Raw genomic sequence first — 72089 nt, 5'->3', positions numbered from 1 at the left:
AACAGTGTGTTATTGTCTATCCATACAACGCTGTACATGACACAAATAGCTACCATCGCTAATGACAAAAATAGAATGAGTACAAGTAGAAGAATGTTGCTTTCATGTATGGCACACCGTCGTATCATATTTGTTTAATTTATTCAGCCGAACTCTATGACGTCATGGTTGTACTTGTTTGGGAATTTTATTTTATTTAATTCTAAGAATAAAAATATTTTCTTTTGTTGTCAACAAAACTGTTCTATCTAAAAAGTGTTAAAAGCTTAATGCATTGATTGATTGTCTGGGATACTTTTTATAATCCGTAAAACAAAAAAAAATAACCTGGCATTTTGTAGAAGCTTTTATTGGCAGACCGGAAGTAATAGGGGAGGTGTGTGATAGGGTGGGGGGTAAGGGGTGGGGGTAATCAGCGCTCACTGTATTATCGATAACCTGAGTTTGTTGAAAACGGTAAGGATAATTGTATAAGATAGATGTTGGATACGATAGGGATAACTGTATAGGATAGATGGTTGGTTGGATACAGTTATAATCGTTGCAAATAGCTCGCACTGTCAACCGTTTTAATATTATAAAAAAGAACCTTATCACTTCAGTAAATCATTCTTACTTAATTAGAACCCCCCCCCCCCTCTTTCTATCTATCTGGTCCTCTAAATAACAGTCCTCTTAACTATCATTTGCTCTTCTTTTATACCCACATTCGATAAGGGAGAGTAATCAAAAACACAGGGGTAACTCATGAACTCTAACGTACATAGAGATTGTGAATTACATCGAAACGCTCTCTACCTTAGCCTAACAATGTCACGCAAGGCAAGCGTTCTAATACTCAGAATAAGGAGGACTCAAAAGTACACAGTTACTAATGTCTGACCACACAATCCCTTCAAAGATCCGTGGACCTCAATGCCAAAAGGGTATTTTATTTGCCTTTGAAAAGTACAATAAAATATTTGCTCTAATGTCCATCTGAAATGGCGAATGAGATCACGTGATCAGATCAGTTATCTAACGGTGCACAACACTGGACTAATTACTATGTTGCTAATTTTATAATTGCTATGTTATTGGCGAAATAGGACGCAGTTCTAATTATATCAATTTAATGTTATCAGAACTAAAAAAAATGAATGCGCTCTAACTTTTATTTTCGAGACCATCTCTGTCAAGGACGATAAGTGGCTCTCGAGAAGGGAAGCACCGCTGGGAGCGATTATTTGTCACGATACCAGACCTGTCGAATTTAAAGCGTAGGATACTAAACCTGGCAATGCCAAATCCGATGATTCTCAGGCTGACGATATCCGTCCTAACGATACCGAACCTGGCGATACCAGACCCTACGACACCCAGGCTGACGATACGAAATATGTCGATACCAAGCATGACGATATCAACAATGACGATACCAAACTTGACGATACTAACGATACCTAACCTTATGAAACAGCATCGAGATCCAAAACTAGTGGTGGTGACTATAACAGATGAAATGATTAACTAAGCTCTCTACAAACTGGCATATTATCTGCACTCACGTTTATGATAGTTTATCTGGCAAGTTGGCTCACACCTGGTAATCTCTGACGTCACACTTGATATCTGAACAATCTGACGACATAAATATTTGTATGCAATTTAGAAGTGATAAAAAAATCTGGCACCATTAGCATAAACATGCCACCGTGAAAACTGAGACATTCCATGCGACAAAACGTGAGAATATAATGCAATCACCAGCTACACAAAACCACATTTCATCACGAGGTACACAAAACCACATTTCATCACCAGGTACACAAAACCACATTTCATCACCAGGTACACAAAACCACATTTCATCACCAGGTACACAAAACCACATTTCATCACCAGGTACACAAAACCACATTTCATCACCAGGTAAATAAAACCACATTTCATCACCAGGTACACAAACCCACATTTCATGACCAGCTGCACACAACCACATTTCGTCACCAGGTACACAAAACCACATTTCATCACGAGGTACACAAAACCACATTTCATCACCAGATACACAAAACCACATTTCGAAGCGGTGGTTTTGTTTTACTGTCGCATCCCTCCCGACCAGGCTAAGGGCACTAGAGGACATCACGTGACTTAAAAGATGAGATCTTTGTACCACAGTACAAGACAGCCTCTACCACAAGAAAATTGTCTTCTCGTGTCCGATTACATCTTGCCCCATGTACGACCTGTTTTCTCGTCTTGTCGACTCAATGGTGTCAGGCGGTTTATTTTTGTCATTCTTTGTTTTTTAACATTTTTGTCCCTCTTTGTTTTGTCTCAATTTTGTGTGTGTCAATCTTTGTTTTGTTCGAAAGTCTTGGTTCTGAATTAACTATACGTGTAAGTAAAATAAATATAAATATGACCTTTGCTGCCTTCTTCTTACCTCTCTGGAACGCAAGCTGTCTAAGGTCTGTCTCTACATCATCTACCCATCTTAGGTAGGGCTGTCTCTACATCATCTACCTATCTAAGCCTTAGGGCTGTCTCTACATCATCTACCCATCTTAGGTAGGTCTGTCTCTACATCATCTACCCATCTTAGGTAGGGCTGTCTCCAGATCATCTACCCATCTTAGCTTAGGGGTGTCTCTTCATCATCTACCCATCTTATCCTAGGTCTTTCTTATGGCTGTTTCTCTCTGGGAATTTGGTTATACCTGTGGCCCAATGTGTATAAATAATTATTATGGTGTAAGTTTTAAAATATAATTTTTTTAAATTAAGTATTTTTAGGTACATTTATTGTTAGAAACCATGTAAAGGGAGACCACCTTTAACTTAACATTTAGAAGTGGAAATTATGGAGAGATATTCAACCAATAAAAACATAAACAATACTGCTCACTGTTATTAAAATCTTTAAATACAAAAATTAATACCGCAGTACGACTGGATGTGCATTTTTAACAAGATATTGAGATTACATTTATCGTTTATCTGATATAAATAAAGAAAACTTTAGTTTATTAAATAATTAATTTTTATAAATATTTATCATCTTTTATTAAATTCAATGATTCTTGAAGTTGTAAGTTTAGTCTTAAAATATTTTAAATCTAGATCTTTACATCCCCCAGACCCCACCCCAAAATATGTCATTCTATACATTGTAGGCTGAACTATATTTTTAGTTTTATATCGTATCTAGTGACCTCCGCATACCATCCTGACTTCAAGCCACTTAATTTATTATAAACTATTGTTTATATACGTCTGTCTTTAAAATTTCCAGAATGAATAGATACTAGGAGACCCGTGTTATTTATTTCGAGTTCGAATCCGTGTCAATTCAGTAGACCGTCCCTGAGTCCACCCAACTCTGATGGGTAACTAACTCCTGTTAGGGAAAGTAAAGGCGGCTGGGCATAGTGCTAACCACACTATCTCTTTATATGCCGAGGTCACAGGAACAAGTGAGCTCTACTTCACTTGCCCCATAGACCGTCAGGTTTGAAAGGGAAACTTTACTATCTGTCGGTTAAAAATACAAAAAGATCCCCCCATGCACCAAGCAAACAAATACTCCCCTCATCCCCCCCCCACCCCATTGAATACCGCCCGTATACTGCCTAAAATCACTTGTCTCAGATTTCTATTTGTAACTCTTAACTTGAACAAACCAAAGCAACAAATACTTTTTAGCGCAATTTCCATACTAGACAATTGCGATTATTAACTCGTTATTTCTGGATGGATGTGCGTAGCTTTAAGTCGTATCTCCTCCTCAACGAAGCAATATCGAGGACTAGTTCCAAAAGCAAATATGTTAAACAAGTTCCGAGGATGATTGTGGGCCAAAAAATTCCCGGAATTCCTTCCTGGATTTCCCGGAAAAGCCAAAAAACCTCCGAAAAAAAATTCAGTTTTTGGCCCATATCTCGGCAACCAGACCACTTAGCGACTTGAAACATTTACCAATCGATTCCCGCCATAATTTAGAACAATATTGCCGAAGAAAGTTTTCAAAAATATCCTTTCGTTCGGTCACAAAAATTTAATTAAGGAAATTGCGCTTAAATTGTCACTAGACTTTTAATTAACTTGTTTTAAGAACTGTCCGATTTTTTCTATTAAATTTTAAAACAAACTTTGCCGAAAACAGTGACTAAAATAATCATTATATTACACATTTATATTGTGTCATTTGCTTAACTTAGCTCAATTCAAAATTCTAACGAAATAATGATATCGTATGTATCCTAATGTATCCTAATTGAATACTATCTTAAATAAAACACCTTTAAGGCAATGATTTATTTCTTTACGCGTTCAAAGTAGGGCAATAGCATTATTATAATGAATCACAATGGCGATTTTTCAAAAACGAGAAAATTTTGATAAATTCCATAGACGTTTTTTCTAAATATTCCAACGATAAATTAGAAAACAACAATGGCGACAGTATGCAAATAGAAACCTTTAATACACGTCAGATAACGAAAACTTGGTTCAAGATTAAACTGACAAACAAAATTTTAATTAGTTTTGTCAACACAAGAACACGCTTGCAACAAAACTGTCGTGCAACTATTCCTTCATGTATGGGAATCATTTTAACGGAACTCAAAGTCTGATGAATATTTGCCAATAATGCGTTCAATCATCGATAGGAGGGATGATATTTTAACCAAAGATTTAGGGTCATTGATCAGCGTGATCCCCGTTTTGTTTGATTTCGGATTAAAAACAATAGATTTCGACAAGATCTTCATAGCATCGGTTGAATTAAAGGTTGTAAAGAAATGAAAATACATGAGTTGAGTTAAACAATGAAAGCACATAACTTGTTTACATATCGCTATGCAGGCTGGGATGTGATTTGTTAAGGAAATCTCGATTGGCTCAAGCTTCTTTAATCTCTTTTGTTGCTAGCTCAATAGGCGAAGCTCTGAGCTAAAGCTCTATCATACGATGCATTGTTGTCTCCGTGATGTTGTGTACATTTTCTTGTTCAGCATTTACGTAAACATATCTTTCTATTGTATGTAACAGTTTTCCCGTTCAATGCTGAATATTGTTATATTTTTGTGAAGTTTTATGTATATGTATTGTATTAAAGATGTAGGTTGATTATAGGTTCGTGTTGGTTTTATGTGATGACAAAGTGTAATAGGGGAGTATAACGTACTTGTGCAGCAAGTTGGCTAGTTGGTATTAGAACATTGGGTTGCTGTATAATGTGCTAGTACTGTACAGCGACTTTCTGAATATTTACTTCTGTTACAATTTACGTCAGATCATGAGATCGTGATTGTAGTAAACAAACTTCGGTCTCGCCTAAACTCGAATCCGGAACAATAACTGGTTACACTACCACGACTAAAAAGTGTATTTAAAGTACATACATTATATATATATATATATATATATATATATATATATGTATTCATATATATATATATATGTATTCATATATATATATATATATATATATATATATATATATATATATATATATATATATATATATATATATATATATATATATATATATATATATATATATATATATATATATATATATATAATTACCACTTGGAAACTGACCCGAATGTGTAATCTGAAATTATGCCGCAGAAAATCGTTACATTTTTGCCAATTTTTCAACGTATCACGCGAAATTTGTGAGTTCCATTGTCGGCAATTAAAACTCAGCGAGCCCAGGGTGTAATGCAAACAATAGATAATGTTATGTTGTACCACAAAGACGGAAGACTCGCGCTTAATTTCATACTCGGAAAACTCGCGCATAATTCCAAGGCTTCACTGATGGATGTTGGTGCAATAATCATCTACGTGAGCGCTTCTTGCGGCTCTGTCACTCGCTCAAGACAAGGTAAACACACAAAAGTTTTGACAGATGCTAATAAGAAATTTTGAAAAAAAAATATAAATGGATTTTTACGTTTGCAAATGACAAGTTTTGTAATCAAAATTTATAAAAATGTTTCGAAATGCAAAAGTGTAATTTGTTGGCATATTTATTTTTTTATAAATTTTAGATTTAACATACAATAAAAACAAATCCTGGTATTACATCGAACATGAGTTTTTTTTATATTTTGTGAGATTGATGTTCATTGAACAAGATTTCCATGTTTATTTTCTGGTTGAAAGATAAAAACCTATTCAAAAAATGATGGATTGGGGAAATATTTTGAGAATATTTTGAGCACTGTGCGTTTGTCAGTTTGTTATCAGGGTTGTTATCAGTTTTTTAACATGTTGTTTAACATGTTTGTTATCAGGTTCGTTAACAGGTTGGTTAACAGTTTTGTTACCAGGTTTGTGGTGTATAATTGAATCAGGTACAGGCGCGAGGTGTGTAGACCTACGTCAATCTATTTTTGTGTTTGTGTATATAACTTGTGTGTTTACGTCTTGTGTTTTCATGTCTAGTGTGTACATTTCTTTTGTGTACACGCACCTTGTGTACACGTTTTTGTGTGTACATGACTAGTGTGTATATTGCTTGGTGTACTAGACTAGGCTAACAATGGCGAAACATTGAGTGAGTTCTGCTCACAGATAGTTCTTCTCTTTTCTAAAAAAAACCACAAAAAAAACGGAATGTTCAGTATGTTTGAAAATATTGAAGTGATTAACCGTTTATAAACTTGAAATTGCTATGGCCTTATAAAATTACGTGGTGTTATATCCTAATGCCTCAGTGCTAAGTATCATCCTTTGGGGACTGTAACAATATCATCATTATGTTCATTCGATACAAATTATGCAACACTATATTTATTTAAAACAACAATAGAGGTTGCCTCTGGGGAGAAAATAATGATAAACATGGAAATAGAGTTGTCGTGAAATGTTTTTAACCATTTCTCTAAGCAATACTTTTTTTTAAAAAATGTTTCTTAATTTTTCCCAGAAGTGTCATTGAGAGCGTCAGTTTACATAGCTTACCTGTTCGCTTTATTTTAAGATTTCATCATCGGTGTATTCAGTCCAATACCGATTTACATTAATTATATTTTTGGCCCGCTTTGATTCCAAATAGTTTATTTATAGATAATACAATTTCTCTTCACTCAAGTTCTAGATACTTAAGTAGGAGGGATTTAAGAGCATAGATCTTTTGTTGGAAATGATAATTTTAAATTAATTTTCAACGCCACTATATGCACATTTTTTTTGTGTTTATTTGGTTTACCAACAAAAATTAAGAATTGAATTTTTTATTTTATTTTGACAAACGTTTTAATAACAAGCTTTTATACAATCATACAGTAAAAGGAAGATAACAAATGATTTTCTTTAAATATATATAATAATGAACCATTGTGTAAATAACTATAACGAAAAGTTTTTTTAGTTCATAACTATTTAAAAGCGTATTATTAAAACGTCAGTTTGCCTTGCCATGTTCGCTTTGGTATTATAGTTACCTCCGTTGGCTTGTGTGGACTGAAACAGATTTTCAAAAGTAATATTTCTTTGTGAGTAGCGATCTCATTCATTGAAGATGGCTTACTTTTATACTTCTTAAACAAAACTTCTTATTTCAATATTATTTTTAAAAATAATAAAATGAAACAACTGATAAAAATATTAACTAAGTCATTTAATGTAGTGCCACTGCTCTTGCTCCTTTTATAGAAAGCAGATGTTTTATGTCAATAAGAGGATTTATGTTTAAATAAACTTTAATATTTTAACTTTAGTATCTTAGAACTGTACAAAACATGTAATTATTAAAATAAAAACAATTTTTATTTATATTTCAATAAAAATAATGCTGTTTATTTATATAAATTTATCGGTAAATTCTTCTGTAATTTTTTTTTCTATTTTTAAGAAAACTTAGAAAACGTTGTTTCCCCTAAATCTATTACATGTCAAAATGGGAAGTAAAAAACAACAAATGAACACCTAAATTGTGACTATTTGTTTCCAATCTTGCGTTATGTTATGAGACAATCACTAAACCAGCAGTATAATACCTAGAGATGCGCGATTCATCTCAATAAGGCAAGCACATGGCGTCTTACGTTTCTCAATAAGGCAAGCACATGACGTCTTATATTTCTCAATAAGGCAAGCACATGACGTCTTACCTTTCTCAATAAGGCAAGCACATGACGTCTTATATTTCTCCACAGACTTATAGGGAATATTACGGACATTAGTGATTTCATTCAACATAGACTACCTTTTGACTAAATTTAAACCTTTCTCGGAAAACTTGAGTGTAGACTAAATCTAACCCTCCATCCACTCCCATCCACCCCATCCACTCCCACCCACCCCATCCACTACTCATCAACGCTCCATCCACCCTCCATCCACTCCCATCCACCCCATCCGCCCCATCCACCTCATCCACTCCCACCCACCCCATCAACTCCTCATCAACGCTCCAACCACCAGGACACGTTTAAATTTTTTTTAATATTTAATTTCACGCCTCTTGCTACAGCTTAAAATAAAAATATTAAATCTACCAGCTTGTACGGGTACAACTTTAAAACTCGATGTTTACTTTCGTTTAGTAACAGATTCCGATAAAGCTTGTGAAAGATTTTAATGGATGTCTTCTAGAATCTCAGCACAACTTCACGGTTGGTACGACAAGCGTAGCAGTCACAATGATGTACAGCTGCCCAATCTAAAGCCGGACCGTGTTTCTGGTGTACGGAGTGAGTGATGTACAGCTGCCCAATCATACAGCCGGACGGTGTTTCTCATGTACGCAGCCGGTGATGTACGAAGCCGGTGATGTACGGCTACCCAATCTTACAGCCGGACGGTGTTTCTGATGTACGCAGCCGGTGATGTACGGAGCCGGTGATGTACGGAGCCGGTGATGTACGGAGCCGGTGATGTACGGAGCCGGTGATGTACGGAGCCGGTGATGTACGGAGCCGGTGATGTACGGAGCCGGTGATGTACAGCTGCCCAATCTTACAGCCGGGCGGTGTTTATGATGTACGGAGCCGGTGATGTACGGAGCCGGTGATGTACGGCTGCCCAATCTTACAGCCGGACGATGTTTCTGATGTACGGAGCGGGTCAGGGGCTATGACGTGACGCATGGTACAAGGCCGAGTAATGGGGAGGGGTGGTAGGGGCAGGATACGATGATTGTTGGGGGAGGGGAGGCTGGGGTGGGGTTGGTAATGCTGGTGATGTATCATTATGTAAGGGTATACGTAGTCGTTATGTTTTTTATGTAGATGTTAATAGACGCGTTGTCTGGGTTACTTTGTTGGACGGTTCAGTTTGTTTGACGGTTTTCAAAGTTGGACGATTCTAGATGTATGACGGATGGTTTGTACTGAAGAATGGCTGTGTGAGAATGTTGGACGATTGTGTATGAATGTTGGACGGCTGTGAGAATGTTGGACGATTGTGTATGAATGTTGGACGGCGGTGTGCTAATGTTGGACGGCTGTGAGAATGTTAGACGGCTGTGAGAATGTTAGACGGCTGTGAGAATGTTTGACGGCTGTGAGAATGTTGGACGGCTGTGAGAATGTTTGACGGCTGTGAGAATGTTGGACGGCTGTGAGAATGTTGGACGGCTGTGAGAATGTTGGACGGCTGTGAGAATGTTGAACGGCTGTGAGAGAATGTTAGACGGCTGTGAGAATGTTAGACGGCTGTGAGAATGTTGGACGGCTGTGAGAATGTTGGACGGCTGTGAGAATGTTGGACGGCTGTGAGAATGTTGGACGGCTGTGTGAGAATGTTGGATGGCTGTGAGAATGTTGGACGGCTGTGAGAATGTTGGACGGCTGTGAGAATGTTGGACGGCGGTGTGGTAATGTTGGACGGCTGTGAGAATGTTGGACGGCGGTGTGGTAATGTTGGACGGCTGTGAGAATGTTGGACGGCTGTGAGAATGTTGGACAAGAACATGAGAGCGTTAACCACGGGTAAGGTGTATCTAGTCGGCGTGTAGTAAACTGCTGGTAATAGTTAGCGTCGTGTAGGAACTGTAGGAGTTACCTTTAATTGAGGGTAACTCCCCCTGATGAGGACCCACCGCCATCTTTGACGCCGTGTTGTCAATTACCCACGCGTCTACGTTCCCATGTTGTCTCCCCTTACATACTTTGTTATATACATTGTTTCGTTCCTCAGTAGTCTCCCATCATTGGTTTTGGTACGTTTTAATCCACTTTGTGTAAAATAAAGGCGACTAGGCATAGTGCTGACGTCACAGAGATAGGAGAACTCTACTTCACTTGCCCCATGGACCGCCAGGTTAGATAAGGGAACTTTACTTTTTTCTACATAGTCATGATTGAAATTGACAGAAATGCTTAATTATCCCTTGACCTGTGCAGTATGTAATTTTAACAAGTTTTATTTATCAGATTAATAAAGTACTCGTTGACAAGTTTTCTTGTTCACATCGAAACCAAACAGAACTTGACACGATTGGTTTACAAGATCGTCTTATCTCACTGACAAAATGACGTTATGAAGAGATCAATAAAAACATGTTTCAGTCAGCTGTGTCTGCCCCCCCCCTCCCGACCCGACCCCACAAACACCTGTTCCTGTACATACGTGCACTGAGACAGGTAACAATGGAGAGTCGCTACAGGTAGGTAACAGCTGTACAGCATTCATCCACAGACCGCCTTAGTTCACTACAATTAGATCGTTAATGTAAGGTAAATACACATTTACATACACGTACTATCATTACCCCTGACATTAGTGTCGTTTATGTTTGTTAGGGTATATATATATATATATATATATATATATATATATATATATATATATATATATATATATATATATATATATATATATATATGTGTGTTATGTACTATAGTCGTTTACTAAGTTCAATCAGGCGGTGACGTCATGGTGCGTCCTCTGGCGCCCAGACAGGGTGCTATTTGGGGTCCCGGGCCTCCCGTGTTCGGTTTCGCGCCTACGTTCATTAAAGTGAGTGCAAAAGACTATGAATAAGTTGGGGTACTATAGTCGTTTATTAAGCTGAAACAGGCGATTCCGCCCCGGGCTAGACTCTGAGCACTGTGCGTTTATGTTCGCGTTAGTGTTTTCTTTGTCTTTAGGTTGGGTTTGCGTTAGTGGTTGCGTTTTGATTTGGTTCGTTTTTGTTCTTTCTTTTTTCGTTTTCGTTTGTGTTTTATCTTCTTTGCGTTTGTGTTTGTATTTGTGTTTGTGGTTGGTTTTGCGTTTGTATTTGGTTTGTTTTCGTTTGTTTTTTCGTTTGTGTTTTTTTCTTTGGGTTTGTGGTTGGTTTTGCATTTGGATTTGGTTTGTTTTCGTTTGCTTTTTCGTTTGTTTTTTTTCTTTGTGTTCGTATTGGTGTTTGTGGTTGTGGTTGGGTTAGTTGTTAGGTTTTTGTTTTCGTTTGTATTTGTAATTGTGTTAGCTTTATGTTTGCGTTTTGTTGTTTTGGTTTGGGTTTGGGTGTGCAATGCCAGGTTTATGATGATTACTAAACACACAGGTAATGGTCTTTAACAGAAAGGTTTTTCACAGAAGCCAGAGCAGGGCCTGGCCGGGACGGCTAGTATATATATGTAACTAGGGGAAGTTACCAAGAGACATAACGTGTTACAGTCTGACGTCACAGTGCAGGTGTTGGCTGATGCCAAGGCGTAGTATCTCGGGAAGCGATACGAGGGACGGTCTGTCAACTTTGATGTGACAGGATGCAGGTGGCTTATTAAAATCGGACTGTACGACAGAAGCGGCGTAATTAACAGTCTGATGTAACGATTAGAATCGATTACAATTACGATTATGATAGGACCGAATATGAGTACGATTATGAAGGGGATATAAGGAAGGCGACGGCTGAGCTCGAGGTCTCTCTCAGAAAGTCAGTCTCTCAGAAAGTCAGTGTCTCTCGCAGTCAGTCAGTCAGTCAGTCAGACTCGCGGTCAGTCAGTCTCTCTCTCTCTCTCGCTTTCGATCAGTGAGTCTGTGTGGCAGTATCAAGTTGGTTATATTGTGTTAAGAAGGACGTTAGACATGTGTATTCAGTTAGATGAAGCCTAGTGAGGACTGTTGGGGGTCCGTTGATTCAGACTATTATTGTGAAACATCTCTCTTGATTCATTATATTATTGTGAAGCATTCTTTGATTCATGTAATAAAAGGATCAATAATGAACCTGCATCTTCGAGTATCTATGCTGTGGTCAATGTTGTGTGGAATGAGTGGTTAGACTCGGGAAGGTCACATTTGGCGTTGTCGGCAGAGTAGCCAGAGACTCGTTACATTTGGCGTTGTCGGCAGGATAGACTCGGGGACTCGTTACATTTGGCGCTGCGATCAGGATGAATTCAACGAGACTTGCCGCTTTAGGCACCCATAGTCAACCTAGTTCATAACTGTGTTTAGTGTGTGTGTGAATTCGGACATTCAGGAACAGTGAAAATTGAGGAACGAGGAAAATTTTTTTCATACACACACGGTAAGAAAGAACTCTTTTTTTTTACTAAAGGAATAAAATGTCTACTCTGGACGAGAAGCAGACCCATATTGTGGTCCTGCCCAGAGAGTCCCACATTAACAAATTTTACGGGGACGGTGATCCAGCTTTAACCAACAGGTTCAGTGAGGAGGTCAAAGCGGCCTGGGCCTCGAGATGCATGTCACCAGAGGAAAGATTAAGACTGCTGATGGGCAGTATAGGAGAGACGGTTAGGGCAGAGGTCAAATGCCACGATAAAACCGTCCAATCAGATCCAGATAAGGTGCTGGATCTAATTATGGAGACCTTTGGGGAGAGACGGTCGGGATCGCAACTGCTATCGGGGTTCGTAGGCTTAAAGCAGAGAATGGCGGAGAGTGTGATGGAGTATTCACAACGAATAAACAGGGCCTTTGATTCGGTAAAGGGCAAAACACCTGACATTGATGTACGCCTACTGAGGGACCAGTTCATCGAGGGGCTAGCAACCCCGATCTTAAGGAGAGAGTTGAAAGAGGAGGTCCACAAAGACCCGCAGTTGACCTTCCTTCAGGTCAGGAACTCAGCGATCCGCAGGTCCGAGGATGAGGACCAATCGAACTGTTCGGTGGACAAAGTCTCTGTGCCGGAACAGAAACAATCCCCACCCACGGGGACCGGCACGGTGGAAACCATGATGGCTCAACTGTTGGCCCACCTGGATAAGGTTAACCAAAGATTGGAGAGGTTAGAAAGCAGGTCAACAGCTGAGAATCAGGAAAAGAACGGGACAAAACAGAGACAGGTTGGACGGCCGCGACCCGCCGGTCCATCGCTCCGGTGGACGGCCGACGGTCGACCAATTTGCTTGTCCTGTTCACAACCCGGACATATGGCACGGTACTGCCAGGGAAACGGTCGTCCTCTGTAAGGCAGGGCCAGGCTACAGAGGGGCGAGGTTATGGCCCAAGAAGCAAAATGATGGGAGTCTGTCCCAAAATGGTGATTACGATTGGGGACATCGCGGTGAAGGCAATTGTGGATACAGGCTCCCAGGTGACGACAATCACGGAAAATTTTTACACCAAATGGATGAAAGGAAAAGACCATAGGTTGAGGTCTGACACATGCATGCGCCTGACGGCAGCTAATGGACTAACCATTCCTTATTGTGGTTATTTTCTGGCGGATGTCGTGGTGGCGGGACATAGGTTGAAGCAGGTTGGGGTGTTCGTTACGAAACACAACCTAGAGACAAATGTGTCAAATATACCTTGCCTGTTGGGCATGAATATTCTTGGCCAGTTGCCAGAATTTCTTACAAATATTGTCGGATCGACCACACCAGGTCGGGGATCCAAGTTGGCCAGGTTTGCCAAGACCAGAGGAAGGATATCAGTCCCGGCAAACACGGTCAAGGCAATCACATTACAAATTGGTGATAGAAGTGTGAATGGTGATGTGATGATAGAACCATGTGGCGCCGCACTGAGGGCAGGCGTCGTGTTACTGCGGACATACACATCAGCGGAAAATGGACTAGTTCAAGGACTAGTGGCAAATGTTTTGGATGAGGAAATTTTTATACCGCCTAACACTCTGGTAGGAGTACCACAGAACGTCGAGGTACAAAAGTCGGCACAGTGCATCGAACTGAGCAATACCAGCAGTAATGAAGTAACAGTTAGGTCGGTCAATGTGACGGCCGAGGTGAAGAAAGAGGATGGCCGATCACATACATTCCCGGAAACTGAGGACCCAAAACTAAATGAATTGTTGAATAAGTACAGGGATATATTTGCCTCGTACGAGGGTGATTTGGGTTACACGGAAGTAATAAAACACCAGATACCCTTACTACAAGACAAGCCGGTGGCGCAACCTTATCGAAGATTACCACCGAGTCACTACTCTGCGGTGAAGGCACACCTGAACGATCTACTAAAAAAGGGAATTATTACAACCAGCACTAGCCCGTATGCGGCACCGATAGTAGTGGTAAAAAAGAAGTCAGGGGAGATAAGACTGTGTTGTGATTACCGGAAATTGAACAATATCACAAGAAGGGATGCATTCCCCTTGCCTCGTATTGATGAATGTCTTGATGCGTTGGGGGGAGCAAGATTTTTTTCTACCTTGGATTTGGCTAGTGGCTACCACCAAGTGGCCATGCACCCCAACGATCAACATAAAACTGCATTTATTTCTCCACTGGGACTGTACGAGTGGACCCGTATGCCGTTTGGTCTAACTAATGCACCTGCTACATTCCAGCGAGTAATGCAGAGTGCTATGAGTGACTTTCTATTTCAAATAATGTTGGTGTACTTGGATGATATACTGGTTTACTCAAAAACTTGGGAGGACCATCTAGAAAGATTAGAACAAGTGTTTCTCCGTCTTAGGGAGATAGGAGTAAAGCTGAACCCAGACAAATGCTGCTTCGGTCTGAAATCGGTACATTTTTTGGGTTACGTGATTTCGTCGGATGGCATCGCCACTGACCCAGATAAAATTGCAGCTGTTAAAGAATGGAAACAGCCAACAACTACAGTAGAGGTCAGATCATTCTTGGGCTTTGCTTCCTATTATAGAAAATTTGTGCCTGGTTTTGCAAAAATTGCCGCACCATTGCATGACTTGGTAAACAAAATGACAAAGAAACACAGTAAGGAGAAAAAGAAAGGTGAAACACAACTGATAGGTGAATTATGGACTGAGGAATGCCTGAACTCGTTTAAGCTATTGAAAAAGGCTTTGACAGAGGCGCCGATATTAGGATACGCAGACTTTGACAAACCATTTCGGCTAGAAATTGACGCCAGCTCTAAAGGTCTGGGAGCTGTGCTATCACAACAACAAAAGCAAGGCTTCAGGGTTATTGCTTATGCCAGTCGAGCTCTGAAGGAATCAGAGAAGAACATGACAAATTACAGCGCCATGAAACTAGAACTTTTGACATTAAAATGGGCTGTGACGGAAAAATTCAGGGACTATCTATTAGGTGCTAAATGTGTGGTATACACTGACAATAACCCCTTGAGTCACCTAAAGACAGCAAAGTTGGGATCCATCGAACAGCGATGGGCAGCAGAATTGGCACTCTTTGACCTAGAGATAAAATATCGCCCGGGGCGGTCCAATGGCAATGCGGACGCCTTATCAAGGAATCCTTACGAGAGACCGGGCGATGAGGAAGAAACGCTGACAGGAATATGTGAGGTCAGAGCGTCAACAGATATCCCTCACGGGGTGCAAGTGATGCAAAACGGGCAGACCGGGGTGGAGCACATTTCCACAGAGCCCGGACATATGGACATTGGTGATTTTAGTTGCCTTAATCACAAAGAGATAAGAGATGCCCAGAGAACGGATAGTGGCTTACAGCCGCTGTTGAAACACGTCCAGGAACAAAAATTCCCAGGAAGAAGGGAAAGAGAACAATTTGGTCGAGAAACAAAGAAAATACTGAGTCAGTGGGACCGTCTCAGTATAAAGGATGGTGTTCTCATGCGGAGAATTCATGACCAAATTGATGGGACAATACACCAGGTGGTGGTGCCTGGACAATTACGAGAAGAAGTGCTAAGGTTGGCACATGACAGGGCAGGACACCAGGGTCAGGACAGGACGCACAAAATATTACGACGAAGGTGTTACTGGCCCAATATGGAAATGGAGGTCAAACGCCATTGTGAGGCTTGTGTGAGGTGTCAGCATGCGAAAATGCCAGTTGTCAAAATGAGACAGCCATCGGGACACCTATTAGCGACAAAACCACTAGAGATTGTGGCTATGGACTTTACGTCGTTGGAGCAATCATCGGATGGGACGGAACATGTGTTGGTAATGACTGATGTTTTCACCAAATGGACTGTGGCGGTGCCCACACGAGATCAGACGGCCAAAACAGTGGCAAAGGTCTTAATAGAACATTGGTTCATCAAATATGGCATACCAAGACAATTACACTCTGACCAAGGAAGGGCCTTTGAGTCAGAAGTAATTAACCAAGTGTGCAGCCACTACGGGATCAACAAATCTAGAACAACCACATTTAATCCGAAAGGAAACGGACAGTGCGAGCGGTTCAACCGCAGCATGCATGATTTGCTGCGTACTCTAGAACCTGAACAGAAAAAACGTTGGCCTGATTTTCTCCCAGAGTTGGTATATCTATACAACTGCACACCCCATGCCACAACCGGCTTTTCGCCATACATGTTGCTGTTCGGACGGGAGGCTCGACTCCCCCTTGACTTGTTCCTAGGAAAAAAGGAGAGTATGACTGGCTCATACACTGCACTGGAATATGTGAATGAACATATGAGACGAATTAGAGAAATGTACAGGGTAGTACAGGAAAGACTAGAACATGAAGCACGGCGAAGGGAACCGCCGGTACAGACAAAGGACCCGCCACTCAAACTGAACGACAGGGTATTACTGCGTAGCCACCCGTTAGGCAGAAACAAAATCCACGACCTCTGGGGACAGGAGATATGGCAAGTCGTGGATATGCCTAAAGTAGCAGGTGGCCCCTTTAAGATAAGACCCATCGATCACACCAAACCGGATCGGTGGGCGAATATTGCTCAATTAAAGAAATATTGTCATAGTCAAGAAGAGCAGTTACACACAAGGAAACCCAAGACAATTAGGGAACCGGAAACTATAACGGAAATTCACATACCCATCCCGGAACCATGTCACCATCAACAGCGCAACAGCGATACACAAGGGGAGGATACCGGCAACAAGGAGGATCCCGGTCCCTCCAAAAGCAGAGAGACAGTAGACCATCAGTTAAGTGGTCCGCGGAGAAGTTTGAGAAACAGAAAGAATACGAAATTTTTTGTCAGCAACCATCAATTCTTTCATGGTCGCGCTGGTATGAGAACAGACTGTTCAAAAAGTCATACAAATGAACTGGTGAAGGCACCAAACGAAAAAAGGTGGATGTGAATTCTAGAACTGTTTTGTGTCTGAGGAAGATGATGTAGACACATTTGATATGTGAAATAGGGATAACTGTCAATCTTTTACGAATGTGACGACATTGACAGTGAGTGGAACAATGGATTTTTTTTTTTACGGTGGTGCGATGGACTTTGAAGGACTGCACCTGCCAAGCGTTGTTTGTGGTTGATAACACACAAAAAAAGGCAGGGGTGGATGTAACTAGGGGAAGTTACCAAGAGACATAACGTGTTACAGTCTGACGTCACAGTGCAGGTGTTGGCTGATGCCAAGGCGTAGTATCTCGGGAAGCGATACGAGGGACGGTCTGTCAACTTTGATGTGACAGGATGCAGGTGGCTTATTAAAATCGGACTGTACGACAGAAGCGGCGTAATTAACAGTCTGATGTAACGATTAGAATCGATTACAATTACGATTATGATAGGACCGAATATGAGTACGATTATGAAGGGGATATAAGGAAGGCGACGGCTGAGCTCGAGGTCTCTCTCAGAAAGTCAGTCTCTCAGAAAGTCAGTGTCTCTCGCAGTCAGTCAGTCAGTCAGTCAGACTCGCGGTCAGTCAGTCTCTCTCTCTCTCTCGCTTTCGATCAGTGAGTCTGTGTGGCAGTATCAAGTTGGTTATATTGTGTTAAGAAGGACGTTAGACATGTGTATTCAGTTAGATGAAGCCTAGTGAGGACTGTTGGGGGTCCGTTGATTCAGACTATTATTGTGAAACATCTCTCTTGATTCATTATATTATTGTGAAGCATTCTTTGATTCATGTAATACAAGGATCAATAATGAACCTGCATCTTCGAGTATCTATGCTGTGGTCAATGTTGTGTGGAATGAGTGGTTAGACTCGGGAAGGTCACATTTGGCGTTGTCGGCAGGGTAGCCAGAGACTCGTTACATTTGGCGTTGTCGGCAGGATAGACTCGGGGACTCGTTACATATATATATATATATGTAAAATGGTATTTTGTAGAAATATATATCTGTATGTATAGACAGAGATTCAATAGACACGTGTGTAAATTAGCAATCATCCTATTATTTTTTGTTGATACAAAAAAACGACATCTTAAAAATATTTTCAGCCAGCAATAATTCCAAAGATGTTTGTCTGAGTCTATCGTAATTCCAGAATAAATGACGCATCTCATTGTGAAGATTTCTGCGTCACAGGAAAATAAAAAAAATAAAACTCCGACTGTTTTTACCTTTGTATGTGAACATAATTGGCGGTTTAAAAAAATATATTTCCTCTCAGACAAGGAATGAAACCGGAAATGTAAAAAGAAAAAAAATTAAAATAACTAATTAATATTTTTAAAAATGGCGTCCCATCTGCCAGGCTAGTTGGGTGTGACAGCGTGGGTGATTGTCCCCCCTGGTTAAAAAAAAAAACAGCCAAAAACAGATCGCTATTTCTGGCCAGATCAAATGGGTATGTCGGAAATGTTACAAGCTAATCGAGGCTGCCTTTGTGGCAGGATATTTTTGGGGATATAAAGCCATTATAGCGGTGGCTCACCCCATATGCCGAGGTCAAGAAACACGTATACTCTACTTCCCTGTAGATCTCTGGGTCTAAAAGGTGAACTGTTCTTACTTTTATAGTGGTGGCTTAGATACTCTCTCTTATAACCTCCCTTGTCACTCCGTGTTCCCTCACCTCATCACCTCCGTGTTCCCTCACCTCATCACCTCCTTGTTCCCTTACCTCATCACCCCCTTGTTCCCTTACCTCATCACCTCCTTGTTCCCTCACCTCATCACCTCCGTGTTCCCTTACCTCATCACCTCCTTGTTCCCTCACCTCACCACCTCCGTGTTCCCTTACCTCATCACCTCACTGACCCCTTGATCCTCTCCGTGCTCACCACACTCTCACCATCCCTGACCCTCCCCCTCCCTTATTCCCTCCCAGATCCAATACATGATCTCGTCTCTCCACTAATCCCCAATCATTCCCTGACCCCACCCCCAATCCCCCTCCCCTCCTCAGTTAACGGTGTCATCCATCTACTCACGAGTCTCGCTGAGAAATGTCTCGCCCTGCGCGTACCCTTGCATAGCGCCAGTGCCCTTGATGGTGAGTACACTCTGAGCTCACACACGGACAACGGAGAGGAGATGTAATTTGGATAAAGTCGGCTGGATACAAGATAAGCCAGGATAAGTACAAGATAAGCCAGGATAAGTTCTCTGTCACGCGAGCTAAAACTGACAAGGTAAAGAAACAAAATGGCGTCGTCTGGCAGGTCACGTGTTTGCTGTACAGCAGACGAGCCCGTGACGTCATCAAATTAGGGAGGTGAGTCTAGGTTCCGTGATTAGACGGATGCAGGTTGGGGTTAAACCCTCACTTTCTTAATTCAAACGGCTGGCGTCGTAGTTGTCACAACACACTTAGACACACCTGCAATAATACAGAGGCACTTACAGCAGCACAGCAACATTCAAAACAACAGCTACAACTACACAACTTTTACAACAGCGCTCGCTGAAAAGATGTAATTATTTTTTTAACGAAGTAAAAACGTTTTTAAGTTGAAGTAACGATGTTTATATTATAAATGTCGATGTATTTTTATTTTTTATTTGAAATTGCAAAAGCTTTAAAAGTACATTTAGCAAGAATGTAACAAAAACATTCCATCATGTTTAATGTATAATTATGTAAGCATACATCAGAGGCGTAGCAACCCTTCCCGGCGCCCGGGAACAAACTTTCAATTTGGCGCCCCCTCAAACTTTCCATTTGCACAGCCCCTCAAACTTTGCATTTCCACCCCCCACCCCCCCCCCCCCCCATGCAAAACTGCACCTAAAATGATATTTTAATTTGTTTTTCCAACCCATTTTTGGCGCCCTCTAAGGTCGGCGCCCGGTTATATATGTACCCCCCCCCCCTTTCTACGCCTCTGGCATACATCTAAATACATATATGGATATCCTCTACGTATTCTAAGCAGTAGGGCCTACAGTCAATTTGAATTAGTTTAGTTTAGTCGTTTTAAATTCAAATAAATTTACTTATTGCAGTCAGGTTGTGGAAGGAGTTGGTAAAAAACCCAACCCACTCTCTTTTAGAAACCTTACCCCCCCCCCCCTCTGCACCCCAGCGACCCCACCCTACATGGCATTACTGCTGTCTACCCCCACAAGGTATGGAGAAGTTCATCCAGTGCCTTCAATGTCTGATCTGTACTCCATTACTTCGATTATCTTCATACCAGCACCACCAATTCCTCAAGGACGGGGCGATAACTCTAATTTATAACCTTACTCTCTTCCTTTAAACTGCCTGCTAAAATGTTAAGGGGAGATAAAGTAAAAGAATGGTTCGGAGTTTTAAAGATATATTGGCTATTTAATAACTGCACTAAACAAGTACAGTTAATGTAGATAAAATATGCTTCAAGTAGACACCATTAGAGTGGGAGCGTAGGCATATCATTAGCGTGGGGGCTTAGACATCAGTGGTGTGAGAGTGTAGACATCATACGCAAGGGAGTGGAGATACCATTAGCGTGGGAGTGTAGACATCATTAGCCTGGGAGTGTAGACATCATTAGCGTGGGAGTGTAGACATCATTAGCGTGGGTGTGTCCATCGCTAGCAACAAATAACGACAAATGTATTGGAAACGTCTCTCCCAGACCACCATTTTTACCGCACGTGTGAAACTTTAATTTAATTTTATTTTAAATTTAAATCCATTCATCCTTTTCTTTATAGTTTTTTACGGCCAGCAAGCAAGCCCAAGGGCAATTACTGGGCATTATAAAGGATTCTTGCTTTCGGTTTTTCTACAAGACGGCGTCCTGCAACCTGTCACGTGTTCACGCCGGATACAAGAGGACTTTGGGACATGATACAAATAGTATCACGAGTATCTGTCACATTATCACAGTAATTGTTGAGCTGTCACTCATATGGTTTATGAAAGTAATAGTTAGTCAAAGATTCAAACATTGCACAATTTAACCACTGCAAAGAGGTGTAATTTAAGTTAAGCACTTGTAAATATTTAGTGAATTTTAAACAATTGTGTAGTTACCACATTCTAGTGTACATGACGGCTAGTCCGCAGGTCTTGAGTTCAGATCACCTCAGCAATCTGAACCTAGTTCTGACCACACCAACCCTTCATATAGCGAGGTCAAAGAAACAGTCACCTCTATTTCCTCTGCTCCGTGGAGCGCCAGTTTTGAAAAGGTAATATTTTTTTAACAATCAAGAATAATTTAATATAATTGATATCGTAGAATTAAATTAATGCAGTGTTTTTATTCCGAAATTTAAGTTTATTTAGTATTTATTAAAACAAAACTCATTTAGTTTAGTAGTTACAGGGGAGTAGCGAGGGGGGGGGGGGGGTGCGGACCGCAACGGGTGACACCATTTATGGGTGACACAAAGGCAAAAAATAGCAAAATATATAGAGAAAAACTTAAGGAGGGGGGGGTGGGTGCAAATCGAAAACTTGAGGGGGGGGGGGTGCAAATCAAAACTTTGAGGGGGGTGGAAATCGAAAACTTAAAAGTTTGTCCCCGGGAAGGGTAGCTACGCCTCTGGGGGGGGGGGGGGTGACACCATTAAGTGCCGCACCGGGTGACACCCGACCTCGCTACACCACTGAGTAGTTATAATGTGAAATTTAGTCAAAGTACTAGTTACTATACTAAAATATTGTAAATGTAGTTTATTTATAGTGAATATGAGTTAATATAGATGTAATTACACTGATATTTTTAATGTAGTAGTTTTGATTGTTTGTATTGTAAATCCCACATTCCCCCATCAATGCTGAACTTACTGTATGGAAGCCCATGATCCTTTACGTGCAGTTAGGTGAAACATGTGTTACTCACGTGAAAGCCATCACCAAATTAAACAGCCTTGTACATTTTTTCTTACAATGTAATAACTTTTGTTTTAAATTGTCCAGAAACGGTGTGAGCCACGCTAATAGACGTGGGGTTTCTTTCTTGTTTACACGGCAACCATTGCGATGTTTATTTATTGATCGGTTAGTGTGGTGGACTGGGCACATGGGCAGCAATCCATTCTCTACCTGAAGAACATTTTCTTCAACAATAGCAAGCAGGTAGAAATTGTTAAGGTCTGTCCTGTTAGAAGCAGGTAAAAAGGTAGTACCCATGACCAGTGAATAAAAGGTAGAGGTTGTAAAGCCCTTTCCTGTTAGCCACACGTAGAAGTCGTAGACCACAGGTACAAACGGAAATAGTCCTGTCCAGCGAATACCAGGTAGATTAACCCAGACATTGGAGACGATCAACTCAAAGCGAGGCTGGTAATGACGGTTGGTGTAAGACTGCTGGAACTTTCTAGACATGCCAGGTGTCGAGTGGCGGGTCTGTAGGACGTGATGACGTATCTAAGATTGTATTCTGCCAGTTTGGGAGGTTAACCTGAGGTAATGAAAGTGACTTTCCGTGGTTGTTCTCTGGTAGTCAACTTGATGGCGTCGCTGATAACATTACGGTTTGGTGAGGCGCTGGGGTTAAAGGCAGAACTAAAGGCCAGAGTTAAGGTGAGCTTAGGTTTAAGGCAGAGCTACTGTAAGGCCAGAGTTAAGGTGAGCTTAGGTTTATGGCAGAGCTGCTGTAAGGCCAGAGCTAAGGTGAGCTTAGGTTTAAGGCAGAGCTACTGTAAGGCCAGAGTTAAGGTGAGCTTAGGTTTATGGCAGAGCTGCTGTAAGGCCAGAGCTAAGGTGAGCTTAGGTTTAGGACAGAGCTACTGTAAGGCCAGAGTTAAAAGGTTCCACACATCCACTTTACGACATTACAAAACATTGGATACAATGTACTAAATTTCAGTAACAACCCGCCGACTTTTGCAAAAAGTGTCTGATATACGCTGTTCGACACACAGCCTAACAAATACAGAGTATTACTTAAGAACCTTATTACATACCTATGTCTACCTTCGCCATTGTAATAATACTCAATGTTTACTTTTGTATTTCATTAACAGTGCCTTCTTCCAAACTACATGACACAGATCCTATACAGCCGTATACTGACCCAGCTAAACCAAGAACTGACCCACAACTGACCCAGGTCACGAAATGACTGAAAACATTAGCACCCTCATCCATTCTAATATGGGTACCGAAATTTGGCCAGCCTATTCGCTGGAAGTTGTAACCCTCTCTCTCTCAGTGCTAGATGACCTTGACCTCAGCACTTGATTGCATTCTGAGAGAAATCTCTTTTGTTTTCAACTACCTTATAATTGTTTTACAAAACAAAAACAAGATCTAATATTAGCTGAAAACAAAAGCAACAAAAAAGTAATTATACTTGCAGTAATTGGAAATAGATGAAATCTCTCAAAAACTTTTTTTGTTTTTAAGTCTTAAGTTACAATGTTAGTGTTTATGTTTGAAAATAAACTCACACACGTACACACACACACACACACACACATCTGCAGGTATAATATAGATGTATTCATATGCCTATACTTACATGCCATTTAATATCGAATTAGAGGTTTACTACCTATAAAATGTTCTCACTGGCACAGCAAGCCTAATTAGACAGATTAACCAAAGACGTCGCCCTTCATTAATCCCATCGGTGTATTGCTCAGATTAGAATCGGTAAACCCCGCACCTATTTTTAGCCAGCCTGCTGATTGATTCACTGTGACAAATTCGGTCTGAGAATTTACTGCGGCGCGATCTGCCTCCCCCGGCGTCCAAGTATGTCGTGTACGGGGGGGGGGGGGTGATAGATCCTGCTGGGGACACACAATCCCCGGCGTCAGTTCTACATGGCAATCCCTCATTCCTGGGCGCTGGGTTCTTTGTTTCACTTACATCCGGGGGCTTTTCGGGGGGGGGGGGGGGAGCTATTTTTAGAATGACGAACGTCTTTAATCCAATGAGGCCATTTCCTTGACGTCAGTTTATGAATGCTATCAGCTGATTGTGACGTAGAGCTAATGTAGTCATCCATTTTCTTGAACTCCCCATACATGTACATAGAAAAAAACGACCTTGAAACTTCTTTATCAGTTAATACTACGACGCAATTTGTTGTTTGTAACTTCGTTAAATAATAACGTAGTTTGTGAAAAATCAAAACAGGAAATATCTAAACCAAAACAAAATGCGCGTCTAAATTAGTGTTGCTCAGAATTAAATTTGACAAGATCCATCTGATGAAATACACATCAATTTTAAAATTCTTGAACGAAATCTGTTAGCATTTTAGTTGCACTGGCCGTTACGTAACTTCGGAAATAGTTTCACATGTCAACGTTTTAAATATTGTTGAAACCATTAACTGCTATCACCTTACATCAGTGCGTGGATCATAGGCGCTATCTGATAATTTAATTTTTATTTAAATACTCATTGGCTCTGTAATATTCAGAATGCTATTAATAATTAATTATCCATTTGACTACGTCCGGCTGGCATACCCCCCTCCCCCACTATCAAAGGCTCGATAATATTGAGAAAGCTATTGATCATTAATTTTTGGTTTGATTACGTTCGGCTAGCATACCCCCCCCCCCCCCCCCCCCCCCCCACGCATGGAGTCAATGACCTCCGACTTTCCAGGCAACACATTTTTAACCTAATTTCTACAACGTCCCCAAGTCAAGTGTCAAGGTCTTCTTGACCTGTCTAAATGTTTTTGTGCCCTGTCAACCCCATATGACGGTATTATTGATGCTCATTAAAATTATGTCAAATTAGATCACTAATTAACGCAAGAAATCTCCCCCTTTATAGTCGTGTTTTCTCGTGCGAGTTATTTCTCCAGGCCCCAATTATTTTCTTAAAGATATTTCTTGCCTTGACTTACACCTTGGTGTCAACTGAAAACAATATCTCGTTTAGCTTATGTTTAGTAGACAATCGAAGCCTAGCTTAAAACATGAAGTGTAGGTTTAAAGCCATTCCTTGACCTTGCAACTGATGTAGATTATTCTAGCGGCAACCCTTTAAACTAATTTCTTTATGCGGAAAACTTCAAGAGGCTGCCCTTAATATATGACGTCATTGCACAAATTTATCTGGCCAACTTTCCGATATCAATTGACGTTTTATGGACGCGGGGACAATTGCAGCGATTTGACGTCATAGCTGTTCTCGGTGTTGATTATCGTCGTTGTAAATCTGCAACATTCCAGGCAGTCATGTTGTGACGTATGGGTCTGGTTACTAGAATAAATCACGTGATTTGCATAGCTTGATGTAAAACACTGGACATAACTAGGCGTGGTAATGACCCACCTCAGAGACACACTGGGCACATAGTTATATTGGCAACACGTGATTAGAATCATCGCAGACAGCTGGGCACAAATGTTGCACACAATTTTCCTTTTCGAATCTGTCTGTCCTTGGGACAAGTGAAGTAGAGTTCACCTGTTTCTATGACCTCGGCTTATGAAGGAATAGTGTGATATGCACTGCCCAGTCGTCTTTTCTTTCTCCACTCACGTACCCATTAGAGCGTGGAGGACTCAGGGACGGTTACAGACTTGAACCCGGATTCGATCTCGAGACTTTCGGGTTAGCAGTCGTATGCTCTGCAATTTGACCACGCCGTCCAAATTTTACCTAAAAAATGTTTATAAAAGTATTCAAAATCAAATTTTTAATTTGTTTGCTGAAGATAAATTATTTTATTTACTACCAGCGGATTCGTATAAATTGTCTTGAATTCACAAAAAGAAAACCTGAAAACCTCACCCCCCCCCCCCCCCCGCTTGCCCTGAGCCCAGTGTTGACGACAGCTCCGACCTGGAATGTTCTGGAATGGTCTGCTTATTTTGGATCAAGCACCAGACTAAAGTACTTCCTGACGGCGAAAAAAAATATCTTCATAAATCTCGATGTCGACTCGCATTTCGGAATGTTCGGCACGGAAAAAATGTCCGTTTGTGTAAATGTACGGATCGCCCGCCACGCCTTAACCCCCCCCCCCCCCCACCCTATTCAGGCATGTATGTACAGTGTGAGTGCTATGTTTACACGAGAACAATTTGACACGTCCGCCGTTAATGTCAGGGTCACTTAGCTACAGCAAGCTTAAGCTCCACACCATTTCTCCCCGGCATTCACATTACACCAAGTTTTACGACCACTGTAGTACCACACTGTAGTACGACACTGTAGTACGACATTGTATTACGACACTGTAGTACGACACTGTAGTACGACCCTGTAGTACCACACTGTAGCAGACACTGTAGTGCGACACTGTAGTACGACACTGTAGTACGTCATTGTAGTAACACACTGTAGTACGACACTGTAGTACTACACTGTAATACCACACTGTAGTCGTACACTGTAGTACGACACTGTAGTACGACACTGTAGTACCACACTGTAGTACGATACTGTAGCACGACACTAACTACATACATGAGAATAGCTAAATCCTTGGCAAGTAAAGAGATAGAATGGTAAAGTGAACGACGTCTAGCTCGAAAATGTCAAGAGTCCGTTCAGCGTTAACAGGTACCTAGCTCATGTTGGGAAAAGTAATGTCAGCTATAAATAGTGTTACCACACACTGAACAGAATCAGATAAACTCTACTGTATCCTCACCTACTGACCCCAATTATTTTACTCACTTTTAATGTGTTTGTCCGAAGCAGAGCGAGTGTTTACTTCTTACAACGATATTTATTTCTACAGGTAATTTTCGCTCGTAACACGCTCTAGTAAACGAGATTTGAACCGTAGACTTACAGGTGAGCATCAGTTATGTTCCGCTTCGCCACATAGATCCACTGAAAGCTATTGATTGACAATCCTTGTCCTCTGTTGCCCACCTTTTCTGGTATTTCTATTATAACCGTTGATGCTTTCAACCAGCCTACAACTTATATCCTCCTGTTTTAGACATCACACAGCAGGACAGAACAATGGTAAAACGATCACATATGACAGCCATGGTTCCAAAGTTACCTGAAATAAAAATGTGTAAGCCCCCCCCCCCCCCCTTGTTTAAAATCTCACCTGACCACCAAGGAAATAAAATCTTCTACAAGCTGCCACGCCATCACCAACAAGTTCTCTCTAGAATGAGGACAACAGCATGATACAAGTACCACAGTATGAAGTAAACTCCAGCGCACAAGGACTTGTAGAATGGCTCCTGGTGATTTTCAACATGCTCTACAAGATTTCATATAGTACCAAAATATGTGGTTTCGACTGGTCCCAGAAAACCCAATTCAGAGAAAATTATAATGGGTAAGTTCTTGCTGTGTTGGAGATCACCGTTCAGCTCGGTCATACTTTTGGACTTGTTAGTTATTTGGTCCTGCTGCAAAGTTTGTTTTAAGAACGATGAAGAAGAAGAAGTTGAAACATATTGACAAGTGAAGACTATATCTGAACTAACAATACACTGAGACAGTTTTGACATTCAACGTTTGTTGCAATACAAATAAAAACATGTGTAGGTATGACCTTAGTTGCCATCGTTACCAGAACAACAACAAAAAAATCCAGTTCCTAAAAACGTGATGTCGACAGAACACTTAAATATTTTTTAAAAACAGATTATGGGAATAAAAAAATATTTGAAAACTCAGTGAACCTAATAATTATTTTTAACTTAAAAAAATGAAATACAAATTTAAATTGGCTACAGCATAGCGATTCACAACTTTTTCTGTGTATTTTTTGCGCTTAACACTTTCTGGAATTATTTTTATTCGCGACATTTGAAATATTTGTGTTTTAACTCGAACTCGTATATGGAAATGTGCGCTTAATATCAACTTAGGTAAGCTAGAGTAAAATAAAAATTGAATTTTTCAAATAAATCTTGCATGCTGGGATATGGTATCATAAAAATAGTTTGTGTTTTCAAAACTATTCGGTTCAAATAATATAAAGTATTGACTTGATATCGTAATTGCACAAAACTTTTTTAGTTAATCACTCTACAAATAGTCCTATAATAGCGAGAAAAACACCTTAGTATCGCAGGTGGGTCTGTGTCATTGTCTACCTATTCCAGCATAACAGTGCACCTGATAGTGCAGCTGATAACGGTGCAGAATGCCGCACTGACGTGCACCGAATCGCACCCGATTAGCATCCAATTGTTGAGACAAGCACAAAGAACATTAAATCGTTATCTCTGCGCTCGTCACATCTTCATCTGCTCAAGAATTTCTGGAACTTTAAAAATCTTTAAAAAAAAAAATGTTTTTAAATTTATTTTTTAAAAACAACGTAAGCGAAAAACATTTTATTACAATGTGCACTTTCCCTGGGATAACTTCACTCTGTCACGGGGTTGGTGCGGGAGTCACGTGTCTAATCAAGTGAGGTAACTCCATTTTTATTTGATTGTCAACGAGTATTGCCCACAAGTTAAGAGAAAAAAAAACTAAAATGAACTGTGTGTTTATTGACTCGAATTTTATCCGTCTAGTACATTTTTTGTGTGATTTTAAACAAAGTTTGATATTGACTAAATATTTATAGGGTGAGATGTAGACTGGAGGTAAATAAACTGGGATAATTTTAAAACAACGGCTCACGGGGCCACATGGATGGCTCATTACAGGTGCAGGTGTTGAGGTGATAAAGTTCAACTTGTTTAGCTAATAGACTAGCTGATTAGCGGTTTTAGAATTGTTTTATTTACAGTTGGGATAATAAAACAGGCAACAGTTCCTGCATCCTGAAGTGTTTCTTTCTTTCTATCTCTCGCAATACAAGCTTTTCACACTATGGGTGTAGGGCATCACAGAATATTTAAATAACAAGTCAACAAAATACACTAGCTCTACTTCACCTGCTTATATTCGTTACTTAACTCAATAGCCTGAATATATGAGTGAAATTTATAGGCTGACATTTTTACGTCCCTACCTTAAAAGAAAAAAAATAACTTTTTAGAGATTTATGTTGTTTATGTGAAAAATTAAGAACTCGATAGTTTATTTATTTATCTTTCCCCTATGTCTAAGACATCCCATTGTCAAATTCATTCCGACTACATTGATCAACTTACAACACAAGCGGGTTAACTTCATAACTGTGGACACACATAGTTGTGTTGAGTCTTATAGATATATATTTACAGCAACAAGCCTTCTAGCTGGTACATTTACTGTTACAAATAGTTCTATTTGATTTAGATTGAAAATACTGTTACAAATAGTTATATTTCATTCCGATTGAAATTACTCACATGAACAACTAAACGATACAATAAAATACGTCTAAAATAAAATTTTAGGAAGTAACATTTTTGTGTTAAAATAAACGAAAATGTTTTGACTTTTGAAGAGGTCTAGGAGAAATGTTTACCACTCAGTCGAAATTGTTTTCACTGTGGAAAAGAAAACATTTATTCATGTCAATTTTCTTTCCATCAGATGCATCTTAGAAGAGCTTGTAGCAATTATTTTTGAAAGACTGAGAAAACAGAAATGTGATACATTATTAAGCAGTAGGGACAACCAGCAAATATTTAGATAACCAAGATAGTTAGGGATAATCTACAGAGAGAGAGGGGTCTCTTGTCAGATAACATTACAAAATGATTACAAACGGTTGAATGCTTTAAGGTTATTCATGTGTAAGTGTGTAAGGAGATTCATGTGTAATTGTGTTATCAGATACAGGTGAAATGTAAGAAAGTTCTAGTTTACCAAATCGTGTCAATAGAAATGACCGCGATAGTTTGTTTCAGAATTAGTTGTTTAAGTGCTTTGATTTATGTTGTTTTTTTTTTATGTAAAGGGGGATATACATGGATTATTTGCCTAATTCTCATGCAATATTTGTAAACCAATTCACACTTTACAACAAAACAAGTTACAGGGAACACTACAGTCTACAGTTTGTTTTAGAAGCTTCTCAACTAGTTTTCTCGTTTTAAAGGAATTACAAATGCCAAGAAGCGAGCATCCAGTAGCGTACGCAGGGGGGGGGGAGCAGGGGGAGCGGCCGCTCCCCCTCTGGCCATTTTCAGCAAAGTGGCGCCTTTTTGGAAACTTTTTAAACTCAAAGTTTTAAACAATGATATTTGTTAAAAAATATTTTTGGTGGCACATCTATGTAAATCACAAGATTTCTTACAGCAATTAAGCATTTGTACTAGTCTAGTAGTGTCGACGTTTACAACACGTATTAACAGCTGCATCAGTTTGCCATTCTAAAAATAACCATTACGATGCATTGCAATGTTTAAAAAACCTCTACGGGTAGTACCACTTGGCAAGAGGGGTGTTAAGTTTAAGGCAACTGTATAATGTATTTGCTACGAATAATTGAATTAGAAAATGTTTTACATAAAACTTCACACATAATTACTTTATATATATACAGTTTGAATCGTGTGATTAATTTTTTTAAAATTACAATACAGAAACAAATACAACTGATGTGGCACCTCTATTTAAATTTACTGATGAGCAAATTGCATAGTGGTGGGGAAAATTTTGACAAGGTCAACAACGTCAACACTATGAAGTAGTAGTATTTTTACAGTTTGGGCGATAGTGATTACGATTACAAATTATATGAAACAGTTACAACCCCCCTCCCCCATGGACCCCTCTGTAAAAAAATATTGTCATAATACCACTGCTACTTATTTAAATCTATTTCTGTAATATATATTTGTGTAATATATACGTATGTTTAGAACAGCCATCTAAAAACTGACTCTATGTTCACTCTGAGTTGGTTATCTTCCCCCCCCCCCACACACACACATCACCACCACAATTGTGTAGAGCGACATTAATGTCACACCTAGGTATACACTGGGTTGGATAATTGACCTAAAGTGACTGGACAGTGTTGAATGAAGTTGAACCAACACCCCCCCCAACCCACCCCGAACTGATCTGTTAAGTACATGTAGAAAACTTGTAGTGATGTACCAAAGTACCATGCCGCCAAAAAAAAATAGCTTTTTAAACGTAAAACTCTGTGAATATTGTTTTTGCAATTACCAGTAAAAAGGTGTGTGATCAATACAGTGATCTAACCCATACCTATCACTATGTTAAAAAATGATCTTTAAAGAACACAAAGAAGCAGTAGTTAATTAAAATATATTATCTGAACCAAAAGGCGGATACTTAGTTAAATGTAGGCTTTTATTCCGAATGTATTCTATTATATCGAAAAGCGTGGTTTTATACCAACTCTGATTTTAAAAACTTTCATTATGCTGTAATACTTTAGCATTTATAATGACGATATATTAATTATGATTATAGACAAAAGCATTTTGTAAACACGAATAGTGTTAAACAATTAGGTTATATTCTTAAGTAATTATTTATTTGTTTTGACATTTATAATTAAATGTGTAGATATATACATATTTATATTAAGAGAGTGATTATTTCCCCTATTTCACTTGTCTTAAATAATTTCCCAGGAATTATTATGTAAGAATTTTTTTTACAAGAATTACAAAACAGATTGTGTTACGTTCATTGTTTTTGGTTGTAGTGTGTGTAGATTTTTGTTGTTGTTTTTGTTCTAGATTGATACAATTTTTGTTTTGTCGGCCTACATTGTGTTTTTTTTCTTATTTCTTCAGAGTGCTACTTTCAATTTATATTTATTTTACATCATAGCGAAGTAATGACATACAGCTAGTAATTATATATATATATATATATATATATATATATATATATATATATATATATATATATAATACACGTATATATATATAATACACGTATATAGAACGCGTTAAAAAATCGGCGCCTTTTTTTGCTCTTTTCGCTCCCCCTGCAACGAAAACCTGGATACGCCTCTGCGAGCATCAGAAAGTTATGTGAAATATAATTGAACGTCTTTAGGGTTAAGACTTCCATGTCTGTGGTAAGACTTCCATGTCTGTGGTAAGACTTCTATATCTGTGGTAAGACTTGTATGTCTAAGGTAAGACATCATTGTCTATGGTATGACTTCTATGTCTGTGGTAAGACTTGTATGTCTAAGGTAAGACATCATTGTCTATGGTATGACTTCTATGTCTGTGGTAAGAAGTCCATGTCTGTAGTAAGACGTCCATGGTTGTGGTAAGACGTCAATGTTTAGCGTAAGACGTCCCCTTCTAGAACTAAGCATCCATGTCTAAATAAAGACGTCAATGTCTTGGGAAAAAAAGACGTTTATGTGGGTTAAGACGCCCTTGTTTTGATGTGGCTGGCACCTGTACACTAATCAAGCAATTAATTAACCGTGCCATGACGTGGCCACCCCCGCAGCTCACAAGCTCATAAACATGCACGCTTTAAAGTCAGGAGCTTAACAACCCAGAGCTTAACAGCCGAGCTAATTAGCGAGGTCGGCATGCTGGTGGGCTGGTTCTAAGATTTAATTAGACCAATCAGTAACCCTGGCAGAACGAATGCAGTTACTGTCGTTCGTTCACCTCGTGAAACGGAGACGTTTTCTTTTGTAGAAAAACTAAATCTTGATTTGTATGCACAGCAAAAAAATCTGGAATGGGGGAGTAATGGCCACTCTACCCTGCCAGGGTGACTATCGATTTTGTTATCAAAGTTTGGACATAAATTGTTGGCATTTTTTCTGTCAATCAGCAAGAAAATATGTTTTGGTCGCATTTCTTGGTCTGCTCGCTTTCCTATTTGTGAGTATGTTATTGCGTATATATGTTTGTGTGTTAGACCATTTATTTATTTATTTTTTGGATCATTCATGTTTTTAAAGACGATTCGTGTATTTTTTATTATTAACCGTAAATATTAACTGGCAAGTTGGCCTGACTACTTCATATTTATGTGCCAGGTTAGTGCAGAATTTGTAGGTAGTTCTCTTCTTTTGTCAGTTCTATGTCTATTTCACATTAATTTTCATTATTGTTTTGTCTTTCTAAGCATTTTCTTTTTTTTTTGTAATCAAATATTACAAAAATGTGTAGCCCAGCTCAGTCTTTCTTCTAGACTAGGGGCGGGGGGGGGGAACAACAATTTCCGAGGGTGTGGCGGACACTGGTAAAAGTATATGTTTCTATATAAATTCTATTTCATTCGGGGGTCGATAGACTATCTTCGGGGAGGAGGGGGGGGGGCTTGGAAGAAACTCTGACCCAGCTCTACTTGAATATCACACATACTCTACCTGTTAGAGCGGTAGTTAGCTTCATTAAATCTTAATCTAATCCAACTCTTCGGTCTGAACGCAACCTGAAGCAATATAAAGATTTATCCAACCCCCTCCATCCAACCCCCTCCACCCCACTCCCTCACTGCCAGCACCAACATACCAGACCTAGTCATGTCACTCACCTGGAACCAAATGTTTGCTTTAGATCTACAGGTACCGGCGATGCTGTTGTTCTGTCAGGTGAGCTTACCTGTGGAGATACACCTGATATCAACTCATTTATTTACCTTCGATTTGTTCGGTACGCCAGCAACGAAGAACGATAGGTAGTTTCGTACAGTACTCTTCCCCAGGTAAAGTGCGGACTGTTGCCTTTGTTTAGACTTAATCTGACTGTACATTTGGTTACCTGTGTTCCACCGTTTGTTTACATTCTGGACTTGTGTTGACGGCGACTCAAGATGTCTGACCTTAGTGTACTGAGTGATGTCAGGTTATTGACCCGACGATTGGTTTGTGTGGGAAGTCCGTCTCACGCTTACATTATACCAATATGCTTCATTGTTCTAGGAGAATCTAGCAGCAGCATATCGCATTACTTACTGTAAACACGGTACCATCTAGAGATGCAAGGGAAATAACCACACTGCACCGAGTCATCAAACCATTGGAAACATAGAGCTCTACACGCACTCAAACAACCATCATGTACAAGTGGTGAGTAGACAGCCCTGCAGCTTGGGTCAGAGTCGAGTGACTCCAAAGCCTGAGAGTTTCGGGCGTCACACAGGTCACTTGTACAAGGTCAAGGTCAAGGTGACGGAACATTTACTTAACCCACTGTTAAGCTAGTGTCATTATTAATTTTGAACTAAATATCTACTTTTAATTACAAAATATGCCATACAGTATCTCGTTTTTATTGCAAAATACACCCTACAATATATCGTTTCAATTGCAAAATATGCCCTAGAATATCTAGTTTTAATTGCGAAATATGCCTTACAATATCTCTCAATAATCGTGAGTGTTTGTTTCGGTCATATTTGAGTTCCGTTAGACTATAGAATCCCTGCCTATTAAAAGTTTTCAAAAACTGCTGTTTAAGGTGTAAAGTGCGAACCAACATTGACCCAGTTGCGAATGGCGCGGAACAACAAATTGACAGACAGAAGTAAACAAGCGAACAGTTTAAGAATGGTACACATCGCGAAAGTTTTTTGCCACAAATACGTCTCGCGTTTAGTTAGCAGTCTTGTATTACATAGGCGAAGTGGCGTGTCGTTGTGTTCAATAAAACTGGAGCTATTTTAATTAGCTTTCTGCGCATGTCAAAACAGAAGTCTTTCAGTAGTGGTACTGAGTGCAGCAGGATGAATTGATGTCTCTGTACTTGGTACACTTCATGCTAACTTTCGCTGTTTTCTCTACCAGGGGAGAGAACGCCAAATGTAAATGTACCGATACCATGTAGACCTATAGACTACAGCGGTTAAAGGTGCCATTCTGGTGACCGAGAGACCAATCTCTATATGATCGACTTCCTATTCGTATGATTTGGGGTGTGTACTTTAATAAAATGTGTAGTTTATTATGCCTTAAGGTATTCCGAAGTTAACACATTTTTTAAAGCTGTCACTACATTCCTCGCCTGAACGTTTTTCTTCTTCGTTCTTAATTGTAAAGTTGTATGTCATTTCCTCAAACATGCTTCAGTATTACGTGTCAATGTGTTATGCGCCATAAGACCATATGTTAAGACAATAAAGCTTATGTTTACACAGAAACAAAGCAAGCACAGCGAAGATACAGACCTTCATTAACAGATTCCTTAGACATATATTGAAACTGAGGTGGCAGGACAAAGTGCTGAACATAGAACTATGGAGGAAAGCTAGGCAGGAGCATAAGACTGTGTATATAAGAAGGAGGAAGTGGCGCTGGGTGGGTCACACACTGCGAAAGGCTCACCCAAATGTTACACGCCAAGCGCTTGAGTCTAACCCCCAGGGAAAGCGGAAGTGAGGGCGCCCAAGACAGACCTGGAGGCGGATTCTTTCAGAGAACTGAAGCCGACAGGGATTTCTTGGGAGACGGCAAAATTAATAGCCGAGGATCGGATGAAATGGAAGGAAATGGTGGAGGTCCTATGTTCCATAAGGAGCAAAGAGGACAAAGTACCACAGAAATAAACAATGTCAGGTGAGAGTTTAACAAGCGTCAAGCAGACTTCCAGTGCAGCAGATTCTATACAGACAGGAGGGCAGAGCAGAGAGGTCCCGGGGAGGGGAGGGGGTGATCTAGTGCTATGAGGATTATATTATCTTTATTAAATCCATTATTAGGATAATGTATCTCATGATTGTTTAATCAATTTTAAAAGGTGGTGCAATGTTCAGAAATAGAGTGGTTTAGCATTACATATTCAATTGTACTAGTACTTTCCATTTTTAAAATTTGAATAATCGTGTGTTAAAATCTACAACTGCGTTCCCAAAAGTCATTGAAAATACAGAAACCGATTTAAACAAAATAAACATGCAAAACATAGATGGTTACTTTAAAACACATGAATGTTAACATAGGAATCTAGCCTTCTATAAAAATGCAGTGCCAATATTACAAAAGCAGATATATATATATATATATATATATATATATATATATATATATATATATATATATATATATATATATATATATATATATATATATATATATATATATATGCTACTTTTATAGATGGAGAAATTACTTTAATATTACTGAAAAAAATGGTCGCTCATAAAAATCATTTTACTAAACTTTTTGTAAGTGTAAATAATATTTTCGATATAAACCATTTTCATGTCGTGACTGTTATATTACTCGTCTAACAAATTAAATATATACTGATAATAGAAATGATACACACTGTATATAATAACAAGTGATATTCAATAATGAAATTAGTACCAACAAAATTAAATTTTAATTTTTCTATTGCGAGTAGTTAGGACACAGTGCAGATGTTTTGTGAACTAACCTTATACCTCAATCTTAATTCATTACAATCCACGTTATAGCTTAACTTGGAGTTATTTAATGTAACGGCTACAGAAAATCTATGTATTCTAGATGACCCGTGTTATAATGTATAGGCTACAGAATTTATATGTATACTAGATGACCCGTGTTATAATGTATAGGTTACAGAATTTATATGTATACTAGATGACCCTTGTTATTCAAAGCAAAATTGTTGTTCGTTGGTTAACATTAAACGAGAATCAGGCGCATTTTTAAAATGTGTACATCTTGTAGCTTGTATTGTTTGGCAAAGGAAACAACAATTTACCTCCACCCCTCCCTCATCCCACACCCCTTCTATACCAAGTTGTTATCTACCTTTTATAAAAATTACAATCGGCTGGTCACAGTTTGTTAAATTTACCGCACAGCAAGGGTAAAAGATTAACACGCTTTATTAAGTTTGCGAGTTACGATATGATTTAGATAACCATTTCTCCTAATCAGTAAGAAACAATTTTTTGTAACAGAAATTATAAATAAATTCAGTTTTATTTTGTAATAATAACATTCTAATCACCAGACAGCATGTATAACATTCTAACCATCAGACAGTATGTATAACATTGGTACACAATCCACAATCAAAAACTAAACACAGAACTTGAAACTGAAATCTGGTCTTCGTGAAAACATAAATAAAAAGGGAGAGTGATAAGTTGTAAGTAATGGTACTCGTAAAAATTAAAAAGAAGGTCATCACAGATTATAAGTAATGATCCTAAAAAAAATTTCCTATTTATACTATTGGGATCTTGTTGAGTATCGTGGTTTCTAAATGTTTGAAATTTGAATCGAAAACAAAAGCGCTCCCAACAGATTCTGTTTTTGTCGTGTTGCATATCGTTTGTTATTTTATTTTGTATAGCAGTCAGAGTCTGAAGTATCTATCTTCTCAAATTTCTTAGCTCTTGATTAAATAACAGAGAAAAAGTATTATTTTAGATTATTTCCCTTTAAAACAAATACATCGCAATTAATTCCCTTGTCTTATAGTTTTATATTCTCGTGTACGAAGTAGGCCATATACAGGAAACATTGTTATCGTGCAAAAATTCGAAATCGAGATTTGTGAAAATCTCGATTTCGAATTTTACACCTCCATGAGTAGGAAAAAAATTCATAAAAAACGTTTTAATAACAAGCTTTTATGTAATGATGCACTAAAAAGTAGAAAATAAATTATAGACTACTATTTAAATAACTATAAAGAAAAGCGTGGGTCACTTTAGTATCTATTGGATACCTTTACTAATGTTAAGGAAGACACCCACGCTTTTCTTTATAGTTATTTAAATAGTAGTCTATAATTTATTTTCTACTTTTTAGTGCATCATTACATAAAAGCTTGTTATTAAAACGTTTTTTATGAATTTTTTTTCAGTACTTTACATGTTTTATCTACAATAGAGTTACATGACTAAAAACCATTGCGCGCCTACTGAACATCACGTTCAGTAGGCGCGCAATGGTTTTTGAACGCAGCCATTACGTGGTCGTGATGGCGCAGCTATTGATGACGCGTGTGGTGTGGTTGGCTAGACATGCCTACTAATTCGGTCCAAATTTTAATTAATTCATAAAAAATCAATTAGGCATCCAATTAAGTCAAATTTAGTTTCAGATTGCATTGTCTTCATGTCTTGACCCACGTGCCAACTGTGAATCGTGTCGGTCAAGTAGAACTGTCCGAATTTTCACTCCTGCGTTTCCGTCAAGACAGACTGACGACAGACAGAGGAAGTGAGTTAAATAAAAGCTTGTAAAAAATTTTGAAATTGTGTAGGCCTACATATGTTTGTGTGTATATATGTATATGTGTGTATGTGTGTATGTTTGTGAACACGATAACTTGAGTACCGTTACAGCTAGGCTGATGAAATTTCATATAAAAGTATTATATCAAATGTGTAGTTCTGTACCAACTTTTCAGCGATTTTAGGTAAGTGGAAGTGTAACTTATTTAATTTTTGGTTGTTCAAAAGCCTATATTTTGATAGATAAACGAAATTTCACATATAAGTAAAAGATCTAATTCTCTTCCGCATGTCAAATTTTGAGTAATTTCCGTTGACCGGAAGAAGTAATTTACGTTATTTTCACTTTCTCAACAACAAAAAACGCATATGAATTAATACTATTACGCACTATTATACACACATTGTTTGGTGTTAACTTGGTGCGCAATTCTTTTTTTTTTCGCGAGATTCTAATCATTTTTAAAAAGTTTAAGTAATTAAAAATTAATTAAAAATCATGTCTATATCCCGATTTGCCATCCCCCGTAGTGTTATATAAGAATATACCAGAAAGTTTAGGGGAGATCACTCCCGCTTTATTTAATTTATGTAAGCCGACAATGTACAAGAAGTTCACGATAGTATTTTATAAGCGTTGTACCATAAAATAAAACTTCATTCAGTTTGGACAGAATTGTTAAAAATTTCGCGGGCAGCTATAATATCTTCCTTCAACACTAATGAAAAATTAATTTAATGTATGGACATGCCTTTCTTCTGATGGATTTCCCCCAAATATGGATCCAGAAATTTTTTTTTTTCACACTGCAAGATAAATAAACCGGGAGTGATCTCCCCTAAACTTTCTCGATTATTCTTATATAACACTACATGTGGTGGCACAAGGTACTAATTATTCCACTTAGACTTCACTGTTAAATCACCTTTTCATTGCTGTTAAAAATCCGCTAACAAAATAAATGGAACATTAAAATAAGCTGACCATTTATATATAAGCTGACACAATAGCTGACCAACAAAATAAGTAGACCAGTGAAATAAATTGACCAATAGGTTACGTTGACAATGGGAATACATTACGGAATGAAAAGAAACTGTCTAATACTTTGTTACAGTGAACATTTTGTTACATAAAATATTTTATAACAGCTCATTCTATTTTTTATATTTGACCCTTTCGCATGTCCCATTGCTCTTCTAAAGCTGAAATTAAAGTGGTTTTTTTTTTATATTTCAAACGATGACCGCTCTCCTCTCCCGTGTGGGGTTCAATCTAATTACAGCGAGGTCAGTTAGTGAGATGGCCGGTCACGTGGCAACTCACACCTTGCATCAAATGCACGTGCACAAACATGTGGGATAATATCAAATGACAAGAAATATGATAGCTACATGCATTTAATGTCTATGGTTTCTTTATGTCTTTTGGGAAATACCACAGTGGCAATATCACACGTAACAGTACCGATACCACTCTTAACTGGGCCGAAATTACACTATGAAGGGCCAATAACAAAATTTGACGGCCGATGCCTCACTATTTTTTTTAGATACAAAGAGTAACTCGTCAATTTGTAATAGCTCATTTAATATTTAATAAGACAGAAAATCAGATATTATTGCGTTGTCATCGAAGATATTCATTCACAAAAATCGATCCATTGGAAATTTGTCACCGTACAGATAGAAAACCTCAAACCCAGTAACGGACCAAGTAACTTCATGTAAAAAAATTCGATTGTGAAAGGAAATTTAAAAAATGTAAATCCTAACGACAAAAAAAATAGAAAAATTCCGGTCATATTTTTAACTCCCTGTAAAGCGACATGAAGAGTTCCCTCCCTGTGACGTCATCAGACATGCGCACTGACTTGGTCATTTTTACAGTTGACGTGAAGAGGTGGCTAGATGAATGCTAACGAGTGCTGACTCACACTTTGTTTGATGGTTGAGCAGGTGTAGTGCTCACCTAGCAGTGGTGCTATCAGAAGAGCTGTGTGGGAAGGTGGTGGGGAAGTAGCGCTTTACTCCCAGTCAGGGGTGGTATCAGAAGAGCTGTGTGGGAAGGTGGTGGGGAAGTAGCGCTTAGCTCCCAGTGAGGGGTGGTATCAGAAGAACTGTTGGGAAGGTGGTGGGGAAGTAGCGCTTAGCTCCAAGTTAGGGGTTGTAGCAGAAAAGCTGTGTTGGAAGGTGGTAGGGGAAGTAGCGCGTAGCTCCAAGTTAGGGGTGGTATAAGCGAATGCAAAAAAGAAATTCAGACAGCAATCCTAGTCAACCAGCTTTATAGCATAAAAAATGGACATGAAATCCTTAATTGTGTTAGATAAAATCCCTTAGAGTTGACAACTGAGAACGAAGAAGAAGATTAATAAAAAAAAATCTTTGGGTATCGTGCACGATCGTATTAGCTATTCGATTTATGTTCTCATTACTAATTAGTACATATTTTTCTTGTGTGTCTGTGAGTACAATCGGTCAATTATGAACGTGTTGATTTGCTGTTAATTGCTCACATAAACTGGACGTAAAATGTCTAGACACTATTGAAGTGATGTATTGCCTGTTTTTAATTGAAATAGTAGTACGTCATTGAGTTCACCCAGCTCAAATGTGTACCTGGCTCGCGTTAGGAAAGTACTGGTGGGTATGCATAAAGCTGACAACATTATCCCTTCATGCACAAAAACAGATAAACTCTACTTCATCTGTTCCATTCCCCGCCAGACTTGAAAAGGTAACATTACCTCTACATTACATCCTGACCATTACATCCTGACCATTATATCCTGACCATTATATCCATATTGATCAACTTACATAAAATTCTAACAGCGTAAGTCACATATTTTTTCCTAACTATCGTTAAATATCTGACCGAATTTCCGACCCACGGTTTCGTACATCGTAGTTCAGCATCAGCCATCTTGGTGAAATACTTGTCACAACAATTCAATTCTCCCTGGAGAATGTGTCATTTCTCACAGTACCAGCAGCAGACGGCGTTTAAACGCAGCCAAACGTGGCACTGAAACGTCATAACACCTTCCTCCACCCCGACATCAAAGACTCATTCAGGGGCGAATAACTCGTGAACAGATCGTCAGAAAATCCGCCAAAGTTTAGTTTACTTGAAACGCTTCATCGGTTTTTATAACCCTAAGTTCAGCCAGTGCAGCTGATGAAGGAAATATTGTATTTTAAGGATAACAGACAGGCAGCCATCTTGAGCTGAGCACTCGAAGCGACAACAACTCACAGTTTTTATTGAAGAGGTTTTTGTATACATAAACAAAGCCCGGCTCTAAAATATTTAACACCCCGGCGTGAGTACTTAGCACTCGCTGCCCTGCACGCAGTATTTTATATTTAATTCAAACAACTGGGAGGAGGGTTAGTAAGACAAGGTCTGAGGACCCATAATCCAAGTTTTATGATAATTTTATTGTAATAGAATTATGTAGATAGTAAAGTTCAGCTTTCAAACATAACCATCCGTTGGGCAGATAACTTAGCTCATATGCACCTTGACCTCAGCATATAAAAAGATGATGTGGTCAGCACTAAGCCCAGTTGCCTTAATTTTCTAATTCGAGTCAGGTACCCGTCATTGCTGGGTGGACTTAGTGACGTCCTGCAGCCTCAAGATCCGAATTCCAGACTTTTGGGCTTGCAGTCAAGCACTCTACCACTCCACCACGCTGTCCCCTGACTCAAAATCCAAGAAAACAAAATGACTGATGTGATATAAGTGTTATTGTTATTAAACACGTTAAATATACTCAGCGCAAATTATAGAATTGTGTTATAACCAAAATATAATTCAATAAATAAATGATACACTCCTTGTACGGGTCAACGTATTCTCCCAAAAATGACATGCATCGGGTCACATTGGATTAATTTGCTGAGGTTAAGCGAGTCACGTCGCGCTGATGTATGACTCAGAAAATAAAAGGGAAAAAATGGATCACATTGGTGCTGTATCCGCTTGTAAGCCCGTTTCCTAGCCGCGATAGAAAACAAAATTCTCGTAAAAAAAAACCTATCAGAACTTGACACTTGTTATCAAACTTTTGTCAAGAAAATCTAACGCACCGGATCACCTTGTAGGGATCCACAACGGATATTCCCAATTTATTGTGCGCGTTTTTCACCGCGAGGAACAAGTCGCGGCCGTGTTGCGCGCGCTTTATTTGCCGGAAGTGGTGGCATTATGACGCAACCGTACACTTCCCTCTCCTCTATAGCATACAATGATGGCGAGGCGTGAAAAATGTTGACCTAGATAATTTAGATCAATTTTTGACAGATTTACTGTAATCAACTAAAAGTTTACTGGCACTGTTCCAAAGAATTTTTTAGCCTGCTATTGAGAAACAAACACAAAAAAAAGTTTAAAATTAACATCGATCAGACTAGACCCCCAAAGCACTGGTTTTTATTTATTTAAAAAGCTTTCTGCGTCAACCGTTGTTTGTAAATGTTATGCCAAGAATGTGCTTTCTTAAGACGCCAGGGGAAAATGATGTATGGGAAAAAACAACAACATAATAACTAATTAACAACGCTGCCAAATAGACACAAAAATGATTGTTTAAACAATGATCTTACATAAATTTACCCATGTTAGTAGTATGTTATATTACATTAAGTTAGCTTCTAAGATTACATTACATTAGCTGTGATATTACATACATTTGCTGTAATATTACATATATTACTGTAATGTTTCATACATAAGCTGTAATCTTACATACATTAGCTGTATGTACATTTGCTGTAATATTACATACATAAGCTGTAATATTACATACATTAGCTGTAATATTACATACATTAGCTTTTTTCTAAAGTTCATTATTAGATTGAAGAGACGACCATCTTTCATCACATTTTTTGTGTGCTAATCTTCGCGTTGTGTGGGCAGGAACCTCTTGTTACAGAGGTCTGAGACTTTTGGCACCGTGATCACATCTAAAGAAACAATCGTGACACGTGATCCCACTTTTAGGAACAATACCTAGATTTAACTAACTGAAACAGACACGCCACGCCACCTAGTTTTGAACAGTCATTTCTGTGTGGTGGTATGATTATGACCTCACTCACCCCGTCAGTTCTGTGTGGTGGTATGATTTTTATCTCACTTACCCAGTCATTTCTGTGTGGTGGTATGATTATGATTTCACTCAACCAGTTGAACTAATGTCAAACGTCAATTTTTCTATCACCAACATTGTGCACGCAAGCTTTGCTTCAAACTATGGACAATTTAAAGTAACCGTTACAGCACAATGCTTGATGCCATTTACCCCACATTTAGTGCCAATAGACCACCCTGACAGAAGTAACGGATCTCTACTAGACATAAAGTCATGCGTCTAGCCGTTAGGTAGCCATGACGGTAGCAATGTAGGTGGCTATTAGGCTGACATGGGTAGCCACTATGGTAGCCGTATGGTAGCCATGACGGTAGCCTGATAAATTCCAAGTTTTCTGAGACCTAACTAAAACCAGATGTTGACACGCAAGGTTTACTGCCCCTTCAGTAAATGGTGTCACTAATTCCTAGCAGTTTCAAATTCTGTTTACTACACAACACTAAAACAGGTGTATGTAAAGAATGAAGAGAACTGATATATGTGATTTAATTAGTTTAGAACCGATAAAACTACATTGACCGAAAGGGTATTACGTCATGTTTTTAAACCTACAATAAATCATTTTTGTAATTAACTTCATTAAGTCGCAGGGTATTTTTGTGTCTTCTACAATTTCATTTTTTAATGATAGATGGGCAATATATATTCCCCAATGGGATATTCACTGAATAAAATTAAAACATTTTTTTTAAAGCAGAACTGGTGCAGATAAACTCATCCCCTCCCTCCACCATCCCCCCACCCCACCCCACCCCACCACCCACCGACCCCCCCCCCCCTCTCCCTCCCCCCCCCCCCCCACAAGCGAATATCTGTAATGGCGATGTACTATCATGTCGGACTGTCAAACGAAGAATATATTTGCATCCGCTTTGAAGCGTGTGTGGGCTGCGTTATCGATGTTGAGAGGTGTAAAATACGATCAATGGCATTACCACATCGTCACAGCGATAATCTGGATGTTGAAATAAAAATTATTGATTTATTTTTTAACAACAGCGAGTCATGTTTGTGACGTAAATCAGAGTTACTGCTCTTGTATCTTCACCTACCGCACCGCCACCTCCACCCAAGCCAGTGGAATTACTTCCCCTTGTTTTGCTTTCGTTTCAAACAAACACGGCGCACTGCGACAGGGGAAATAACTGGTTATTACCGAGGTTGCATCGTCAAGTCGGGTAACCCATCTATTACCGTGACGCAGGAATAGTAAATCTATTATTAGCATCTGAAAGTGACGCGTCATCATGGAATTCGAAAAGTGCACGGGTATTTCCGTTCTGTGGGACCAAAACATTTCGATCGGCGCTGTGGATGAGGTTTTCAATTGTAAACAGACTATCAAACACCTTAATAGTGTGTAGTTATCTGACATCAGTGATGTTGGTACATACATAATGGTGTCTGGCCATCTGACATCAGTGATGTTGGTACAGACAATAGAACACAATAATGGTGTATGGGGGTCGTCCATAAATGACGTCACACTCGTACGGGGGAGGGGGGGTCCGTAATTTTGTGACGGTGTGTGACGAGGGGAAGGGGTTCAGATGGTGTGACGTCACTTTTTTGCATCATAAAAAAGCAGAGTTAAAACACGAGTTTTAGCCGTTATTTCGCGTTTAAGAAAACGGTTTTAATAAATTGTAATAGGAATTGATCAAAATATTCTATGTTGACAGAGTTCTGACAAGATTTTGGAAAAATATCGATGTTTTAAGAAAAATTCAACATCAATTTTGAGGGGGGGGGGGTGTAGGCTGAGGTGTGACGTCATTTTAGGGGGAAGGGGGTGGCTTTTTGTGACGGGAGGTAAGAATCGGCAAAAAAAGTCATTTATGGATGACCCCTATGGCTATATAACATCAGTGATGTTTTAGATACAGTGTCTGACCATCTGACATTATAGTGATGTGTGTACAGACACAATGATGTCTGGTCATGTGGCACCATCGTTGGTGTTTGTCATTTGTTAGTCGCGCTCTGATATCCACCGTATCGTTCCACCGTTTTTTAATAGTTTTTTTTTTAAGTTACAGCCCTTTAATAAGCCTTGCTTCTCTCCCCTTCTATTACGACATTTAAATACATCCCCCACGCTAAAAAAAATTCCTAATAGATTCTCCTAATAGTAATACGGTTTGTACTCATAGACCATACAAAAATTGATTCTATACTCGTACAAAAAAATGACACTATACACATACGAAAATTGATTCTATACTGAAACAAAATGTGATGTTCAACTCCTGACACCAGAAAGCACTGACTACATCACAAACGAAACACGGAGCGCCCCCCCCCCCCCCAGCAGCTAGTACATGTTTGTACTCTCTACTCCCGGGCAACAACTAAATTCACTTGTTTACTTTCCAACTTCACAGTACACTCGTCTAGACTTAGTCCAACTTGGCCAAACTTTTTCTTTTCGATCAAATACATAGCAGAGTATGGAAGTTTGGGGGGGGGGGGGGAGAGGGACGACGACCTAGCCAGTTATTGAATCGGCTTGAATGGACAGTTTGTCCGTTAAAAAAAACATGGCGGATGATATCGGTTCATTGATTGGTTCGACGATCAAAGTCACGCACAGGGCTCACGCTTCGGCAGACGTCAGCTTTGAGTTTTGGCGTGTGAAGAGTCTGCTATTGTGTGATCAGTCGTCTGCTAACCACGTGATGGTCTTGCTGTGGGGGGAGCAGATCTCAAAGATCACGTTGTCACGGCTATTCCCAGCGTTTAATGACCACGTGGGGACGTGATCCAACAATGCTTTTATTTTGGTCTGAACAGTTTCGTGAAAACAAATTCATGTTGACTGTGGCCAGCTTTATAAAGTGGCCAATGTGGCCAATTAAAGAACGTTTAAACAGAAGACAACTTTAACAGCGAACAGAATAAACACACATTTGCAAATCATTTTCTCCTTTATTTTGCATTAGTTTTTTAAAAAGTGAGTTTAAATCGTTGTAAGTAGTTTTAAAACAATGTGTTCTTCGTTAATCGGGAATAAAAAAACTCATCCACACATACACGACACACGCGCACACACACATTTTATAATAAATAAACCTTCTCTGTGTTCTATGTAATTTAAAAGCGCATTCGTCAAACTGCTGGCACAAACCTCCCACAACATGAAGCAGACGATCGCCAGTCCTGTGTACCAGCCATCTCTATCGTACGCCATACAATATTAATGCTCTGGTTGATATCCAAAAATTATTTTCATTTCCACATTAGTATTGATATTCACAATTTAATGATTTCCACATTTGTATTGATGCTTACATTTTTCTGGTTCACCTGTGCAAATCTTCGGTAGTTGATATTCATATGTTTCTATTCGCATCCAAATTTGTGTATTGACATCCATACTTTTCTATTGACATCCACATTATTCTCTTGACATCCAGATTTTTCTATTGACATCCACATTGTTCTCTGGACATCCACATTTTTCTATTGACTTCCACATTTATCTTTTGACATCCACATTTTTCTATTGACATCCAAATTGTTCTCTTGACATCCACATTTTTCTATTGACACCCACATTTTTCAATTGACATCCACATTTTTCTATTGACATCCACATTTTTCTATTGACATCCACAATTTTTCTATTGACATCCACATTTTTCTATTGACATCCACATTTTTCTATTATGTGTAGGAGAAGGACCACGAATATCGTCTGAGACAGCTTATTGAGTTCCTGTCAGGAAGACGACCCTGCTACGCCGTGTCATCGATCCCTTCCCAGAATGCCCCAATCTGACGCGATGAATTGGCTCAATAGCCAGACTATTCCACCACTTTTTTACATTTTCTATTAGTCAATTTTTCCAGCAAACTGATTACCACTGTATAATTTAGTTGGAGTATATATGGTTCAATTTAACAAGTCTATTGCTTCGTTAATATGATATCGCGTAAAATTGTTCTAGCAATACAATGGTATTGCTTGCGTATACAATGTTGGATACTGAACGATGGTCAAACGTGTTTGCCAAATGGGCAGGAGTCGGTTATGAGAGACGCTGGGCTTGTGTGGAGGTGTGGGAGTGTGTGTGGGTGTGTGTGCATGCGAGTGTGGATAGGTGTATGCGTGCGTGTGTGGGTAGGTGTATGCGTGCGTGTGTGGGTAGGTGTGTGCGTGCGTGTGTGGGTAGGTGTATGCGTGCGTGTGTGGTTAGGTGTGTGCGTGCGTGTGTGGGTAGGTGTGTGCGCGCGTGTGTATGTGTGTGTGTGTGCTGTAGACACGCCCAGTATGTTTGTACTCTTCCTCTAAAAGTTCAAATTGTATTAGAAGACCTCACCTCCCCAGAAATGTATCCCCAAAATGTGTACTTGTATACAAATACCCAGACTTTCCGAGCTAACAGGAAGTCACCTACAGTCTACGACCTGCGCAGTGAGATAAGTCGACCGGAAGCTGTCTCTCTTCAAGCGTAAGGGTTTATGCAAATGACGGAAATTCCCAAACTCTGAAAAAAAATTCATAAAAAACGTTTTAATAACAAGCTTTTATGTAATGATGCACTAAAAAGTAGAAAATAAATTATAGACTACTATTTAAATAACTATAAAGAAAAGCGTGGGTCACTTTAGTATCTATTGGATACCTTTACTAATGTTAAGGAAGACACCCACGCTTTTCTTTATAGTTATTTAAATAGTAGTCTATAATTTATTTTCTACTTTTTAGTGCATCATTACATAAAAGCTTGTTATTAAAACGTTTTTTATGAATTTTTTTTTCAGTACTTTACATGTTTTATCTACAATAGAGTTACATGACTAAAAACCATTGCGCGCCTACTGAATATCACGTTCAGTAGGCGCGCAATGGTTTTTGAACGCAGCCATTACGTGGTCGTGATGGCGCAGCTATTGATGACGCGTGTGGTGTGGTTGGCTAGACATGCCTACTAATTCGGTCCAAATTTTAATTAATTCATAAAAAATCAATTAGGCATCCAATTAAGTCAAATTTAGTTTCAGATTGCATTGTCTTCATGTCTTGACCCACGTGCCAACTGTGAATCGTGTCGGTCAAGTAGAACTGTCCGAATTTTCACTCCTGCGTTTCCGTCTAGACTGACGACAGACTGACGAGGAAGTGAGTTAAATAAAAGCTTGTAAAAAAAAATGTTGTTCAATTCAAATGACTTGTAGTGCATTAGTAAATACAGTAATGTTTTTCTACAAAAAACTTGGTCCCTGATAAAAATAGTCAAATTGAAATGGCTATGTTTTGCCGATCGATATTTGCATATATAGAAAAGCTGGTCTAATTCACTACTCTAAAACAACACACAATCTACCACACACCACAGCTAGAAAATAAAATACTTAAAAAAAACCTTTTAAAAAACCACGTTTTTCTTGTGGACTAAAAAGTAGAAAATAACTATTTACATACATTTGATGACAAAAAACGTGGGTACGTTCACCATCAAATTTCCCGACCCATCTGCCCGACCCACGTTTTTTGTCATCAAATGTATGTAAATAGTTATTTTCTACTTTTTAGTCCACAAGAAAAACGTGGTTTTTTAAAAAGTTTTTTTTAAGTATTTTATTTTCTCCTTTTTAGTCCGTTGCTACACATGAAAAACGTGGTTTTTAAAAAAGTTTTTTATATAGTTTATTTTCTACTTTATCTAATGACTTGATTAAGTATGAATTGACTAAGTGTTTATAAATACACGGACTAAAAAAATCTTGAGCGACCAGGATTCGAACCTGGGTTGTCGCGGCCACAACGCGAAGTACTAACCACTATACGATCACGGCCAGCGCGCTCACATCGATTGGGGCCGAAGTATCTGTGTCAACAAGCCTCCAGTCTTGTCGGTATCTTTAGAAATCATGTCCTCAATTTTATGGTCCTTTGGGCGTAATTAAATTAAGCTAATTACGGTCTCTAATTGCTAGTTTTTATGATTGCATCTGAAATTGTTAGGCGAAAGTAACCTGCATGCCAAATTTCAGATCTATAGAGCAATCAGAAGTGGGCTAATTTTCGATGTCAATTTTAACAACAAACACATCCACGCGAAGCTGAGTTAATAAAAACGTGTTAACATACATTTGATGACAAAAAACGTGGGTACGTTCACCATCAAATTTCCCGACCCATCTGCCCGACCCACGTTTTTTGTCATCAAATGTATGTAAATAGTTATTTTCTACTTTTTAGTCCACAAGAAAAACGTGGTTTTTTAAAAAGTTTTTTTTAAGTATTTTATTTTCTCCTTTAAGCCTCCAGTCTTGTCGGTATCTTTAGAAATCATGTCCTCAATTTTATGGTCCTTTGGGCGTAATTAAATTAAGCTAATTACGGTCTCTAATTGCTAGTTTTTATGATTGCATCTGAAATTGTTAGGCGAAAGTAACCTGCATGCCAAATTTCAGATCTATAGAGCAATCAGAAGTGGGCTAATTTTCGATGTCAATTTTAACAACAAACACATCCACGCGAAGCTGAGTTAATAAAAACGTGTTAACAATACACCACACACCACACACAAAAAATACATTCAGCGGGTTCGTGTCATTATCTGACGAAATGCAAAAATTCCATCTCTCCAGATGTCTTTTTTTTACTGTTCGTTATTATCTGGCTGTTTCCATTCACGGCATTTATTTCACACGGGTGTGTTGCCGTGCGTTTATTCGGGTGTGTTGCCGTGCGTTTATTCGGGTGTGTTGCCGTGCGTTTATTCGGGTGTGTTGCCGTGCGTTTATTCGGGTGTGTTGCCGTGCGTTTATTCGGGTGTGTTTCCGTGCGTTTATTCGGGTGTGTTGCCGTGCGTTTATTTCACACCCGTATATTGCCGTGCCAATTTGTCAGTCATAATTTCCACTGGCACAATTGCCTTCCCATAAAAATATGATATTACCTAATATCCAGTTTGCGAAATTATTGCTCCATAAAATCCATACCATCTCCGTTACTCTACTGACAGTACAGAAACGTTATAACTCCAGAATATTTTGTGCAATATGTGGACATAAAATTGACACCTGCGTGATATCCTAACGTTATATTGATTGATCGGCTATCATAGACACGTTACATTTATCGATTAGGTATAACCTCAAGACTAGATCGATTATGTATAACCTCAAGACTCTCTGTATCGATTAGGTATAACCTCAAGACTAGATCGATTAGGTATAACCTCAAGGCTAGATCGATTAGGTATAACCACAAGACTCGCTGTATTGATTAGGTATAACATCATGCTTCCCTTTATCAATGTACATCTGGCATAACTGAAGCAGTGATGTACAACCAAGATAGCCTTATGCCGCCCCTGAGCTTCAGGGTAAAGCTATCTTCCAGCGCAGATATTTGTTTTTTTTTAATTTATGCTGTGTGTCTGTCCAGGCTTACCATAAACAGGTGAAGCAGAGTGAACGTAATTCTTTGTCCATGGCATATGAATGAATAGTGCTGTCAGTACTAAGCTCAGCCAACTTTATTTTCACAGACTCGAGTCAGGTACCCATTAAAGTTGGGTGGGCTCTGGGATGTATTTTTGATACGAAATTGTATGACGTCACATCGTGATATCACGTTGTATGACGTCACATCACAGGGCGAACCACGCTGTATGACGTCTCTTGTCTTGTCTCCTTGCCTGACGTCCCATCATCTGCCTCGTCATCTGACGTCATCCAATCTTCCGTGTCCACCAGACCGGAACGTCTAGACTTGGAGCAACGTCACACACGTCACGCAACCTTTCAAGAAAAAAAATGTCGTCTGCAATGATTGTCTGTCATTCTATATGCCCCGCTCTTCTGGTGTCATTGAACCAGTTTACAGTTAAAATTATAAAACGCTGGTTCAGCCGTTACAGCAGCGTTATCACATGTTTGCTCATCAACAGACACAGGATCAACCTCATGTTGATGGAATTAATTTAAGTGAAGGAGAAACTGAGCAGTCACAAGCAAAATATGGGGAAATCTTCAGGTGACTAAATTACCTGCATTTTTAACTAGGGGTTAGGGTTATGTTTAGTCAATTGAAGGAGGCTTTGTTTAGAGTTATGTTTAGTTATATTTGGTTGCTGACAAAACACAACAACTTTGCCGGGCTATTATGATGTAGACTAATTCGAGATATCAGATTAAAATAATCGATTGGATAATTGCTTACGTTTTGATAGGACTTTAAGAAATACCATACTCAACTCAAAAAGAAAAGATAATTATGGTTGCATACGTTCACACTTCTGTCGTCCCTGTATTGTAAGTAAAAAGTAGGATGCAGATAGGAGTGAGGGAATTATTTCATACTTTTGTTTTTTTAAGTTTTATTGTTAATAAACAGTTAGAAATACACACCAGAGTACACTAAATATGTTAAATGATGGTTTATTATTTGGTTAAGCTAAGATGCAATACAATTTCAGCAAAACCTTAGAGTAAATGTACTTAAATTCAAATACAATTCACAGTCAATCTGTGATTTATTTTCGAATATTTTAAAAATGATTTTATTTTATTCAAAATATTTATTTTACGTTGATTATTTTTATCTTTAATGAACTCAGACAACAGGTAAATTACCAATGGTTGCCTCGATATTGTCAGGTGATCGGCCGCATATTCCGACATTGATCAATAATTACAATTGAGATCGATCCATATTGAGTACGTTACCTACAAACTTTGACCTTACACGCAGAGTTAGGAAAAACACATTGTTTTATTCTGTAGACGTTTTGTTTACTGTATCAGTTTCGATTACTATACGCTAGTCAATTAAAGCTTGTTTTAATGAATGACCTCGGAGTGATTAGTAGAATGTTTTATTCAACAACATCTTTTAAAGTATCACTAGCATGCTAAAAATGTATTTAAACAGTTTTTTTTGTGTTAGATGCAGGGTTAGTAAGGACACTTACATAAAAACATGAGTTATCTATTAAAGCTTAACCCGTGCATACTGTTGCATAAAAGATTAAATCTGAACCATTGACTTTGGGTTGCGGTTAAAACCTGTTCAATCGTCCGTAACGGTATGAGCTTAAGTAAACAGATTAAAGAATTCGTTGGTGTGGGAGAGGGGAGGGGGGGGGGTTGTATCAGCTGGGCGCAAATCGTCCCAGGAGTTAATTGTATGGTGGGGGGTGGGGGGGGGGGCTGGAGGCTGGAGGCTAGGAGCAGATGATTCAAGTGCTATCTTCATCGCCTACTTGTTTATACATACATGTGTCTGTATATATATATATATATATATATATATATATATATATATATATATATATATATATATATATATATATATATAATGGGTATTTATGTTTGTATGTGCTGTTTATGTTTGTCCAGCTAAAACCTACAGGTTAACAGAAATAGGTTCCAGGAGGTTTAATCCCAGACAACCCTCTGTAAACAAATCCCATAACGTAAGATTTCTATAGCCTCACAGATCTCATCGCCTCTATTCGTCTGCACGCGCCCTCCCTTTGAAACGTCACTCACATTAAGCCCAGGGAACGGGTGAGTTACAATGTTGGCCTTGAAAGTTTGTAAAGTTTAAAGGTCGGGAGGCGAGCGTCGGCAGAAGTTTTTTTTTTTTTTTTTGTTTTTTTTTTTTTTTTTTTTTTTTGTTTTTTTTTTTTTTAAAAACGTGAGCGATTTAAATTTTTGTGAGCTGAGGATGTATGTTGTTTGTTGGGAGTTTACCGACACTTATTTTTGGAAACTTTGAGGAGAGAGAGAAAGTGAGAAGGAAAGAGGGTGAAAAGAAAGATTAGAAATAACAGATTGAAAAAGAGAGAGAGAAAGAGAGAGAAAGAGAGAGAGACAGAGAGAGAGGGATTAGAATTTAAAAAGAAGAATACAAAGTATAGCCAAAATACTTTAAGGAAATCTTGATACATACTTATGTAGACTGAAGTGAGATAGAGAGATAAGATCTACTTATGTCGACTGAAGTGAGATAGAGAGATTAAAATCAATACAAAGTTCTAAGATTGATGTTGTTAAAGTAACGAAGGGGGACAACTTTTTTTTAAAGTGTTAGAAAAATCTTCAAGTAGCACGTAGGAAAAATGTAGGCCAGTGTTAAGATGTAACTCGATACGAAAGGAAGGTTGAAGTGGATCTACGAATTAACTTCAGTCATGCGTGACTGGAAAATCAAGTCATGGGTGCTGACTTGGTCATTTATTAAATTTGCTGCGGAAAAAAAAACTCAATCAGTTTCAATAACGTCAAGAACATTTGTTGAGTGAGCTACCGGAAGCGGGTTGAGCAGACGAGACTTGAGTTGTGAGCAGACGAGACTTTGATACTCGCGTGTGTCAGATGTAATCAGGTGTGGCGCGTCTCGTGTATTGATGACGTTGATCTCATTAAACTAATCAGTATCGGAATTTGTTTGCTGCACTGAAAGTATTGAAACAAAATTGATGCAATTTGAAAATTTTTGTGAATGGACGACAAAATACGAATAAATATAAATGATTTAAAAAAAAAGTTGTGTTCCGAAGATATACACAGGGGTAGACAGACATACATAACAAGTAAGGCTAGGTGGGGTGGGGGATGATGGGAAAACTTTGAAATAGAGTTCCATTGACGTGGAGCTGTTTCAACTGTATGCTGGTGTAGCGAGTTGTATACTGAATAGTTTACATAGTTTAAATATTTTAATTCGCTGTGGATGTTTTCTGATCACATGGCGCAAGTCTTCAACTGTTTAATTTTCAAATGTGTTAGCTGTATTGGGGGAAAAGCTCAACAAAATTATTTTTCTGACAGTAATCTTCATCTAGAAGGAGAATGTAAATTGTTGATACGCAACGGCTTTGGATTAGCCACATTTATTAATTGACCATACCCGCTAAATTAACCACATTTGTTAATTAGCTGAAACTGTTGATAATCTATACATGTTGATTATTAACATTCGTTGATTAACAAATTCTAATTAGCCTCATCTATTGATTCTCCAAACATGTTGATTAACCATAACTTTTGATTAATCACATCCGTTAATTATCCACATCTGTTAGTTAACCATATCTGTTAATTAACCTCACATGTTAATTAACCACCCGCACGTATTTGTACAACCCACAACTATACCTTAACATGGCTCCTATCCTGACCTTAAGCTTGACCCGACCCTACAGATGTAAAGACTCCAGTTACGCTAGCCGATTACAATGGAACCAAATACTTCAACAGCCAATAGATTCAGATTACAGTGGGCTAGCCTACCCCAGACGCCATCCATCACTAATGCCACTTGCAGACGACACTAAAGTACTTCACGATACCACTCACGCTCACAATGGTTGTGTTCAATCATTTATTCACCATTGTGATCTATATTTCAGTTGACTCCACGCTTGCAGTGTCTTACAATAGAAAATATGATCGAACACGCAGATGATCTACAGAAACAAACAAGAGCCGTACCACATTAGTCTTGACACTAAATCAACCACTAGATGGTGTGTTCAACAGCTGGTCTATTCTTCAACACTAGACTCTATGTTCACTTAGATCGCTAAAACAGCGAAATGAATAGACAAACGCTTAAGGTATAGCCGGATGGAAAAATAAATAGTTACTCAAAAAAGCACTCACCTAGATAATAACGATATAACGATCAAAGCTGGAAATAAAAGACCTGAAATTTGAAAAAGATTTTCTCATAATCCCCTCCGCTCCCATTTACAAGGTACTTGGTTAAAATTGCCTGGAAAGTATCCTTTTATACGTGATGGCAGGTAGGTCACATGAACTGGAGTTCATTTAACCAAGGCTTTGTATGTCTTCGCTAGCTTAATATTGATGTTGTTGGCTAATAATTAATTCAAGATGATCAGGTTTTTGAAATTCATCCGAGGATTCGAAAATTCACTTTGAAACCTAATTTAATTAAGTCTATCCTAATATAAAGCTACAGCATAGGGAAATCCAATGCTTGAATATCGCCGGTTCAAGAATTTAAAAATCTAGTGCTTGAATGTCGTAGGTTCTAGATTTTTAAAACATAGTGCTTGAGTGTCGTAGGTTCAAGATTCTAGTTCTTGAATGTCGTTGAATAATTATAATAACTGGGAACAACATAACATGCTAAATCCCTATCATATATAGCAGGTTAAATCCCTAGCATATATTGCAGGTTAAATCTCTAGCACATATAACAGGTTAAATCTCTAGCACATGTTATCGTAATAAGAAAATAAACATGTCCTGAGCCAAAGCTTTTAACCTATAAATTAACTTAACCACTATCTGTAAACCAGGGATAACACACGTCTACCAATACAGGATACCATTATCAGCTGTAAGGCGTCGCTATTCTTGTATTCCCATGTGTTCACCAATCATTCACGTGATGTGTGGTCAGGTCATTGACCCCCTCAGTGCTGGCTGTGATATCGACTAAATCCCTACCGTGATTATTGGAACCTAACCCTTCCAAGCGGGTAATGTTTTATTATTGATAAAATCGGATGGACGTTTTATTGGGCGATAAAAATAACGGCTGACTTCCGGTTTTCAAAGTTCGTTTAATTTACTAAAGTTATACCTGGACGCAAAATATCGCGTGCAAACAAGACTGGGCGACCTAACTCCCCTTGTAAGAAGGTTTTATATTCGCTTCTCACGATCAGCACATACCTGTGAATGAGGGAGGTAATTATGTAGGATTGTGTTTGTATTTCATTGCTCTAATTATAACTAATACCAGCCGGATATGTGTTGTCGTCACGTGATGTATATCAAGCTGATGCAGCAAAAGTGTTTGGGTTGAGTTGCGCTTAAGCTCAGTTCTAATTTAGCTCAGCTCCAAAAAATACTTTACTAGCTCTAACTCAGCTCCTGATTCCCTCCAGCTCCAATCATTGCATGCCTTTGTCATACATGAAATTCCCTCTGTATACATCATTATTAATAACACTAAGAGCAGTACATTGATAAATGGGCCGGCAATAAAAGGACCCCTGTTATGCCTTACGCCAAAGTACTCCATGAAATACGTCAAAAAATAAAATGTAATAAAATAAAAACTATACAATTTTTAAATTATCTGAGTATGAGGGTTCAGTGTGGTCGGGCCGTTAAAGCTCGTGGTTTTCTACAACGTCCCGAGTTCGAACCCCAGCAACTCATTACACGTATTTCTGGGCCCTATCAAATACGTTTTGCGTTGTAATCATTCTGGAATTTAGCAATGATTAAACAACATGAGTAATGATTACAGCAACAGCTTTCAAAAGTGTGTGTATAGCAAGCTCATTTACCCCCCCCCCCCCCCCCCACTCTCATACTGCTCTAAACAGACGCGTCGTATCAAGCAGATCTGTCACGTCCCATGTATAGCGTTGAATGAAGCTAAATTTAGCATGAGCTTTTAATCAAGAAGCCATATTGTTCCCGTCTGTTCTGATTGAACGCTATAAAAACTGAAGAGAATTTCTTGAGGGAATCAAAGTGACTTGTTTTTAACAATTGACGTCCAGCTTATTGGTGTAATCAACACATCCCTCGTCTCATTTTAATTAGGTCCATTGCTGATTAGTTAGAAGTGAAGCAGTTGAGCAGTTCAAAAATTTTTAAAAATGAGAGAAAAAATTTCAAAGGAAAAAAACTATATACATTAAAAATGTGTTTTTTTAATGCACATTTTTAAATTGCTATTATTTGTTGTGAGGAATCTGTAAAGGATTGAACGTAAGATTTAGAGGATTGAACGTATGTTTTGGGGGATTGAATGTATGTTTTAGAATTTAGAGGATTGAATGTAAGTTTTAGAGGATTGAACGCATGTTTTAGAGGATTGAACGTAAGCTTTAGTGGATTGGCCGTAAGCCTTAGAGGATTGAATATATGTTGTTGTTTTTCCTTGACCAGACCAAGTAATTACTGAACATTTTCAAATAGATTTCCAAGTTCAGAATTTGATCTTACTTCTAAAGGGAAAGCAACACGCTATTTCGATGTACGGCTTTAATAGAATTATTTCCCTTACCCTTGAACGTATTAGAGGTTCGTGCTTTTGGATTGTGGTAGATTTTTTCTTCTGGGGGGGGGGGGGGGTGTCCTTTACATTGGAGGGTTGGGATGACTGTTGTTTTCTTATAAGGATAAGAATGCATGTTTGGGATGAAATTGAGTGCACATCTTGCAAGAGAAAGATAATGAAAGCTATCATTGAAAGACACAGTTTTTTATGAGTACAGAATTCAGCGAAAGAAACAGAATTGTTAAAGTACAATAACTGATCGAAAGAAACAGATTTGTTAAAAGTGCAGTATTTATGTGATACAAACAAAACCAAAACAAAAACACTGAAACAATCTGTTTACAACAATTTTATTTTTATGAATGTAAATTCTGCCTTATACAAGCAATAGAAATTAGACATTGAAATCACAGCAGCAATAGTAAACAAACCCATAGCACTCTACTTCCTAATTAAGTTTTATTTTGCCATTATTTTGTAGTGTTAATTAGTCTACCCCTCTCCCCACCCTATCTTATGTTTAAATTGATTCACAAAACAAAACAAAAATAGGTGATAAAGTGTGCCATTGAATTGATCTTTTTCTCTCAGTTTAAAAACATTGACGTCCTTCTATTCGTGCACTTTAGCGCACGTTCATTACATTCCCCCACCCGTACCCCACTCTACCCCCCAACCCCCCCTCTCCCTCACCACACCCACTCAAGATCCTTGTTGAACATGGACAATCTGCGCACCAGACTTAGAGACAGGAGGCCTAAACAACATGTCTGACACCCGACGATAACTTACCTAGGCCATGTCACGTGATGTTGTTACGGTCAAGATGTCCCCAGGCGGTCATGTGACCATTGACACAGCGCAATGACAACGTCATGTCACGTGATGTTGTCACGTCGAGATGTTCTCAGATGGTCATGTGACCATTGACACATAGCGCAATGACAACACCATGTCACGTGATCTTGTCACGTCGAGATGTTCTCAGACGGTCATGTGACCATTGACATAGCGCAATGACAACACCATGTCACGTGATGTTGTCACGTCGAGATGTTCTCAGACGATCATTTGACCATTGACACACAGCGCAATGACAACACCATGTCCTCGGCAGTATAAACTGCAGCAACATCTCTGGAATCAGCGGTTCTCGGCACTACACACCAGAGGTCAGTTGGCCCTACACACCAGAGGTCAGTTGGTCCTACACACTAGAGGACATGTGAGCTTACCCACTAGGGGTCAATTGGGCCTACACACTCTACAAAATTACATAAAGACCAACTTGGGGAAATGGAAAATAATTTACGCTAAGAAAGAAATAGAGTATAACATGAAAAAAAACCATTTAACCCATATACGAATAGTATGAATTCCTATAACCTATGTGATTTAAGCATAAAAATATCGATAAGTTGGTTAAAAGAACACTATACAATAGACAAGACAAAACTGTGACGACGATGTCAAAGAGATTAGTGACAAAAACTGCTGTAAGTAGTGAAGACCTACAATATGTAGGCCTACACTACAAAATATTTGGCATAAAGGGGGATAAGTCAGCCGTACCACGGGTTGTATTGAAAAATGGTTTATGTGTAATACCTACCGCCATACGACGCCTTATCAATAGATCATGAATCCGGTCAAAAAAATCGAAGATATCAAACACTCCCTTTTGATCAGTTATCGATTTTTTAACTCAATGTAAACAGATCATGAGTGGTTTCTCTATGTCCTCTGATATTAAAATTTCTCTTTCGGCTAAACGTTGGTAATTCTATGTGTACTTCACTGCTGTGTTGTTGGGTATTGGGGTTCACTGTTTACACACTCGAGGTCATGTGACTGGTTAACTAAATCTATTTTTGTGTTTATAACTTGCTGGCTGTAACTAGGTACAGGCAAGTGTTTGGTACAAATTAAATTAAAATTAAATAATTTTTATTTGGTTTAATTAATTTTAATCTTTAACCATTTTGATGACCTTTGTTGAAGTAATGTATTTATTTTCAAACATAAATATTAGAGTTTAGAAAAGAGTTTGTACAGAATGTGTGAGGGAAAATCACCGAGAGGCGCACGGCTTGGTCTGCTCATTTGTAGCACTTTTCTGTTGGTGAGTGTTAAATATAGTGTCTTAATAATTTCTGTGAGTTGGTTGGTGTGTTACGTGTAGTGTCTTAATCTTTGTAGTGGTCAGTGTGTATTGTTTTAATCTGTGTGTTTTTTATGTGGTGTCTAAATCTCTATGCCGGTCAGTGTGTTACGTCTAACATTCGAATCTTTATTTGATTGTGCGCTCTTGAAGTTGCTGATAACTAAGGAACCTATACAATACGAGTATTTTATAAGACTAAGTGTTTTGTCGGGGCTTTTTTTGTGATGATAGTAAAAAACAGATTTCCAAAACCTTTCTTATAACCTGTATTATTTTGTTAAACATTATACGTTTCACATCGCTTTGGTTTTAAAATGTTGGAATTAGTGTTAAATATTATACGTTTTACATAGCTCTGGTTAAAAATGTTGGAATTTTAGTTAAAGTGTATCAGTGTTTATTGTGTTTATACATATTCACCGTTAATTTACCACTATTTTCTTGGTAGCTCACACTTTTCTTAGTTTTATCTTAAAATAACACAGAATCAGATTTTTTTTGTTTAAATCCATGCGGTTACAATATAGTTCTAATTATGTGTTAAATTATGTGAAACTAATACCTGTTGTGTATCCTGCAGGTACTTGCCCTAACGTGTATAGCGGGGGGTGTTGTCCTCATCATCGGTAAAACGGCCTACGGTAACGAGCTACAGTTTCTCAGGGATAACCTCAAGACGTCCTACACGTCCTTGAGCATCAGCACCCCGAATGTAAACGACATTGACATTATCTTCATCACGATCCCCCTGGGCGCCGTCCTCCTGATTTTCGGAGCTCTGATATCCGGCATCAGTATTCTCGGCATCATCGCGGGGGCGGGGCAGTTCTACAGGTTCGTCATCGTTTTCCTTGTCTTCATCGGCTGCCTCTTCTTCGCTCAGATCGTCGTCATCATCTGCGCGTACATCGACCGCACGCCTTTCGACAGCACGGTCAAGCTCCTGCTCAAGAACTCGCTCTCAGGATACACGGGCGACGACGGCAAGGACAGCTTCACCATCGGCTGGAACGCTGTTATGTCCTACAAGAAATGCTGCGGGGTCGACAGCTTCGACGATTTCTCTGTGGCTACGGGCTGGTCCAAGTCCTTGGGGGGCGTAACTCTCAAGACGCCTGCCATGTGCTGTATCACCAAGAGTTCTCCCGCCAATTGTGCTAACACAGCCAACTACCTGACAGCCACCTACTACAACAGGGGGTGCTACCAGCACATGTGGGACTACGTCACCTCCAACACGGGCCTCATCATCTTCACCGTCTTCTTCATCGTCCTCCTAGAGTTTCTCTGCATCTTCTTCGCCGTGTGGATCATCTGCAACCGTAGGAGCAAGGGCTTCACCAAAGTCGGCAGCTATGAGAGGTACAACTAATGTATAGCTGGCAGCCAGCTATGAGAGGTACAACTAATGTATGGCTGGCAGGCAGCTATGAGAGGTACAACTAATGTACAACTATGAGAGGTACAACTAATGTATAGCTGTGAGAGGTACAACTAATGTACAGCTGGCAGGCAGCTATGAGAGGTACAACTAATGTACAGCTTACAACTCCTGGTACACGCGAACATTTTAAAATATCATTTTTGTTACAACTATTCGATATATATATATATATATATATATATATATATATATATATATATATATATATATATATATATATATATATATATATATATATATATATATATATATATATATATATATATATAATTTTTTAATTGGTAAAAGTCTGTCAAAATTGTATACGAACTATCAAATTTATAGAATGAGCCTTTATGAAAAGGTTTTTAAAATGTAAAAATGAAATATCAATTTTTAAATGATCGGCAACTTACTCTGTTGCGTGTGTTATAGCTAATTGTTTTAAAATACAATACTCAAACACTCAAAACATCCTATTGTAATCTCCCTCACTATTTTATCTTTCTAATTTAAGTTTATACAACACTTAAGTAAGTGTTTAATTAATATAATTTATATTCAGTGACAAATGTAAAATATCCTATAGAACCTCATTGATGCTCCGAATGTATTGTCTCTTGAAATAAAATATCTTTCAACAAGAAGATCGTCGTTTATTAAGGCTGGTGTTTTGTTTTTACTTAAAAAACATGGAGATCTAGTGACAAGACTGGAAAACAATGGATAAACGTAAAATTTGTGACTACTCTTAAGCCTTGATAAGTGTAGCAAGCAGACAAAGTGTAAGTGGTACACATCAAGACATCCCGATTTAGGTCTACACTTCTTTATTGATAGGATGACCTTGGTGGGAAGACTAGCAATTCGGAATAAAAATCGCAACACATAAATACTAATAAAAACTCAATAAGTGTAGTACGTGTTAACAATATAACTGAGCCTGCATCAAATTGAATTCTATAAAAAACTAAACGTGCTTACTTTTACCAAAACAAATCTTGAATATCTTTAAAAATTATAAAGATTTTCTTCAGCCGATAATAGGGTAGGGTCATATATTTGAGTTATAGGCCTACGCGGTGCAAATAGTTGATTTTCTTTTGTGATCTTTAAATAGCAATCATTGTTCTTTAACTTCGAGTTTATCTTTGCAGATACTAGTAAGAAAGTAATCAGGTACAGGGAAGATAGAGAATCTGGTATATGCAGGTAGTACATATTCCTGTTTACCCCTATCTTATAAATCCAGCTAGTGCATGTTTCTGTAGACCCCTATCCTATGTATCCAGCTAGTACATATTCCTGTAGACCCCTATCCTGATACCTTCAGCTAGTACATGTTTCTGTAGACCCCGACCCTGGTAAAACCCCGGCTCTTGAACTGGCAGATGATCCAGACAGTGAAGAAGATGTTGAGGAACTGGAGAACGACGATGAAGAAGACGTCGAAGATGATGAGCCCTGTGTTGGAGGTGACGTAGTCCCAGACTAGGTTGTAACAGCCCCTGTCGTAATACGTCATGTTAGGTTGATTATACTGTGATTTCTCGCTGCAGGGGTCGCCCTTGAATGGCTTGACACAACATGCACCTGGTATAACCTGATTAGCTGTAGTCTTACTCCAGCTGGTAAAGTCAGCATAGCTGTCCACCCCGCAGCACTTGAGGTGCAACATGACAGCATTCCACCCCAGGCTGGTACTGTCTGCGCCGGAGTCACCTTTGTACCCGGACAACGACGACTTCATGTAGACCTTGACCGTGCTGTCGAACGGCGTCCGGTCGATATAGGAGCAGATGACCACGACACTCTCCGCGAAGAACAGACAGGACAGCACGACCAGGTACACCAAGGTCAGTTTATAGAAGTGACCGGAAGCTGCGATAATCCCCAAGATGCAGACGACAGCGATTAGGAACCCGACTGTAATGAGTGCCGCGCCAAGAGGAAGTGTGACGAAGGTGACGTCAAGCTGACTCACGTCCAGTTTGGTGTTGAAACTCCTCAGCTCGTCTTGCAGCCACCCCAGCTGACTGCCGTACAGGGCGCGCCCCAGGATGAGAACCACCCCACACCCTACACACGCCAGCGCCACCAGCTGGAAGCAGAGAATGGGAGACAAGTCAATATTTATGTACATGACTTTAACATATATCTGTCTAAAGTCAGGTGCGGTGTTTTATGTGCTGCAAGTCATTTGTGGGTTGTCAAGTTATGCCAGAGAACAAAAGCAAGGACCGTAACCCAGTCTTTACTAACAAGGGAAACAAGCAGTCTTTAAGATTTGAACTAAAACACCACTTCAGCATCATTATCTTTTCCTGTTCTCGCCCAAGGCATATGGGGCAGACGAAGTAGAGTTTATCTGTTTAGGTGACATATGCATATAAAGGGATAGTGTGATCATCACTATGTCCTGCCGCCTTTGTTATCCCTAAAGTGAGTTAGGTACCCATCAGAGTTGGGTAGACTTAGTGACGTTCTTCTTACACGAACCATGATTTTAACTCAAGACTTTCAGGCTAGCAGTATATCGCTCTACCACTAGGCCACTCCGTCCCTTTAAACATGCACTTAATTAAGAAAAATATATCTCAACATTAAGTCAATGTCAGATTTCCAGGACTGTACACACCTCAGTAATGGTATCATCTGTAGACCTACACGCTGTATACGGTGTACCTGTGTGTTAGTGCTATACATTTTATAATATGTCTGTTTTAGTCATCTTAGAATTATTTTAGATTCACCGAAAAGTCATTTATAAGTCATTATTGAATTATCGCAATTGATCTGGAAAACAATTCAAATTTACCTTAAATAAAATCCTAAATAAAATCCTAAATAAAGTCCTGAATATAAAATCCTAAATAAAATCCTAAATAAAATACCCAAAAATTCCTAAATAAAATCCTAAATAAAATTCTAAATAAAATCCTAAATAAAATCCTAAAGTCCTAAATAAAATTCTAAATAAAATTCTAAATAAAATCCTAAATAAAATCATAAATAAAATCCTAAATAAAATTCTAAATAAAATCCTAAATAAAATCATAAATAAAATCCTAAATAAAATCCTAAATAAAATCCTACAAAAAATCCTAATTAAAAATCTTTAATAAAATCCTAAGTCATATCCTAAATCAAATCCTAAATAAATTCCTAAAAAAAATCCTAAATAAATCCTAAATAAAATCCTAAACAAAGAACTATTTTAACAACAATGACAAGAACACCTACATAGGTGCTAAAATAAACTAACCATCAAAAGCAGATTGGTCAACATGAGCCCGAGCCTGGCTCCAACAGTTGCACGACAACACATAATTAATTGGTCTCGCTCTCCAAGCTTCAATCATCAAACACGACCAGAACCCAGGATACCACATTAAGGCCGTCTGTACAATATACGTCTCTACACTCTAAACTTTGATTGGTTCATTTATACCTACATTAACTAAATACCTGTACCAACTCCATAAATCGTAAGCCAGAATTTGTTCACGATCTTTACTTTTGTCAAAGCATTAAATCATTGGGTTCGCGAAGGCAACTCAGAGGCGTATCCACACTAGATATTATAAAATAAGCAGAGCTAGCACTACTTTCATTTAACTATTCCGTTCACATCTTCTATACACAAGTTAAAATGAAATTAGTTGTTTTCTATCTTTGTTTCAAACAAGCGAGAATTGACGTTTAAGAAATTACAAGCTAAATAAATTGCGTTAAGTACTGAACAACTGTGCGTCAGGTAACTTATACTGAACTCAAAAGTCAGCACTTCAACGCTACATAATATTAAACAAACATTTTAAAAATCGTTACAATAATATTTTAAATACACTATACACTGAAAATAAGAATGTAATGCAAACTTTAATAGAAGCATCGTTTGTTAAAATGTGTAAGAGGTCACATGATCGAAAAGTGTTTCTTTCAGGCATCTCTTCTGGAACAAGTCAACATTCGTCCATTGCCATCAGAGATAAATGTATCAGTTTGAACGAAAACTGATCAAAGTAAACAGCTGTTGTTAACAAAATAAAAGCTCACGAATAAAAAGAGAAAAATGAGTTTTACTACAGAAATAATAGGCTATGATGCTCGGCTGGTATTATAGGTTCCTGTTTTACACTGTATTTGACAAATTAATGTTTTGGATACGCCTCTGCTATTGGCCATTACATGAGAACTCATGTTCTATATCTTTAGGCTTCATGTTTAACTTAGGGTGTTATGTTGCTGTAAAACCTGACTAGATAGCGTATGTTTGAGTATCATGTATCAGGTAGATCTAAAGAGTGTCATGTATCTAGTAAATCTTAAGATAGTAAACATAGAGAGTTAAGTGTGTCTGACAACGCAGGTTCCTGGAACCTATGGTGCTGTTTACATAACGGGCTCCCTACAGCGGGTTGTGAGTAATTGACAGCCAAGTAGGTGTCAGTTTCATACCTGGGAACGTTGTCGTTTTTTTGTGTAGGGTGGTGCTTAGACAGAAAACCTAAGATTTTGAATCTCTCAATCAATATTTACTTAGACTACATAGGGAGCTTAGAAGATAAAGAGCGAAAACGTTAGAAGAATGTTTACATCTAAACCATATCACCACAATTAAGTGCACCAATACACCTAAACCATATCACCACAATTAAGTGCACCAATACACCTAAACCATATCACCACAATTAAGTGCACCAATACATCTAAACCATATCACCACAACTAAGTGCACCAATACACCTAAGCCATACCACCACAATTAAGTGCACCAATACACCTAAACCATATCACCACAATTAAGTGCACCAATACACCTAAACCATATCACCACAATTAAGTGCACCAATACACCTAAACCATATCACCACAATTAAGTGCACCAATACACCTAAACCATATCACCACAATTAAGTGCACCAATACACCTAAACCATATCACCACAATTAAGTGCACCAATACATCTAAACTATATCACCACAATTAAGTGCACCAATACACCTAAACCATATCACCACAATTAAGTGCACCAATACACCTAAGCCATAACACCACAATTAAGTGCACCAATACACCTAAACCATATCACCACAGTTAAGTGCACCAATACACCTAAACCATATCACCACAATTAAGTGCACCAATACACCTAAACTATATCACCACAATTAAGTGCACCAATACACCTAAGCCATATCACCACAATTAAGTGCACGAATACACCGAAACCATAACACCACAATTAAGTGCACCAATACACCTAAACCATATCACCACAATTAAGTGCACCAATACACCTAAACCATAACACCACAATTAAGTGCACCAATACACCTAAACCATATCACCACAATTAAGTGCACCAATACACCTAAACCATATCACCACAATTAAGTGCACCAATACACCTAAACCAAATCACCACAATTAAGTGCACCAATACACCTAAACTATATCACCACAATTAAGTGCACCAGTACACCTAACCCATATCACCACAATTAAGTGCGCCAATAATCCTACACCATAATATCAATTAAAAAAATTTAATTATCCAAAAAAATAATAAGACAGCTCTTGTGATTTAGTGATGTTACTGTCGTTTGGATTTTGTTTTCGTGTCGACAACATTTATTAAACTGGGACCATAAATTAAATTACATAAAGTTCTGTTTCATATGCTTGTATTAAATTACAAAGTATGAAGTCATAACTATAAGCTGTGTGATTACATCTACGTAAATAAATGTTTAGTGTAATGAAATAAATGTGTACTTTTAGCAATAGCATTTGTTTATGTATGCGGTGAAATTCAATAAAATAAATTTCCTATGTATTAAACTAATTAATCAACAGTGATCGTCATTGTTTTGATGTTATAAGGTGATTAAGTACATCTACGGAAGCGATAATCAGCAAAAGAAACAAATCAAACACAACTGTGTATGTCTGTACACAGCACAAACCGGACATACGTCATGTTGTTAAAGCTGTTTTATTTATAACTATTAAATGAGAAATATTTTTTGTTATACATTTAATTGCAACATTTGCAGCAGCTGTTGGTTTCTGTTTAAAATATATTTACAATGCGAACAAGCAATTATTTAAATGTGTTGTTCTTATAATGGTGGTCGATCTTAAATAGTGAAGTCAGTTATAGCGATATGGGTTTAAAAATAGCTAATATGTTGGGACAATATGTGCAGTTATAATCTAACACTCCTAAACACATTATGTGCAACACCCCAATGGGTGCAGGGCTACAAAATCAATAACCGTTGCTAATCTTTGAACAGGAAGTAGATCGATAAACCATTAGGTGTTAAGGATTTGATTTTAACTCGTGGCTAATTACCTTTCCTGTGATTAACCGTTATGTTAATCTGTTTATAAATTATAATAAACTGGAGAACCTCCATTTCAATGGGTAGTATTTAACTTTCGATAGAATATCTAGAATGCCATGAAGCAGGATGTTTGTTACTTTTTAACACGTAAGCTTTTGGTGTGTTCGGCGGCCATGATTTTAGATCAACAAACCCCATCTGTGCATCATGAATGACTAACACACCACACACAATGGAATGTCTTAAACGGAAATGTTTAAGTCTTCTCATCACGGTCAGTCCCATGTTTCTCACATTAGTATAGTATTTTACTTAAATATGCTTGCAGGATCTAACTTGCTGATCCACCTATAGTCATAGTAATACAAGGAAGAAAGAAAAGCAGCCGTAAACTATATCTATCCGGCTGGTTGGTCTTTGTTTCGTCATCAAAATGTTAAAATTATTTTGAACTATTTAGGCCGGTTGCTGATTTTGTTGCGTCATTTTTACAAGCTTTGACTTAGTTGGTAACGTTCGTTTGCTTTCTGTGGGTTTGGGGCGAATCTTGAACTCAATTTTGACCTACATCTAATGCATCGATTTAGTTCTAACCTTTTAGATATCTTCTTTTTTTTTGTTGACGTTGCATGAATATAATTTTTTAAAAAATAAATAGCTATTCACATTTAATTTAAACATATCTAAATTTAGTAACAAATGTCATGTGATTACGTTATCAGCCTGTTTGCTGTGAACTGTTTTGTTGAATTCTCACTGCTAGTTGATTGATCGTCTGGGTGTCGGCCATGTCCCATTGAGGTGCAGATAATTGTCTTGTAGAGATCACAAGCTACTGAGCTGGTTTTAACACAAATATTATGAGTTGTAGCCTATGTAGTGTCAACTTCATTTAGAATAAATGACTCAAAAGTGGATAGTAAAACAAATTAAAACAAATTAAAACCTTAATAATAACTGTAAATAAAAAGCTTGTTATTAAACGGTTTTTAAATTATTATTTTTTGTGTAATCCTGTTTCGGTATTCGTCGTTTAGATTATGTTGGAGTGAAAACAGATTGGTCACCTAGATTAAAGAAAGCTCCGAACGTGTGTCGGTGTTGGCGGTGACGTGTTCTGTTTCAGCACCATCGTCCGTCTAGACAATTATGTCATTGCTCTCTTATTTTTCTTACTAGATTGTATGAGTTTTAATGCTAAAAACGGCATAGTTGTTAACTTCAATCCTACAGAGGCATGGCGTGGTCGGATAGTAGAGCTAATGACTGCCAACCCTAAATTCTCGTGTTTGGATACCGGGTTTGAGTCTGTAGGACGTCCCTGTATACACTCAGTTCTGACTTATGTTTGGGAAACTGAGGCGGCTGGGTATAGAACTGGCCACATTATCCCCTTGTACGATGAGGTAATTGAAACAGATTAACTCTGCCCCATCTGCCCCAAAAGTTTAAGGAAACGAGATAATGATAACGATATGTATTGTAAAACTCAATGAATTAAACAGTAGATAAATTTATATTAAGTTTCACCAAAATACTCTCTTCGCTTTCACAAAATGTTTTTTTTTTAATTTATATATTAAAACTAGAATACCCGTCATCCCTTGGATAACTGTGGGTTTCGGGGGTCATCCATCAAAAAACATCACGTCTGTCACTCAGAGGCATAGCGAGCCTTCCCGGCGCCCGGGGACAAACTTTTCGATTTTAACCCCCCCCCCCCCCCCCCCAAGATTTCGATTTTCAACCCCCCCCCCCTCAAACTTTTGATGTGCACCCCCTCCCCCCCCCCCCCACTCAAACTTTCGATTTGAACCCCCCTCAACCTTTCAATTTATTTTTCCAAACCATTTTGGCGCCCCAACATACGTCCCCCCGCCCCCCCCCCTTCACTCCCCCCCGCCTCCCCTCCCCCCCCCGCCTCCCCTTTCCCCCCCCCCGCCTCCCCTTCCCCCCCCCCCCGCCTCCCCTTCCCCCCCCCCGCCTCCCCTTCCCCCCCCCCCCCCCCCCCGCCTCCCCTTCCCCCCGCCTCCCCACCCGCCCCCCCCCCCCCTCCTCGCTACGCTACTGCAGTGTCACTTATCGTCACAAAAACAGAGCCCACATTCAAAAATATGTTTCTTATCTTTTAAAAACACCGAAAACACCGATTTCGGACTATCCCTTCATATACTGACGTCACATGTGACCTACTCAACTCTACTTCACCTGCCCAGTGTCCCGCCAAGTCTCAGACAACATGTTTTTATCGTTTAAAAAACGATTCCAGCCGAGCATGTCTCTGACCACACTATCCTTTCATATGGTTAGGACAAAGAAACAGATGAACTCTACTTCACCTGCCCTGTATCCTGCCAAGTTCAGATAGGCAACTTTATCATTAACATCTAAAAAAAAAAAATTGAAAAAAAAAATCATTTTTTATCATTAACATCTAAAAAAAAAAAAAATTGAAAAAAAATATCATTGACATATTGGTCTAGAACCTGTACCACTCGCATGAGAGCGGACTACGCTACAAACTTAGCTATTTACTCCTGACGTCACAAATGAATTTTTATACTATACTTTGATGCAACTTGATTTCGAGCGTCTAGTCTACTAGAAGTAGTAACTTTCAAATTAAATTTTATCTTAAATTAGCCAAACAAAGATTTATATAAAATAATTAAGGCCTGAAATAGATTCTAGATGTATTAAGGCCTGAAATAGATTCTAGATGTAGAATTTACATTAAGTCTAGATTTAGAATTTACATTGAGTTTAGTGATCTAGATCTAGGCTAGATTCATAAATTTCCTTCGACAGCTGATCTTTAGATCTAGAGAAATTTATTGTAAAACTAAATGAAAAAAGACAGTTGAAAATTGATATAAGTGTTGGAACGTAATAAATACAGCAAACGGACGTATTGTTAAAGTTATGGCCGACAGAAAATTAGATTTAGAACGCGTTAAACTTTGGAATGGGAACACAATTTTCTTCGATAGACGCCGCCATTTTATTGTACTAAAGAGTCAACAAAAAACTCTGACGTCACTATCAAGGGACGTCACTATCCGTACAAAGTTTATTCAAAGTATTAACATTTTTTAAAAAATACGGTTAATTTAACAATGAATAAATCAATAAATTAATTAACGTCTTTAAATAAATTTGTGATTAACAGTCTGTCTGCATTAAAAAATTATTCTCTACCTACATACTATTTTACAGCTCTCCAGATAGAGCCGAACATATCAGGATACTTGATCAGGCAAACAAACAAACAAAAAAATAAATATTCAAACATGTAAACAAACTTGACTTTTAGTAGTATACTAGAATACCCGTCATCCGTTGGATAACTGTGGGTTTCGGGGGTCATCCATAAAAAAACATCACGTCTGTCACTCAGAGGCATAGCGACCCTTCCCGGCGCCCGGGGACAAACTTTTCGATTTTAACCCCCCCCCCCAAGATTTCGATTTTCAACCCCCCCCCCCCCTCAAACTTTTGATGTGCACCCCCCCCCCCCCCCACTCAAACTTTCGATTTGAACCCCCCTCAACCTTTCAATTTATTTTTCCAAACCATTTTGGCGCCCCAACATATGTCCCCCCGCCCCCCCTTCCCCCCTCCACCTCCCCCCGCCCCCCCCCCCTTCCCCCCTCCACCTCCCCCCGCCTCCCCTTCCCCCCCCCCCCCCCCCCGCCTCCCCTCCCGCCCCCCCCCCCCCCTCCTCGCTACGCTACTGCAGTGTCACTTATCGTCACAAAAAACAGACCCCACATTCAAAAATATGTTTCTTATCTTTTAAAAACACCGAAAACACAGATTTCGGACTATCCCTTCATATACTACGTCACATGTGACCTACTCAACTCTACTTCACCTGCCCAGTGTCCCGCCAAGTCTCAGACAACATGTTTTTATCGTTTAAAAAACGATTCCAGCCGAGCATGTCTTTGACCACACTATCTTTTCATATGCTTAGGACAAAGAAACAGATGAACTCTACTTCACCTGCCCTGTATCCTGCCAAGTTCAGATAGGCAACTTTATCATTCACATCTAAAAAAAAAAATTGAAAAAAAATATCATTGACATATTGGTCTAGAACCTGTGCCACCCACATGAGAGCGGGCTACGCTACCAACTTAGCTATTCACTCCTGACGTCACAAATGAATTTTTATACTATACTTTTGAGTCTCCGCGCATAGATCTAGATCTAAGTCTAGTTAAATTTAATCTTAAATTAGCCAAACAAAGATTTATATAAAATAATTAAGGCCTGAAATGGATTCTAGATGTATTAAGGCCTGAAATAGATTCTAGATGTAGAATTTACATTAAGTCTAGTAGTGACCTAGATCTAGGCTAGATCTAGGCTAGCTAGATTCATAACTTTCCTTCGACATCTGATCTTTAGATCTAGAGAAATTTATCGTAAAACTAAATGAAAAAGACAGTTGAAAATTGATATAAGTGTTGGAACGTAATAAATACAGCAAACGGACGTATTGTTTAAGTTATAGCCGGCAGAAAATTAGCTTTGTAACGCGTTAAACTTTTGAATGGGCCACAAAGTCTATGATG

The 72089-nt window shown here is 38.7% G+C and overlaps 2 protein-coding genes across 3 annotated transcripts; one reads left to right on the top strand and one right to left on the bottom strand.

Moving 5' to 3' along the window:
* Positions 1 to 59385: 59385 nt before the first annotated feature.
* On the top strand, positions 59386 to 61227 carry LOC131957099 (tetraspanin-9-like). Of its 2 annotated transcripts, XM_059321800.1 has the most exons (4): positions 59386 to 59466; positions 59598 to 59687; positions 60310 to 61091; positions 61166 to 61227. In XM_059321800.1, exons 2-4 carry the CDS (start codon positions 59622 to 59624, stop codon positions 61173 to 61175), a joined length of 858 nt encoding a protein of 285 aa, XP_059177783.1. In that variant the 5' UTR covers positions 59386 to 59466; positions 59598 to 59621; the 3' UTR covers positions 61176 to 61227. The 2 variants fall into 2 exon arrangements, with proteins under 2 accessions (XP_059177783.1, XP_059177782.1); XM_059321799.1 differs by lacking the exon at positions 61166 to 61227 and having other exon boundaries at positions 59387 to 59466; positions 60310 to 61151.
* A 1244-nt stretch (positions 61228 to 62471) lies between these two features.
* On the bottom strand, positions 62472 to 64505 carry LOC131957101 (tetraspanin-9-like). The gene is made up of 2 exons (XM_059321803.1): positions 64418 to 64505; positions 62472 to 63253 (listed from the first exon to the last, which is right to left on the bottom strand). The coding sequence occupies exons 1-2, from the start codon at positions 64478 to 64480 to the stop codon at positions 62486 to 62488; spliced, it is 831 nt and encodes a 276-aa protein (XP_059177786.1). The 5' UTR covers positions 64481 to 64505; the 3' UTR covers positions 62472 to 62485.
* Between the last annotated feature and the right edge of the window lie 7584 nt (positions 64506 to 72089).

Source organism: Physella acuta, unplaced genomic scaffold (assembly GCF_028476545.2).
Source record: "Physella acuta isolate Inbredline_101_S28 unplaced genomic scaffold, ASM2847654v3 ptg001206l, whole genome shotgun sequence".
Classification (NCBI taxonomy): Eukaryota; Metazoa; Mollusca; class Gastropoda; family Physidae; genus Physella; species Physella acuta.
The sequence above is the reverse complement of the archived record's forward strand: the minus strand, read 5'-3'. Positions and strand labels throughout refer to the sequence as shown.

Bases quoted from the DNA above. Each gene is read 5' to 3' on its own strand.
- LOC131957099 (XM_059321800.1), top strand. From the start codon at position 59,622: ATGTGTGAGGGAAAATCACCGAGAGGCGCACGGCTTGGTCTGCTCATT. The intron at 59,688-60,309 runs GTGAGTGTTAAA...TGTATCCTGCAG, and splicing joins TTTGTAGCACTTTTCTGTTG to GTACTTGCCCTAACGTGTAT.
- LOC131957101 (XM_059321803.1), bottom strand. From the start codon at position 64,480: ATGTGTTGTCGTGCAACTGTTGGAGCCAGGCTCGGGCTCATGTTGACC. The intron at 63,254-64,417 runs GTTAGTTTATTT...CTCTGCTTCCAG, and splicing joins TGACCAATCTGCTTTTGATG to CTGGTGGCGCTGGCGTGTGT.